Source organism: Dufourea novaeangliae, unplaced genomic scaffold (assembly GCF_001272555.1).
Source record: "Dufourea novaeangliae isolate 0120121106 unplaced genomic scaffold, ASM127255v1 scaffold205, whole genome shotgun sequence".
NCBI classification, from domain to species: Eukaryota; Metazoa; Arthropoda; class Insecta; order Hymenoptera; family Halictidae; genus Dufourea; species Dufourea novaeangliae.
Window position 1 is genome coordinate 605,355 of NW_015374106.1, and position 72,089 is coordinate 677,443.

Genomic DNA, 72,089 nt, shown 5'->3' on the forward strand with positions numbered 1-72,089 from the left:
CCATACATGTTTTTATGCATTACCAAGAACTGTGCAAATTATTGCTTATAACCTAATTGATTTTCATAAAAAACTTAGAGCAGTTAATTTCTTAAGTGCCAATATTAAATAGCTTACAAAAAATCGAATATTAGTAATTGTTTAAAAAAACTTGTGTACCACTTATAATTTTGAAATTCTATCTATGAACTAATACATTTCGAAAAGGTAAATACACCAATGGCACCATTTTTGCGTGGCCGATACAAGATCAGGTTGCTTCTATCTGTTTCGAATAAAGAGAAACATAAATGATTATTAATCTATACGAGTGATACGCTAGTTTAGATTAAAATGTGCGAGAAGGGTCAAGAATCCCAATACGCAAATATGTCGTTTCCTGTCTCGCGTCGCCTTCGCAGGAGCCCGCGGCTGCCCGCCACTTGCCCGTGCGGGCAACATGCCCGAGCGGGCTCGGTTGCTCATCACTGCGGTACAAGAACCGCTTCCTCTTTTGTGACTAACGGTTCTGTACAAGAGAACCGGAATTCCTTAATTTTTGCAAGAACCCGTTGTACTCCAATTCTAGTTATAGACAAGGTTCGCGCCAAACTTCGGAGTGTATCGAACGTAGAAAATGTTTTCTTTTCTTTTAATTTAGAAGGTTTGGCCTATTTGAATAATATTTTTTTAAATTGAGACACCATTTTTATGACTTGGGAAATTACAAATAAATTTATGTTTTGCAAATTCCTCTCGGAGGCTGGGGTATCGATAAATTTGAAAACATTCGTCCGTATTCCTTGAAATCCTAAGCTTAATAGTTAACGAAATATTTACAAAACAATTTTTATTACGTACTTACTATCTGGAAGTTACAGGTGCTCGAACTGATGCCCCTCAATTTGAATACAGCGATTTCAATATATCTATCTACATATATATACATATATATATATATATATTATTCAATAAGATTAAAGTATTAAGTAGCGAACCCCAACTATACATGTACATCCATAGTAAAGCAAGTGAACATTTCTACAATCGCAAGTTTGGAGACCGAACCCCGAAAAAATCTCTTTCGTAAATCCCACCGAAACGCCATCCCTCTCCATCCTCCCCGGAAGTTTATTTACCCGACACGCCCCCCTCGTTCAAAAATCATTTAGCCAGGCGGTGAACCCTCGGTCGATCTAACCGTGGATCCGACACGAGTTGCCGTCGTAACAAGGCCGCCGACACAATGAAAGAGATGTTCAGAGGCGGCTGGATGCCAGGCTTGCCCATTTACGCGTCCCATTGGCGTACACAGACTCCGTCAAAAGCCTCCGGAGGGGGATGTTACGGGGTGAGCCGACCACATATATTACACCGGTGGCTGGTGTGCTATAGAACAACGACTTGCGTCCACACAACAATGCCGCCCGTACGTGTACGTACAAGGAGGCATGCGTGTCACCATATTGAAAGGGAACATCGAGTTTAGACAGGGGTTTGAGGGACTCGATCTATACCTTCCAGGCGTTGCTTCGCAGTTATGTTGGCAACGTGTAACGCTCCCTGCAGGGTGCCTTTTCGCTTGACCAGCTGCCTACCGGATCGTTTACCGAGCCGAGCGTTCGACATGTTCGGTATGTAAACTGTGAATTAGCAGAGACTTCGATGATTGGCCTCTGTGGACCAACCGGCCACTTGGTGGTGAAGATTTTCGAAAGAGACTTTGAGGGGAGGGTTGAACCCGTGTCAATCGTTGATGAATCGTTAATATCAATCTTCACTTTATGCATGCACAGGCGTCAACAATTATAATTTTGTTTATTACTGCGATCGTTCAGGGATTAAGCGGAATTTGTATTTAAAGAGTATTTTATAGAAGCCTTAGGGTAATTGTGAGATATTATGACATTTTATAAATTCGATAAAAAAGAAGGATCTGAGACTTTAGGGGATTGTTAGTACAACAGTCATCACCATAACAATGATAAACAAATATGAGAAATAAATCCCCGAGGAATCATAGGTAATATGTACAAGGTAAAATCTTTCGTTTACCTTGCTACTGATGGCGGAAGTTGGTTTGAAAATTTATTTTAAAATATTTCTTAAATAAATACATAATTTTTGGTATATACATATATTTTGAAATGAAATAGTTACGTGTAACGGACATTCAGCAATCAGTTTAAATGATTAAAACTTTTAAATCTGATAAATAATAATGATTCAACTAGTTGTTGAATAAATAGTCATTTCTGTAATGTGGTGTTTAAGGAAAAACATCTGTAATCCAACAATGAAAATTTCTTATTACAGTAACATACGTACTGTACTTGGAATACATATAATTTCAACATTGAGGTCCGTTTTCTTTATTAACCCCTTACCCTATGCCCTATAACATCGAGTCCGACTCGTGTTGACGATTTCAAAATCGATTCAAAAAAGAAGAATATTATTTGGTTTTCTTTGAGTCGAAGTGAAATGTCACGTTGCTGGCATTAATATTGAACTTTTACAGTAAAAATACAGTTGCGGTAAATACAGAATTCCTTTCGGTTCTGGGCAATTATCGACAACAATGTAATCCTGGAGTCTGCAGATCTCAAGAAAATTGGGTTAATGGCAGAATTATTTTCATATGAAAGTGTAGGCATCTTTGTATGAAAAGTAGGCTTGACTTGCTCTTAGCAGGTATAACAAAAGCAATATAAACGATGTATTGTCCCATTTCGAGAATTCGATTGTAGTAACGACATAATTAGTATAAGTTGTGTAATGTTTTTTTAAAGGTGGCGCTTGGACTTATTATTTACACCTTGTTGACTTATTATGTACACACTTTAGTGCTAGTGTTAATGAAAAACTGAAAAAGCTGTATATTAACGTCATAATGACTTCCTGAAACGAACAGTTGAAACGTGAGTATGAACCAACGAGTACGTTTCTTGAAACAAATTGAATATACATACATATCTGTAGGGTGTGAGATGCGTGAGTTTAGTTTTAGATCGAGCGAGTGCGGTGCGAGTGAAGAGTGTTTAGGCCGTGTGACAGTTTCTTCGAACGAGAGTGCGTGCTAGATAAGATTGAATGAAAGGAACTGCGTCGAACGTTGTGATCGAAAATCGACACGAGGCGAGAATGTGTGAATGCGTGTGTGAACCTATGACCGAGTGTGACCATGTATGAAAGGGGATATATAAGAGGGAAGTTAGTCAGAGCGGGTGTGTCTTACGAGCTAGACTGTTGCAAGCGTGTCCTAACGAATTCTTTATACACATTTTAGAATAAACCTTTTATTTCTACCAAATACAACCACCACTTAATATTATTCCCACATATCTTTAAATACTAATGTAACTACCAATGAAAAGAAATGATATTATAGGACCACGTAATAAATTTCCATGATTAAAATTTTCTTGGTTACTGAAATTTTGAGCCATGTATTTTTAAAATTCTTCGAATCACGTTTTTCTAATTAAAAATCTTCATTTCGTTTGGAACTTTTTCGTCTTCTGACATTTACAAGACAACCGGCTAAATTCCTAAGAAAGACAGAATTTCGTAGGAGCCTCAGTTACAATATCACATACAAGCAATGTTGGAAATGAAAAAAGACCTGAATAATGTATTGAATACGAAATCGTGCATGAGACTGAAAGGGTGGGAAAGGATATGCAAGTAGCAGCCGTAGCAAACTGCATTGAAACAGATTGATCGAAACAGACGCATCCATCAAACGCGCCTGTGCTCTCGTGACAGGAACATCCGATAGTTTGCTGGTAGAATTTTCTGTGGGGTTCGGTGCATAGTGCGCTTCATACATAGGAAACCTAATACCGAAATGTTGACATTTTTATCTAGTAATATATTCAAGATTAAATATTTTGAATGGATAAATGTACCAAAAAAATCAAACAATTTGTCAAAAATTTTTTCTCTAAAATAATTGATTTGAATATTTTAATAATAGAAATTATTGGATCTAGGAATATATAGTCAATAATATGTATTATTAAAATATTCAAATCACTTATTTTATAGAAAAAATTTTATATATATTGCATTCTTACTGTAGATATTGAATGTTATTCAATGAAATTACATATTTAATAAGGTAAATCTTACAGATGTATAATTATAATTTCCTCTTGTGTAAATCGTAATTAGACATAGTTAAACATATTTTGTGTTGTATGAAAAATTCTATAAAATTTCTAAACATTCAGCTATAACATACGATTGCTGCAAAAGTTATGATCCTTGATAAAATCTACATAGTAGATAAGAATTCAATTTAAGGAAATAAGTTGATATTAAGACTTTCACTGTCCACTTGTTAGTTATTTGTATATATTCTAAATCTTCAAAAATTGACAGATCAAATTTATACAACATAATAATAAGTTAAAATGATTTAAAAGAGGTCTCTTTAATATTAGAGTATATGCTGAAAAATGGGAATAATGGTAAAATAATGGACAGAAAATCTATTCCGATGATTCATTGGCTTCGAGTACTCTTTACAACTGACGATGAGGTGTCTGTTTGATGTTACAGACGGAAGTGGAGGACATGACGAGTGACAGCGTCTGCGAAGGCACTGGTTCGAGTCTCGGTGCCCCTGAAGCCACTGGCGGTTTGATAGGACCGGAAATGTCCCCGAGTGTGATGGAGTGTGGCGGCTGTGGAGAACGTGTCCGCGAACGTACCGTTCTCTGCGTCGGCGGTCGAACTTGGCACTCGAGGTGTCTGAGATGCTGCGCCTGTGCCAGGCCACTACACGATCAACACTCCTGCTTCCTCAAGGGAATGCGGCTCTACTGCAGGCACGACTATGCACTGTAAGCTAAAGAACTCATTATCTGTCATTTTATAGCGTGTCATCGCTAATAGTTTTCGAACTTCGGTCAACGTCACTCCCCTGGAAAATTCAATATCGACCGGAAAAATGACGTCGAAGTCCGCCGTAGACAGGTCTGAAAAGGGATATACAATATAACTTTCTTTTATCATTTTTTTGACTTTGAAAAGAAACAAAAAACACTACCATGTCATCCAAGTCCATTTTCTGTACGACACTGCATAATACTCAGTTTAGCTGTATGGCGGTGCAGAAGTTGTCTGATCCACAATGTGGACATTCAGTAGTCGTGGTGAAGAAAAATCCCATATCGGTGTTCTTTGTTCCTTTAACGGTTATTTTACTTGCATGAATCCAACGAAACCTAGAAATTTAAAAGCGTGATAAAAAGAAAGTTGTTTGTATGCACTTTCAGAGTCGTTTACATATAACGAACTTTGATGCCATTTTTCTGGTCGGTACAGAATTATCCGGATAAAGAAAACTAATTTAACATCCAGGTACCTTCCGTTGTAAGTAAAATCAAGGGCAACCAAAATTGCTATCTCTATCAGTTCTTTCTTTCCTTCAAACTTTAACTCTTATTTCTCGTACACATTTTTTTATTACATTCTAGATTTTGTATTATTTTCTAGACATTCTGTTATTTTCTAATACAGTTTAACGTAATAATTGCCACATATTGCTGATAGCCGTCATAGGAAAGCTAAAAACGAATTCTTCGGATACTGAGTACCCAAACGAAGTACCTAGACAGTGGAAAATTCTATTATGTATCGTTAATTCTTACAAATTTTATCTCATTTTAGTACACTTTCTCGAAAACGTGTGTGTTATTTAGAAATTAATACTTCCTTACCAATACATTCGAGCAATGTCTAATATTTTATACAAAGAACTGTGTATAATACATATATCGTCGCCCGAGTTCTTAACTGTTCTAACACCATTTTTCAAACAAATTTAGTTAATCAATCTACGTGCGTCTCATTGCACATGCATAATATAAAAAAAATTTAACCGAGAAAACAACAAATATTCTTTTAAGTCCTAATTCCGAAGCTTTTCTTTCTTAATGGTATTTTCAAATACTAATAATAATTAAAAATTTATGTTGATAATAAGATAAAATTTTGTTTAATATTGTAATAAATAGCAATTAAATACAACTATAATATTATACTTCGTAAACTTTACACTGAGATTTCTCAGGTTAGAAACTAGTGGAGATAGAACGATGATAAAGAAATTTCTGGTTGTGAATACGATAGTATGTATTTTTGTTTTCAAATATAATATATCTCTAACTATGCGTACGCACTGAAAGTAAATCGCGTCCACTATGTTAATAAACCTGTGAGCAATAAAAAAGAAACAACATGACCAGTTCATAGACATGTTAACGTGAATTTACACTCACCTATCGAGGAATTGATAAATTCTCGACAGGTTGTCGCGCCCCATAACCCATCGATTCATTCTTATTAATCAAGAAACAGAATTTTACAGGCCTACCAAGCGAACCACTTACTATCATATTTATTGCATCGGGAGTGTAAATGCTGCAACCATAGTTTTACGATGCTTTATTATTCGATCGATTGATCTGCCAGGATTAAACGTTACGTGGGTGTATTCACTTTCCCGTTGCGGCTTATCTCGATAATTGAATCTGTTTCGATCTTTACACTGCGGTCGCAGGAAAACGTAGATCTTTGACGGCACAGTGGCAATTACGCGTATCATATGGCAAGATTTATGTTTCTTGTCTCGCTGTTAACGTTGCTGCGGTAGCTGACGCCTTCGATTGCTACTTTGCTATGTATTAACATAATTATACGACACTCGATATCTGTATTAGTTGATATCCTCGTTTCACTTACAAGGAGTGTATTTTAGGTGTTCGCCTCCGATTGCTTTGGTTTTCGGATATGTTTTAGAGGACCGAAAAATAAGAGATACGTATTTTTTTATAGCGGCCCGTTTTCATATTTAGGGGGTGAAACCACCCCTCAAAGTTTCGACCCGGTAGTACTATCTCGAAAACCAGAGGAGATACATGAAAACTTTCAATTGGTGGCTTTCATGGTTTTTATGTACAATAAACTGGTGTTAACAAATTGTCAAAAATACAATTTGTTTATAACAAAAAAATATCATTTTGAGAACTTTTTTGGAGGAAACTACGTGTATATCTCACAAGGGAAGGCACGGAAGTATCCCCCTCCGATTTTGATGAAACTTCGTATGTCTGTTAAGCAGTCAAAAATAAAGGACACGTATTTTTTTTATCGGCTGAGACACGACTTCAAGGGGTGAAACCACCACTCGAAATTTCTATCTGAAATTTTGTTGTTATAAACAAATTATATTTTGGACAATTTGTTAGCACCATATTATTCTACATAAAAAACCGCAGACCTCGTCCATTAGAAGTTTTCATGTATCTCCTCTGGTTTTCGAGATACTACTTCCGGGTTGAAACTTTGAGGGGTGGTTTCACCCCCTAAATATGAAAACGGGCCGCTATAAAAACATACGTATCTCTTATTTTTCGGTCCTCTAAAACATATCCGAAAACCAAAGCAATCGGAGGCGGACACCTAAAATACACTCCTTGTTAGGCGATGCTTCAAATTTCTGTTTAAACTAATAGTTATGCATTACTTACAACTGGTAATAGCGATTTATTTAGATGTTCATGGACAACCCTTTATAAGATGTAACATGTTATAAATTTGTAAGATATATGTAGGTACATACATCAGTGCAAAAGTCAAAACTTTTAACCTAATCCAGAACTAACCCATTAAAATGGGTTTTGCGCTGAAAGACTAGACTAATACTAAATGTAATTATAGTTTGATAATAATTTAATGAGGTACATAATAATTCTTTTATAATATATGTACTTGTAATAAAACTTCTTATTATAAAGAATAAATTTTTTGATCCTTATTATGCAGTAAACTTATGCAATTAAATTAAATTTATAAATTTTTACAGTTTACCACAGAGTGCGTTTGATATAACAGCTTCTTCAAACAGATCACAAATGTTTTCTGCGCTGTTTGTAATATCTTCTCTATTGATTTTTGAATTTCTTCTGAGGAATTCACTTTCAATTTTATTTTACACAATAAGACTCACTCACTGGCGTCAATTTTTAACACAATTGTTTACTGTTTTTAAAAAACAGTAGTGATCACATCAGCAGAAGGTCCATCAAAATTTTTCCACTGACACAATATTACCCGTAAAAAGTACAAGACCATATTATGTACGTTGTAATAAACGATAGCAAAAAATGTACCTTTATAAAGTCTTTCAAAACTTGATGAAGGAACTACATAACTTATATACTTTTTAGTACCTACATATTTAAACGAAGTGATCTTAATTATTGTTGTGTCAATGAAGTAGTATTTACAAGAATTTAATAGGTAAAATGTATTTTTTTCCGGCTTTGCTTTGAATTTTCTATAAATTTAATCAAAAACCCTATGTGACCATTCATATTTAAAAACATTGATTGTGAGTATGTAATAATAAATACGTTAAGAAATATGTTATTTTTCACTTAGTCATTAATGTTTACAAATTAATGAAAACAAAATAACTGTCTTTCTTTATGGTAAATATACATATTATTGCTAATTAAAGGTCAATTCTTTTACAATCTGCTGTTCACCCCACTAAATATATAGTTACTCAACAATCAGCAGGTGCATTATCTATCTCCATTAATCCGTAGAAATTGATGATTAAAGATGAAGGAATACAAATTTTTTATGACAATTATTATTGTTTATTATCAGTTTTCACAAATATTTTTAATTAATTTCCCTAAAATTGAATTGATAGAAAATTTTGAATGTCGAATGGAAAGTTGGAAAAAATACATTTCCACTTCTACAATGTTTATAAATGTTATTAAGTTGTCACAGATTATAGACTCTCACGGAAATAAATACTGAATACAGTATTCCGTCGATCACTGTCTGACTGGTTCTACACGTTTTTTGTCAGGGCGTCATCCTCACCACTGGGGGTGGGGGAGACCGTGGAACCTCTCAAGTGAAACCCTCAAGTTTAGCAAAAAACAAATTTACGAGAGTCCGGAGTGTCTTTCCTGTTCGATGTTTGTCACGACGCGGACCCGAGTTCTTGACAATAATCGACGGAACACTGCACAACAGAAATATTAGGTTATTCTATAAGTAATGGGGGTTAAATAATTAATAAGGGTAATTCAGCAAGTTTTTCTTAGTAATCAATCATTAATGTATTTTCTACGTATGCGTCACTTTCACTTCTTTAACAGTCACTGACGCATTTTGTTTGGTAGTAACCCGTAAAATGTTTTCATGTAATTCTATAGAGCCTTTCGATGCGAGAGTCTTCATTAAGATCTGCTCGAAGTTTCATGAACTTTCTTTAGCACCAATTTACTTTAACAATAACTATATACCTACACTTGCAATATATTTTTCGTTGTTGCAGTCGTGTTAATTCCTTTGTTACACTCATACACCATGTCCATTTTAAACGTTTGTAATAACTGCATCATTTGGTTTACACCCCTGAATTTTTTATTGAAATATTGTCTGGAGGTATCTGTTTAAGATACAACTTGCACCAAGCAAATAAGTGACGATCATGTTGAATTATATGTATAGTTTTAAATTCAAGTCTGAGAAAAGTCGCATAACTTATTAAACATAATTATGTGGTACACCTAACATTTCAATGAAGTATGGATGCAAATGTACAGTCCCGTCCATAAGTCACTGGACACTTATGTTACCAAACGTAGAATCAGAAAGAGTTAAGAGTTAAAAAGGTACTTAAATTATGAATCAAACGGATTCTTATTAGTTTTCCACACTGTAGAGAAAGTGTAAATTATATTCAGTATTGTGAACAATCTTAAAGTGTTTGTTTCATTCAAGAATACTGATCGAAATGAATCGTAGCACTTTAACAGTGAATTCTTAAAAATAGGTCTTCCCTGATTGCACTTAAATCAGTCTGCAATCGTTTCCATTGGTTTTTCGTTACTTTACTCGCGTGTTCCCAGTTTTTTTAAATATCAACGACGGAATCATTCGATTGCATTAAATTGGTTCGACTATCGATAGTGTTACAAAATTTACAAATGATTATTATTTTGTAATTTTTATCAATGTGCACTTGTAATTGTAATTACCGAAAAAATAAAGTAAATTTGTAAAATTAAATCAAGAAAGTGCATTTCTAATATATAGTTACTCAACAATATATCAATGTTGTTACTCAACAAATGATTATTATTTTGTAATTCTTGTCAATGTGTACTTGTAATTGTAATTACCGAAAAAATAAAGTAAATTTGTAAAATCAAATCAAGAAATTGCATTTCCCTTTCGATTTCCATTTTTCTCAAAATAATCAAGTGTCCCAACCTGACTTATAAACGGGAGTGCATATTATTGAAGACTACAAATGTTATTAATTAGATCACATTGTATCAATCATTCAATGACACGAGGGATGTAATATGTCGGGACTATGTCCCCGTTTTTTCGTTGCTTGTTCGAAAAGTCCGCGGTATAATTTCTGATCATTTATCACGGGAGGCAGAGAAGCGTAGATCGAAAAGGTGGCATCGGTTCTTTCGAAGTCGCCCGTCGACGAGTCTACGGGTCGTGGATCCTGTCGACCGGGTCATCGTAATCCAGCATTACGAAGCGAAAAGCGTGAGTCAAAAAAATTACGCGGCAGATTCCTTCGGACCTCCCGCATACACGACTTTGACTCCCCAAAGACAGCCGGGTCGAGAAATCCGGCAAGTGTCTTCTCAGAGAGAACGTCGACTCCATTGCGAAATTTCTAATCGTGCTTCCATAGTCGAACCTTATGAAATATGCTGCCCGTTGCCTTTCAATATCTCGTGAATAATTATTTCCATTGTCCTGGGAATTTAGTTTGAACGTACAACGGGAGTCCTTTGTATTGAGTACTTACATATTTTCTTTCTCAGCTTTTGGTACCCTTTTTTTGCCCTTTACCTTATCTTTAATCGATACATTAAATAAACTGATTTGATTAAATTAATACTTAACAGAATTATAGGAACTACACTAAAAACTTGATTGTATCACAAGTAGTAATACATATGAAATAGATATAATTGAACCTGTCTCGGTCGTCCACAAACGCTGCTGAAGTATAAACGTCATTATTACGTTTCTTCAACAAATTTTCACTAATCTTGATTTCCGGTTTTTGAACAATTTGCGGTTTATACTACATGAATTCAATTTTGTTCATTTTATTAACTTTTATTCCATTCTTGTTCCTACTTCTGTTGTTTGTTTATTTTATTTTAAATTTTATAATATTTCATCAATTAAGTAAAGTAGTAACTGATTTATATATGGGCGTTTTGTTACATGGGTAAGGCATGTTACCCGAGACTGTGTTACAAAATGCCCTACCTAAGGTTAAAAAAAATAGTTTTTGCTACTTTTTGTTACGTGTCGATCATAATTGACGATATTTTATAATAATTTGAAAAATAAAATAAAGAATTGTTGAAAAATATTTTTCTTATTACGTTTCATATAAAAACGGTGCGTATTATCTAACTATCCCATATGAGATAGGCTATGCAAAAATAATTGCTGACACAGTTAAGTATGTATTGTGGTTTTATTTTATTATATACGGAGAATTCAACTTTTGCCAGAGAAATGGCAAGAAGTTATACGACATTGGGGGAACTATTTCGAGTTTGACGGGAAAATAATTATTACTTTTGCATACACCTAATATAACAGACATACAATGATTCCTCGATGAATACGACAATAATTATTCGAATACAACTCAAAGCCCCTACAAAATGATTAAATAATGATCAAATTTATAACTCAATTATTACAAATACGACACGAACAACGGCGTTATTTCTACTACTGTGGGACTTCTCTTCTGGAACCAATCAAAATAGAGTAAACAGAAACTATGTAGACAAAGGCTCGGTTTCATGCAAAAACAAATTGATGGGAGGCTGAAAACTAAATAGTAAAGTATCATCATAGAATTGTTTTCTCTCCATTTTCCCCTTGTACAAAAAATTATATCCAATTGCATGTCTGTTGTATAATAAATATTCTGAAAGCAGATACTGTATACATATTGGGTAAAGTCGGTCCGATTCTTTTCTTCCTAGAAGTACATGGATTTCCGCGTTCGATAATGTAGATAGCAATCGCACGTCACGATCGGATATCACTATACGTGATTTAGACAGGCCGGTGCAACAGTCAGGTGACCGGTCTACCTTTGATTGACAGTTGGATAAACACGTTCGAAAGGCTTCGTCTTCGACTCCCTGTGCACGACAATCGTCGAGTCACTTCGTAGCTTCGTTTGCCTCGAATCTTATACGCTTTCGCGGCCTCATCTACGAAAACATTTCAGTACAATATCGGTTATAATAACAATCCATTGAGGACTAAAATTTTCTCGATTGTTTGAACTAATTCACACGATCCTTGGGTAATAATTGTACAATAATGCTTCATAAGAGACAATGATGGTTCTCAGAGATCAATTATTATAGAACATTGCGTTATTGGAAAAGCAAAAATAGTTTGAACGAAGTTTTATTTAATTGTTCAAACAACCGTTGAAATTTGGTACCTTAAATTACTTGTAATTATACCGCTGATTTTATGCATTCATGAAATATTAGAATATGCAAATCTAATGAAACCAAAACTTGAATAATGTTTAATAAAGCATTCTTTATATCCTGCACCTACATACTGGAACTCTTAATTGTAGTAATAAGCTTCGATTAAATTTCTACTTTCGAAAATTCATTTATAAAAATTTTAATTTGTTTAAATATTTACAGTCTATTGAAAATTTATCAATTTGATATGTGACTTGGTTTTATATTTCCTTGGTTACTGTTCCATGAATTTCTAATATAATTATTATTATATTCTGTAAGAGTGAATTGAAATTGAAGGAATCAGTGCTTCGATTTGTAGGATTTTCATTCCATACTATTCGCAATTAGCCCCTGCAAACAGTAGAAACTATGTAAGTTTGCAATGTTTATACAATACAATTGTTTACGAGTCTGAATCGGTCCAAGCATCGTACAGTGGTTTGAAATTTTGAAATCACGAAACAGTTTATAAAGATACAATATTTATAAGAAATTATATTTTAATCACTTAAAATCAATGTGAGAAAAGGTGACGATGTTGTTGTAAAATTGTCTCGGCATTTTTAAAAACATGCAGCAATATTAAACTATCTAAACCAAATTAAGTGTTGTTAAAATCGAAAAAAGCCACACTTTTGAACTATAATATTGCGTATTAATTAATTTCTAACTATAATAGTTAAAAAATAACCAACATTTTCAATTATACTTCTACCAACCTTGGGAGAAATCTACTAAAAAAATGTAATATTTCCCGAAATGGCAAAAAGTGGCAAACTTCTTTTTCTCTTACTGAAGTCTGATGCTTGTTTAATATACATATTTACAAGAAACAATTTCCACTGTCAAGGGATGAGAAGTAAACTAAAATTATAAAGAAGAGCACAAATTCTATTTCATTTCAGTGTTAGCTTAATACGTATAAAAAATGTATTTTATATCTACTTTATTTCTTACCCACTAAAGTACTAGCCTGCTGAATATAATTTCCGAATATCATCGATAAACACAAATAATGTCATTTTAAAATTCACTTATTCACTTCACAAAAATATGTACATCTAAATTTAAGGTCAAATTACATGTGGCCAATAGTTAAAAGGAAATCATTTTGCATAAACTAGTTAAGGTATATATTAACCTATAGACTTATAACAAAAGGATACTGATTTTTTAATATTAATTCTTTGAGTTTTTGTCACGTTTTCGTGATTTTACACCACTGTGGCAACGCTTCTATGCATGTAAGCCCTACATATATCTACTTGCACGAATCGTTATTATTCCAAGGCATGTTCAAGTGGTCATTAACATCTTATGAATGTAACATATTTGACACATTTATTTCACGTGAACTTTTGTTCTAATTTTCATTTTCAAAGAATACCAAAAATCAAGTATTATATCTACATACTAGTCTTTTGTTACTACTTACTGTTCTTTCTTGTCTCTTACGAATTCTTCCATTTTCACCTATCTCCAGCGACCTTTTGCACTCTTCTCGCCGCGTTTCTTCCTTCTTCATCTTCCTCTCCTCTTTCCCACCTTTCCGTCCACTTCTCCCTTATCGTGGTCCGTTTCGCCTCTTTGCATCTGCGCTTCTCGTTCCTTTTTCCTCCTGTATCCTTCTTCCAAACGACGCACTCCGCGGGTTTACATACACGCAAACATAGTCTTCGGAGTTGGAGCTCGCGCTTCAGGGTCCGGCAGTCATTTATTTGTCGCCCGACGACCGGTATACCCCTCGCCATCTTACAGGTAACCGCGCGTTCGTGCGCGACGCTTTATCTAACACTGCGGAGTGCTCTCCCGGCCGAAGTACGAATTATTTCTGTGACCATTCACGCGAACACGATCGTGGCAAACATTCTAAGCGCACTGAGAAGTAAATATAAAATCCAGAACCGAGAAAGAACACTTTCGATAACGCGAGTAATCCGCTTTTCCGGTTGGTTTTGAGGTTCGATGAAAAGACACGGTAGAAACTAGTAAACTACACTTCCTCTACGAACCCTTCAGGTGGATTCCGCAAATTTTTAATAATATTAAAGTTAGTTGAAAATTTAACAGAACATTCTTAAATGCTTCAACTTTCGATCGCTACCAAAAAATCCCATGGACAACGATAAAATTATTGAAAGAGAAACGTTATAAAAATGTCTTTTTAACTTTAACAAGAGCCTTATGGAACTGTAGTTGATAGTGAAAAATTAATCACTTCTTATTTAGCTACAAGAAATAATATTTTCATAATGAATTAGATGGTTATAGATTTTTTACGGAGATTATGATGGCGCGGAAAAAAGATGTGTTAACGATCAAGTAAAACTAAAAATTAAGATCAAACTATGCAAACTTACATAGGTTCCATGCGTTTTGTAGTATTTTCTACGCATGTCTGCTATGATCGGCATCGTCGCTTGTTCTCTTTCGCTTCGATTTTTGTTACGTCTCCGAGTGGGAATACCCCGTTAATTCTCCAAGCACGGAAAACATGGTCTCCGGTCCCTATGTCATTTCTGACCCCACACCGATATTCTACTACCACACAGCGACGGCGAGGCTCGAGCTCGAGGCCCTCACCGACACTGTACTAAAAACAGTGCCAGTATGGCTCGAGCTCGAGACCCTCACCGATATTACTACGCAGTGGTGGTTGCTCGAGCTCGAGTTCGAGCCACCGTCACCATGTATACAATGTAATGATTAGCTGGTTCCACATTACATTTGGATTTTCGCGGTTCTTATTACACTAAGTAGAATAAAAATCTCGTGAATTATAAAACAAATTATATTTATTAGTCGATACTTCTGCGGCGTTTTGGCCCGGTCGTTCGTATGTAAACAAACATCGGTCGCTATGCGATTTACACGCAGCTCCGTCACTGGGTGCGTGTCGCTCTCGAGACCGCGTGTCCCCACTCCTGACTCTGTCACAGTGTGCATGTCGTTCTTGCGAACGCGTGACCCAGGGACCGTGCTCGGAGGGTTAACAACTTATGTAATTACATTAACTATAAAAATTGTTTCTCTTGTTGTATTAATATATACCTACGCAGTTTATCTCAGACATTCCCGAAACGAAGTTAAAACAGCAAGTTTTCGTAAGACATTCTCGCTTTTTATTAGCAACGATTGAATGTTTTTTCCTCGTGGAGTGATGTATCGTTCATAATCATTATATAAACACTGGAAAGAGCTTTGGTAATTCTTCTGCAAGGCGCTAGAGAAAGTAGTCGTCGAAGCTCTTTGAACGTTAAAATGATTTTGGATTGCTGTTTCTTTGTCCTCGTTTCTAATTAGGGTAACGGGCATTAGTTTGGTGTAATTGAATTAGACAAATCCGGTGGATAATCGAACAGTGAGATTATATTTTCTGATCTAATTCATCCCGAATTCTTGCAATGTACAGTTTAGATCACGGGATTATGGGGACCAACACATAACTTTTAATTCATTATTTTCCTTTAACTCTTGCAAATAGTTAACGATATAAATAGCAAATAGTTGTATCTTAATGTAAATTTTTGCTAATATGATAACATAAAACTAGTAAAAGTTATACAATTGGGAATCAGTATCACGTCTTGTATGAGACCAGCAGGTGTTCTAATACTTATGATTGTTGAAATTTAAGAGGATTGGAAGAAAGGGGACGCAAGAGAAATTTAACTCTCTCGTCTTGGAAAGCAAACTCCAGTGGCGCATGTTTCACAGCCTCTTAGGTCTTCCTATACTCCCACGATTTCATACTGCAGTTGTCACACAATCGAGCATGCCCTACGATTCCTACACAGTCTTTTCGCCTATAATTTCATTGTATAGCGCTTTATTCCGTACCACATTGCTAATAAAAAAACAATGTAATTCAAATAATACTACTTTCGAGATTTAAAATACTAGGATATAAAACAATTGGAAACAAAATGTATTGAATAACAGCCTCAGTAATATTTTATTATTAACTTTTTAATTACTACTAATTTACTATTCGAGAAATTTTCTCTAGACGTTATAGTATAGATTATCACACTTTAAATCTTTTTTAAAATATGTATGGCACAGCTGCTTATCAACAAAAAAAATTGCAAACAACGAATAATAATTAAGAAACATTTGATTTTCTAGTCTTTAAAGTATGAGAATTTTTACCATAATATTCCTTCTCTATAGCGTGCACTACATACTTGGTCGGGTAACGCGACTATAAAGAGTAATGGACGCCACAGTGCGATTTGTTTTAAAACGCATGGCTCACTTATGTCTTGTCACAAAGCCAGCGTATTACCAACTAACCTTATGTTATGATGAATATGCCGATGTGATTCTAAAGGTGCTAACTAAATGCGATTCTAAAAACAGAACACTACATTTTGAATGTATAGACTCACAGACAAATGTGAGACAGTTAATGTACACTTTCCTACGGTTATAAACTTCAAATATAAAAAACTCGTAACCCATTTTTGTTAATAAGAGAAGAGAATGTCACATATGTATTTCGAACGCCGATATGTTTTTTGGAGTTTTATTCTATCCAAACTGAGAATATTTAAACAGTTATAGAGTAATACGAGTGACATTCATTAACTAACAATATCGATGAAAATAGTATAACCTGAATATACGTAAGAAGTACACGTAAAAGGTACATAAAGGAAGCAAGTTCTAGTTGCCTTTCTCTACTTTTTGTTACATTTCCATGTTATAATGCGCTAACTATGCTTACATCTAGGTAGAATTTAATATTTATTTCTACACAATTAGACGAATATCAGTCACTTCATAGAAAAAACATACCAATGAGACCCCACAGACGTATGACTGGCGTTAATTTGATATTAACAATGCAATCGTGACGATCAGTCTTAAAATAAAATTAGAATTGCTCATAGAAAAACATAATACCATTGCAATATGGATAGAATAATGTTATCCGGTTCGACAAACCGAAGCAAAACTGAAAATTTGAATTCACTGAAAAAACTGTCAATATTACAACACGGTTAATCCGCCGTGTATCCGAAACTGCTAGGTGCCCGGATACTTATGCTACGATAGTATATCCCGAAACCACAGTTTATTAAAAAAAAACCTGCGAATAAAGCCCTTCGATCCTCTTTCTCTAGTCAAATAGGTGCATAGGTACACTAAAATTCTCCGATAGTTTGACCATGTTTATGTTTATTTCTTCACGATTGTCGATCGTAAGGGCCCAAGATAGCCCCGGGGCTTATTCCGTCGAAAAATCGCTGGGAGCTACGCCTTTACGGTGTAAACGGTAGCCGTGTAACGGCAAGACACGAGCATGGTACACGACACACGCACGCACGGTCAGATGAATGGTTGGAAAGGTGGGTGTTATGGGTGCACCGAGAGAGGAGTACCCGTGGCAGCCATCCTCCGGCGAGGACATGCTGAACCAGGGAACGGTGGCTCTACGGCCGTGGTCCAGTGTGGTCGGTTGTGTGCGGAGCTGGCTGGTAATTAAACAACGACTAGTGGCCATTAGCCCATTATCATATTCATGAACACGGAAAGTGCATCCCGATTCCTCGTCCGGTTCCTCTGGCAACGATCGAGCTAGCTGTTTATACGGATTGTGTTCGCGAGCCCTCGCCCCGCCGCGTCCACCACCGGGATATCTTATGGGGCCACGCGACTACCCCGGTGGCCCCACCACCCCATTCCACGTGGAGAAAGTACGAGTACCTAGATCCCCGTGACTAGCACGCTGGTGAATTGTTGGATTTTGCGACAACTGCTCGCGGGATTAAGAGAACATTCCGTTGCAAGGGGGTAGACAGAGAGAGAGAGATAGAGAGAGAGAGAGAGAGGAGACATTGCTCTGGGGCCAGTATCGGGGTTGCTAATGGAGCTGATTGGATGGGTAAGAGATTAAGAAACGAGGGTGGCGGTGTTTTCTGGACATCGAATGTTAGGTTTGATGGTTAAGAATGCTTCGAAAGGATTTACATTGGAACACAAATTGAAAGATTGTACTATATAGAGAGAATTTGTGGTAGGTAAAAGAATTGTGAAGGAATGAACCTGTTCGGTGATTCACTCTGTAAATAAAGAATATGACTAAACTTAAATTTTAGAAAACCATGGGTTATAGCCGGCAGAAAGTATTGAGTTAAATGAGTTAATGTGGTTTTAACAGTTATGTGCATATGAAGGGTAGAAAATATTTTCGTAGAGTAGACTCACGTTAAAGTAGCGGTGCCGGGCTCTCGATTTCCTGGATACGTTACTTTAACGCGAGCCAATGGGCACGCAGGATCTCGTGGCAGTTACACCAATTGAATCAGAAGTTTGGTTACAGATGGCGACCGATAGTGGGGTGCGTGCACGTGCGTGAGTAATGCGTGTGAGCTGGAGCGTCCCCACTGCTACTTTATCGCGAGTCTACTGTACATACCTACAGAAATGAAATATTAGATCGTTGCATATGAAATGGGCGATTTGGTGACAAGTATATTTGACGTTATTTTTATGAAAGAAAATTAATAACATAGCGTCTTTATATATTGCGAAATTAGACAGTGTATACTCTACTCATAAAAAATGCTATCTAACATAATAAAATCAATTGCGTTAATCATTAAAGTTAATATAGGCAGAGCGAGACATTTAAACCAAATTTAGAAATAAACCGTATAAAGATGCGTGTAAGTTTCTGCTAAAAAATACTATTTAGTAATGACAATAGTCGGCGGAAAGATAGCAGCTAATTCCGTGTAGTAATTATGCAATGAAGATGTATAACATGAATGTCACACTTTTATTTCAATGGGAACCGTGTATAGAGTCTATTTACTTACCTTATGTAATAAGGGTTTAGTTTTATTTTATACCGTTAAGGGTATCATCCGATCAAAACGCTCTAAAAATAGGTACGTGATTTTCCTGAATTTACATAAAAACAGTAGAACAGTAGATACGGTAAAAAGCCGTCTTGATTCATATTACTACATATTTGATGAATAAAAAAAATGTTATTTGAATTTTATTAATTTTTGCATCAAATATATAGCTCTCATTGTACTCCTGTAGAAATTGTAAGTCTTAACGGGCGCCATCAGAACTCACGATAGGATTGTATTAACTCAAAAAAGCAAGAATATTCTTAAAACATATGTTAATGGCTATCGTCTTACCTATCCTTAATCCAAAAGAACAATCCGGCGACCTTTAGCGTGTGTTTAAACAGAATGTTGCAAAAAAACGGATATTTTTACGCATAAATTTCTCCATAAAACAAAAACGAATAATCCAAAGTTAATTTCTGTAGGTAACGCGATAGCGACGTGAATTATAAATAAAATGTCGCAAGAGTTTTTGAAAGCGGTCTATAATTAAACTTTGTATCGCGGCACCCGTGGAAAAATATCGCGTTCTGAGAAATACGCATTTAAAGTTTTTTTTCATTTCTGAGTATATGTATAAAAATTATCATTACACTTTTTCGTTCTCTATTTTTTAAGTAAACAGAAATATTTATATCTATATTAAAATTTTACTTAAACTGGAAGAACTGTTTTATTTTATTTAATTTCTTTCACTATTTCTTAAAACATTTTAATCTCCAATACATAAATCACTTTTATTACAGACGTTTAGTTTATGTGACCAGATTGTACATATCGTCTAGGATAATATTCTTGTTGAATGCATCTAAACAATAAGACCTGACGTGAAAACATTGTTATTCCTATAAGAAAAATGATCCCTTTCTTCAGAATGGAGTGTAAAATATATACAAAATACAAGACACAAAAAGGTGAATTTTTTTCCTTCGAATGTAATTACACTCTTACTTTAATTTAAATTCTTGCATTTATATTGATTAAATGATACTTATACAATTTACAATTCAGTGTTTCAAATCTCACGACGAATTTCATTCTTCACCTACTAGCAGAATTATCTCCTTTTTACTTTTTGTGATTATTATAAACCTTAGATGATAGTAAGATAATTTTTAATTCTTCTCGACGCGAAGACAATGAGGCTGGCGATAAGAAGCTTCCTGTGGGGATTAATGTCCGTTGTTTTTGAGACCAGAGAATCTTGCGAGTTTCCTTGTGATGGAATGCAAAAGAATCTCACAATCGAAGTCAGCCCGCTTAAAATTCAAATCCCTTCGTAGACTCTTGCGTAGGCGTTGGGAATAAGGATTGACTACTCCGCTGAGAAACAATGGGATTAAAGGTTGCAGATTTTCAGTCACTGTATGCCAATATAATTCTCTAAAGGTGCGTATTCACCAGCGAACAGTTCACGAACACTGTTCGTAAACAAAAAAAAAATATAGTGAAATATAGTGTCAATCTTTTTCTGATAAACGATGACTGCTGGACTAAAAAACTAATCAAAATAAACTTTTGTGAAATTATTAATTTTCAAAACTTATTTCATTCCCGGGTATCGATGATACAATGCTAATGCAGCGATGAAACTTTTTTATTTTTGATTCGTTGTTAATGAAACTTTCACTAGTGTATTGGCGAGATTTTTCTGATGAAAATGATACCAAATATGACATAATTTGGATCATATTTACTCATGTAGAAAGTGTTAACAATTCATATTCGTTCATTATCGCTTCTGATAAATCATAAGTAAATATGGTCCAACTTATATCGTGTTCGGTATCATTTTGATCAGAAAAATCTCACGAATATTTTCGTAAAAGCTTCGTTAACAAAGAACCAAAAACAAAAGTTACATCGTTGCATTTGATCCCCTCGATTAGCCGTCGGCTCGTGAAAGGGAAGCCGTCGTGGCGCTCCGGGTAAAAAATTATACGCTTGACTGATTCCACGGCTCCCTTCCCCAGTGGTGGGGATGACGACTTCACACTTATCGTGGAGGAGCCGGCTCACACTTATCGAGGATTTACTGTAGGTATACATAAAGTTAATGTAAAATATTTTATAAGGAACCTACTTTCACAAAAATACAGAAGAAAACTGTATCGTTAAATTATTATCAGTTATTTAAAATATGTTGGTCAAAAGTCACATCAATAGAACTTGATTTTTTAAAAATGTTTGTAGTATGTACAAAATATTCATTTCTTATTTATTTATTTATTTTTTAACGGGATAAGTACCCTTTAGTACAAATTATGATAACAAGAGAAGGTCGTACATAAAAATGGAAATGAACGATACAGTAATATTAATTAATGACAATGCGAAAAAACGAATTCTTTAATGCTAGTGGAGAGTGATTGAACAAGTTAAAGAGTTACACAAATCGTTGGCCAACCTCGAAGCATGATCGAAACAGTCAAGTTGACCATACCGAGTACGGTGAGTTTGCAGATAAAACAGACTATTGAGTTGTTCTAGTGAGAACTAGAAAACGCAAAAATGTATGCTGGACACTCACTAAAGAAGCGATGTAGCACATGTGAAGGGGTGACCAGATTATAGAACAATACTCCAGAAGGGATCTGAGTAGTAAGCAATACAGCAAAAGCAACGTATTGAAATTTTTTAATATTTAGAAATTCTATTAATATAACCAAGGGTTCTGAATGCTTTAGCTAAAATAGTGTTAAGATAATGAGTCATATAGTGTCAAGTAGTAAATCAAGCAATGTCAAGCAGTAGTCAAGTGTAAATAATAAGTCATATAGTGTCAAGTGCACGTAAGATTAGAGAATAAAATATGATTTAACCTTGAAATGTTTTATTTGTATTTTTCATTGCTCATTTATTACATATTTTTACCTATTAGATATCGTTTATATCAATTAATTATAAAGAAATTGATGAGGTACGAATTAGGAAACCGGTGTACGCTATATACATGTACGCAACTTTTCCCTACTCTATCCTATGCTTTAACAATTAATATCACTGTTCCGCATGCGATCGTTTTCTAACCACGATCGCTAATGGCTCCTGAGAATAAGTTCGACTATGTAAGAAATCTGCGAGTTTTCTGCTACGAAGAAGTTTCTCGGCGAGGTGAGTCGATAGTTGGCTTATCGACACCTCAATACGAGCACACGGAGGCAAGAGAATCGTCGGCACTTTGCCACATACATTCGTTAGGGAGTGGAGACGTCTTGGAAGCTATATAAATCCTTCGGCAAGCTTCCATAGTGGAATTTATTGGCGCCATTGCCGCAGGTGGCCGCGTGCTGCGTGCGTGCGGATTCTTTACGACCGCTTCTGATTTTCCTGCATGGGACCGCATCGTTAGTCAGCTGCTTCGCGTGGAAAAACTGTAGAATCTCCTTGGAATTCTGCATAAAATAAGCTCGTCAAAAATTGAAAATGGAATCGGGAATTCTTTCCCCACTGGTATAAACATTTACTTAATTTTTTTATACTACGTACATAGGCTCTTTAACAATAGAACTACCAGCGTTGAATGTATACTAAATTAAATTGGTATATATTTACAATAAGGGAGCTACGTCCGATTTTGATGAGTTTTCAATATATTGTGAAGGTCATTACCTTGACTACTGATGTGAAGGTTTTATTTGGGAGTGGCCGTTTGTAAAAAAGTTATTATCAAAACAGGTTCAGGTTAACAATTATTTAGAAGTTTGGCCATCTCAATGATTTCGATGTGCTAAAAACAGAAACACAATTTTTTTTTCAAAATTACGAACAAAAATAAAATATCATCCCCTAAAACAATAGACGAGTTTCCCAACCAACTTCAACAAATAGAAGTTCGTCTATTATTTTGGGGGAGTTATTATAAAAGAGTTACTTTTTTTCTTGAAGTGTATCTAAACTACTTCGATCAGTATAATTCTTCAGAGTTGGTAAGACACAGTTCAAGAATAGAAAGTCCTTCGGTATTGGTTAGAGACAGTTCAAGAAAAAGGTATCATTGTCCTCTTAATAACTTTTTAGTAAACACCATTTGATAACTGAAACATTCTGAAGGTCACTCAAGAGGGTAACCTTGACAACATATGTCAAGGTCAGGGACAAACGTAACAATTTTTCTTCTTGAGTCTGTGACTTGAATACAATAGAATTTTTTTAAATTCTTAGACTACGAAAAACCTTGATTATTGAAAAAACATAATCAAACTTTAAAACTTAGAATATATTATACCAGCTTTTTGAAATAAGACTTTCTTTAAAATCAGTTATTTGTTACATTTGTCGCTACCCTCAGGGGTGATTGTAACACGATATCAAAATTGGAAAAACCAACTAGATACTACGCTCTCGCCGACCAATGGTTATATTATAGCCGACCACATAGTCCGATTCTGTGTGTACCGTTTCGGCCAATAATAAAAATACGTGTGAATGGATGTGATTCAGCTACATTTGATTCGTCGGTAGCTTCGACTAATCGTCGTCCATCGAGCACATACATTCTTGTCCCGGCGCGCCGAGACGGTTTTCCATTCACGAGCCAAAAAAAGATGACTATATAAGATACTCTAACCATATTGCCATGGTCGGGGCTGTAGTGGAGTAAAATGGCAATAAGTTCAGAGCCCCCTCTATGCGAAGTTCTATCGACATAGCGTCGGCCTCAGCGCCTGCGCAAAAGCTGGTGCGCCCGCGTACGCAACGTGGTGGGAGAGCGAATTTGTGTGCACGAAAGTACATGTGAAGAGGAAGTGCCTCGCGTGGCAATATAGTTAGAGTCCACTGTATTGAAATTCACATTTATTTTTGTATTAAGAAATTATATTTTGAAGTATAGCACTACCCTTCCAAAGATTGTTTTATTAATACAAGTGAAAGCAACAGAACGAAATATTCACATTTATTAAAATGAAATATAAATATGAAAATAAACTTTTTGTTTATTTATAAGAAACAGAATGAGGAAATTAAATAGTGTTTAAGGAAAGCGTCAATTATCTTTAGATATTGAAAGAAATTCAGATACCTTATATTGTAATCACTTCTGCTTAGAAAATCAGAAATGTTTTAATTGTTTCTAATACTATAACACTTATCTAATTGTTCACAATATTCATGTTCTACGTGGCGTTTCACTATTCTATTCCTTCATAAATAGTTAAGAACAGATACATTTTCCAATAGTTCCTTCAACTGTTAACTCCACTATTCCATTTTTTTAAATAGACAACTGAGTTTTTGATTTTGGATACGTACGTAAACAAACCTTGCTATTATCATATTAAACCGTTCAATTGAACAGTTTCTGGTAGGGGTGGTATTTGTTGTAAAACTATTTGCAGTAGTATTTCTCTACTAGTCTTCTACTAAGCGTCACTTAAATATATGGGCAACACTGTTCGATACAAAAGCCTTCAGACAAGTTTTGGAATATTAGATGCTTAATCTCACTGAAATATCCAATCCAGAACCCTGATTCACTACCAAGGCAATTTTCATTTTTGAGAATCACATATTCTTCCACGTATACTTACAAAGTGTAATTATCTTGAAAGCATTGCAAATCACATAGAAAGTATAAAAAATTTCATAATAACTTTCTACAACCACCATCAAGTTTTCTGCTATTTATTTGCAGAACGTTCGGTGCAAAGTGTGCAAAGTGCGGTCGTAGTGTGGGAGCCGGCGATTGGGTGAGAAGGGCCAGGGAGAGGGTTTATCATTTAGCCTGTTTCGCTTGCGATGCCTGCTCCCGTCAACTCTCTACAGGAGAACAATTCGCCCTCTTGGACGCCAGGTTGCTCTGCAAGGCTCACTACCTAGACGTTGTCGAAGGTAACAATACCTATTTCAAGACAAACTTGCTTTAGAGATGATATGGGAGGTTCTGTAGTTTGTTCAACAAACCGAGTCAATGAACATAAAGGACACGGAAACAGTAGTATCAGCTACATATTGTCTAGCAGACGGTAGTCGACTGTCCCTGTTCTTCTCTCACCTAAATGGCCATTACATGCTTTGTCGACAACTACTGACACGGTTCGTTGAACGTACCGTAGATTAGTGTTCTCCATGGACGTCCACACGCTTGTATCCTCCTTTATAAACAGCATTCTGTTTCTATAAATCACGAACACATACGAAATCTAACACAAAAGATGAGACCGTTAAAATAACAATTTTTATTTAAAAAATTTAATTAAGTGACTCCAATTTTCTTCGAAGCAATTCCTTCCTGTTTTGATACACTACTTTGATACGATGCCACCACTGTTGCAGGCAATGGTGTTAGTTATTTCCTGTAGCAATTAACTCTTCGAGTCTTAAATAATTTTGCGGTTTCCGTGCACTGTGGACTAATTAAGTACTTTTTACGGTCGAATACTCGTTGGATGAAATATTTTTTTCATTTTTTATACGCATGTTATGTTAAAAAACTAGGAGACTAAAGACAACTTTGAAATTTTAATTAGAATAACGCCGGAATAGAAGTTGTAACGCAAGTATGTATATATGTATACGTTTATAGTGAACTTTGGTATCGATGGTACATAGAGCGTTAGTCCATAGCAAACGTTTCATTGACAACCCATGTGTGGGTTCACAGTCGTGGAGGAATTAAGCAACTCCTTCGTTTTCTTGTATCGAACCTCGTATAGGTATATGTATACACTCTTACATAATTTGGCCGACGGAGATCAGACCACAACGCGTAGTCGCAGGATGTCCCATGATTAGTGAAGGATGCCCATAGACTATCTCGCCAATGTGTCACTCTATATTATTCGTCATAAAAGCCAACGGGAAACAGTACTAACTGAGAAAGTTACCCAGATGTTAACTTAGTTTTGAAAAAATAATGGTTTGAAATTATAGGATTCGACCTCCTAAGACATAAAACAAGTGTCACACGTAGGTGCGGAAAAGTCATAAGTAGCTCTGGACATGAATATAAATAACCTTTCCTATAATTTCCTTTTGTAATTTTTGTTAATTATTACTTTCTTTTACATGTAAATAAAATAACTGGGAGAGAAACAAAAAACTTACATTACAACTTAAATTAAAAACTTACGTTAAACAACATGTAGGTCCAGTTCACCAGTTAATTTTTCACTAATTTTGTTGGTCGATACTGAATTTTCCAGACAAGTAACTCTTATTCCAGTTCCTAGGAGATCGAATCCTATAATGTCAAAATATGATTTTTTCAAAACTAATTTACCATCTGAATAACCTCTTTTGTAAGAGAAAATTATTGACTACTTAATAAGAATAATCTTTGTTCTTTAAATCTTCTCTATTTCTCGATGTACTCTTATTAACATCTCCTAGTTTATCCAAGCTTAATCGGTCAAATAATGGTTCTGTATCTACGAGAAAGAAAGAAGAAGGACGAAATAAAGACGGTGTAGATCTACATATATGTATATTCTGAGAGTTATGTTGGACAATACTACTTCAAATACTATACATAATACGTATGTTGGGACTAAACTTTGAAATACAACAGTTCGCTAAATCGCTGACCAAGTCACACATTGATCAAGCCGTCCGACAAAGTCTGACGGTCGCTCTACAACTTTGTTTCTTGAGGTTTGACTAGCCAAAACTGAATTAGGTTTGTTTAAATTTATTAAATTTATATAAAGTTGGAATTATTAATATGTACACTTTGTATTCATATTGAGCCTTAATTTTTATTTTCTAATAACAATCTCTTCTCACAATATTTCTAAATGGAACATTCAATGGTCTCAGCATATTACTAGAACCAGAGATGAGCAAAATTGTATCTAGATAAACTCGAATAAAAGATAATTTGGTAATTATTAAGAACATGGTTCTCAGCACCGATTTCAATGACCTTTAAATATGTTACCATGGCCACCATTCTGAACAACTTTTCCCTATATATACATATAATAGGCGGTCTCTCTTAGTTGCCAAGATATTCGCAAGAAACTGCTCCTGCTGGTAGTACATACATTGAATTTTGTTTACATCACCATGGGGCGACCTCTTACCTACTCTTTCTATAACACATCGCAACAGCCGAAAAACAACGGGTGAACTTAAAAATCACACTTGACCGATTTCAGTGATTTTGAATACTCGAATAAGTATTATACTTGGATCGGTATTTTTTGTTTTTAACTAGCTCTAACCCACTGAAGTAAGTATAGTGTTTTGAACAGTATTTTCAGTTTTTCGCAAATATCTCGACAGACACAATGCAGTATTACTGATCTGAGTAGGTTAGAGCTAGTTAAAAACAAAAGAAATACTATTCAAAGCATTATACTGATTTAAATAGGTTAGAGCTAGTTAAGAACAAAATAAATACTGTTCAAATCAGTATGATACTTTGAGCAGTAGTTCTTTGTTTTTTAACTAGCTCTAACCTATTCAAATAAGTTATAAATCACTTTCCGCTTAACTAGAAAATCCACTAATTTATTGTAGTTATTACAACTATCCAAAAATTCGTACATCTTCATTTTAACTTAATTTAATTTAATAAAACGAATATACACATTCGTACACTTCGACGAATTCGGTACACTTGGAGCGGTTAAAGTGTGCCTTTGTGGGTTCGCTTTTAGCTGGGAATTTAGATATTATTCTAGAGTTGAAATGAACAATACTGAATTATAAATATATAAATGTATATAAAGTATATTCAAGTGAGTAAAGGTTTTATAAATGTTCATGTAAGTAGTAGTCGTGGAAGCTAATTCCAGCGTTCTCGGTTTTCACGCACTGAGAAATGGGGGGCCTGTTGTACAGAGTACAGCTTGCTTTTAAAATGCTTGGAAAGGGCTTTAATACCCGATCACTAAATAGCTTTCTGGTACGAATAAGACCCGCGAATGAGCCGAACGTGTTCCTTTTTCTACCCCGAAAATCTAGCCGGATGCATTCCAACTCTCGATAGGTTTAAGAGGGGGTCTTCGTACGTAACACCGCCGAATATCCTTCGAGTAAAAAAATTATCTTTCAGTCTTAAAAAAATTGATTTCGAAAAATGTATTTATCCGTGGTGTTCCGAATGAAGATAAATCGAGTTATTCGAAGTTAGGAATAATGGATAAAGATAAATTATCTTTTATACGAATCGTTATTTAAGTAACTTTTTATTTAGATAATGCCCATCTCGGACTAGATTTGGTAGACCAAAAACTGATACGAAAATCAGATTCTGCCGTTGGTCCGTATGACCGGTCAATGTGCGAAGTGGTCAGCCATTCGGCGAATTGTTTTCGACGGGATCCTGATTATTCAGTCGTCAATCTATAATAAACGTAATTTCATTTAATATCGAGGTGCTATTTCGGTTAAAATTTAGTATTTCATACGATCACTGGACTACATTCCTCCGTGAAAGGGTGTGAATTTAAGGATAGGGAGTACGAGCTAGAGGCAAATGGAAGATGGAGCACCCCTAATTGGTACTTTCGCAGAAGGCGGTGACTCCGAAAGCGGCCACAAGAGCGGTAACAAGGCGAAGAGGGTGAGGACCACCTTCACCGAGGAGCAGCTTTCAGTTCTCCAAGCGAACTTCCAATTAGACAGCAATCCCGATGGCCAAGACCTCGAGAGGATAGCGCATGTGACGGGACTCAGCAAAAGAGTTACGCAGGTTTGGTTCCAGAATTCTAGGGCGAGGCAGAAGAAGCATCTGCACACGGGAAAAATGAAAGGGCAACATGGTACTTCTTGCGTTTGTTTCTTTCAGATTAATTATTCGATATCTGACAATTACTCTTGGTTACTATAGTTTGTACAAGGGTATAACGTAAATAAAAGACAGACGAACTGTTTGTAGGGGAATAGATTTGTCTATCGTCTTGTCTTTTTTTAACGAGTTTTAGAGGGCGAGTTTAGGAGAATGTCAAGTAACTCGGACGAAAAGTATTTAAGGTAATTAATTTTAAGATAACCGCATCTTTTGTTTACTCTAACTGTCAAGATTTCTTTCGGAGGAATTTTATAAATTTTCAAACTAGATACTTGGCAGAAAGTCTTACGAAACTATTCTTGTAGTTCTTATATTAAGTTACAAAGCATTCAGATATTTATTATTACGGTTTTAAATCTATACTTTATATTGGTTATATATTACCAATATATAAATATTGGTTAATTTAGGTTTAGGCAAAATTCAGTCGTAAATTGTAATACATATATAAAACTCCTTTAAACTTACCCTCTACATAAGGCCAATTAAAATGCTGAAATAGAGTTAACGGTTTGGCTGCAATGTCAAATATTATAATAATACAAATTATGCGCGCTGTATATTGCAAATAATAATTCAAATTGCGTGAAATCAGAAAGAATTTCTTCAGTAACCCAAGACAAAATTGGGAACTTTTTAAATAGATAGAATCGATTTTTATTCAAGGCGGATTACAAATACACGTAGAAATAGTAGAAGTTGCGATAGTTTGGGATCAAGTGGCATCATTTACTGTTACAGTTCATCAATCACCTCCGAATTCCACCGCGTCTACGGGCGATTTCGGCCGGCACATCAATTTACACCTGACTTATTCCTTTCAACATCAACAGCAACACCATCACAGCCAGCAACAGCCGCAGCTCAGTCCAGCTACGTGCAAGAGTCCCACGCCTTCTATTTATCATAATCACGGTAAAAGAATGTTTAATCATTTGACACGCGCTCCGATCAGAATTAGATAACATTTTCTAGAATTTCTGGACAACAAATTTGGAGCAATAAATAAACAATTAAATTACGTTCATTTTATAAAGCGGAAAAGATTTAAAGATACTTAAACACAAATTCTCTAATAAACATAACCATTTTAATTAGTGAAAGTTGCATAATTAGTGCAGATGAATAAATGTGGGTAGACTGAGTCACGTTTTATTCGTATAAATTGTGTTAACAATATTAATACCTTTTTCATTGATGAATTTTAATGAAAGTATGTATTTTATATTTGAATAATAATAAACGGTGCCAAATTATTCTATCTATGTATCAAAATCTAAACTACTTTCACAGAGAGTTAACATCAAAGTTCTGTTTATTTGTAATCTTAAATAGACAGTAATTTCTGAAATTTCCGAAAATGATTCTTAAGAATTTACTATATCGAGTTTCAGAAACATTTTAACAATAAGTAAATAACATAGATGCCTATTAAAAAGGAATAGATTACAAGGATTGGGAATAATTTTCATCGGTATAATAAATAATTACAACTAACATTGACGGACTATAGTGTACAGAGGAAAAACAAAAATTTTTCTTTAAAAAAAGGTCTACTATCAATCGCAACTCCGTCAACTCTGTCTTCAGGCTCGGAACAATCGATGGACGAACTCTCGCAGGATTCGATGATGTTGTCGATGCCGAACGAGGTTTAATCGCCGCTGCTGGACTGCTAGCAGTATTGTAAATAAAGTCTTATTATCACTTTAGGAATTATTCCAAGCTCATGAATCTTTCTCGGTGAAAGCGTCGACTAGATTTCATTAATTTAATTTATCAACGGCGATCGATAGAATTGGCGTTAGAATCACGATTGAAGCTTGAACCGTACGAACTTTTCACCAATGTTTTTGAATGGAAACAATTCTATATAAAATTATAGGATTGTTCTTCGAATGTGTTTAACATTCGATACTTTTGATAGTGTCCACCGATGGACGAATAAAAAAACTCATGGTGAAACTATGCGGTTGAAGTTCGAAAGTCTCTTTATCGTGTAGCCCGTTTCAAAGACATTAATTTTCGCGAATTATTTTAGAATGTACTCTGCAGTCATATTTATTCAGTTAATTAATTCTTTTGAGCGTATTTATGCAAAAGTAGACGTTATTTCGTCATCGTTCTGAAAAATAGTATATTTGTATTTATTGTATAGAGTGGTGTAAATAATTATAATTGAAAGAATTTAAAGAGAACGTACTTGATTTGATGAATGATGGACATATTAGGTTGTGTCACGTGGAGTTGCTGATATTCGAAGAGGTGATAATCAATCACGATTAGTAAATTAAATATGATTTACATTGTTTATTGTGCTAGTCGCAGGTGGTAACATTACTGTACGTCATTACCTTGCTTAATTATTGAATTCTTATTGTGATTGTTTAACTATTCTACGTAAGTAAACATTATCTTATCAAAGCAATAGTTTCCAGTATTTTGCCAATATGAATTTAAATTAGGTCTTGGCAAAGTTAGCTGAAATAAATGATGAAGCATTGCGTTAATCACGCCAGTCACCAGATGTTTTCATCATAGACATATATAATAGACAGCGCGGTCTTACGGTAGGGATGAGGTTGGCAGTAGAGTGAGAGGATAATACATGGAGTAAGAGACTTCTCTTTCTAATGGGGCTGTTGGTGGAGCATTCTGCTACGGCTGGGTGAAGGCATTACACATGCGTGCAGCATTCCTTCTCCTCATCGCCCTCCAGTCGCTTTCTCCCCTCTCTCTGGGATGTGCGAGCGAGAGAGGAATGACTCCAACGCTACTTCTATCCTTCAGTCTCGCTTCATCCCTACCATAAAACCGCGCAGTCTATTATATATAATATATGTTATGGTTTCCATAGACATATGTATACATATGGATAATAGACTGCGCGGTCTTATGGCAGGGATCAAATCGGCACTAGAGAGAGAAGACAATAACTGGAGTATCTTTCCTCTCTTTCTAATGGGGCTGTTGGTGGGGGATTCTCCTACGGTGTAGTGGAGGCATTACATGCGTGCAGCATTCGTTCTCCTCATCGCCCTCCAGTCGCTTTCTCCCCTCCATCTGCGATGTGCGAGTAAGAGAGGAGTTACGGCAGCGCTACTTTTGTCTTTCGGTCTCTCTTTAGCCCTACCATAAGACCGCGCATCTATTATACATATATACATATATATACATATGTATATGTCTATAGATGTTGCCCCAACAAAAGATTATTTTTTGTGTTATCGGGTGTTCCTTGTAAAGCTGTATCTACACTATATGGCATACACGTTATATAGCAAAATTATAAAACTTCTTCGAAGAACATAAAGAAAAACATTGTAAGTATAACATGAGCATATATAACATTTCTCGTGTTACAGGGGTTTCGCGAATATTGTCCCGAACTCGGGTCCGCGCAGGGACTATAATCGTGGACCACGCGAAACGCTTCTGACCCTCGTGAATACGTTTTTTGTCCGAAGCTCGGACCTCGGCAACTCGCATTTGTAGTATTCCGAACGTAGAAAAGGACAAGTCACTGAAATCAATTCATAAAGTTTTGGCGTTTTTCAGTCTTCTTGATTTAATTTTGTAACGCGCTGCCGGAAGGAAAATTTTCAAACACCAGATGATCTGAAGTCGTCAATACAGTTGGCATGGCGCGAATTAAGCGTGGAGACGTTTCAGAAGGTGAGTAATAACGTGCCAAATCGAATTTTCAATGTTATTAATAGTAATAGTAATTGATCATGCCGTCGCGAGACGAAACGCTATCGTCATTACAAAGCGTCGCAGCAGATCGCAATGAAATCGAACTCCGAACTCGTATACAGTAGACTCTTACTTTAATGCCACTGAAAATAATGCCACATGAGTCACTTCCCCTTCACACGTACTATCGCGCATACAAATTCGCTCTTCCATCGTGTTGCGTACGCCGGCGCACCAGCACGACCCAGCTTTTGCGCAGGCGCTGACACCGAGGCCATGGTGATAGAAATTAGCATGGAGGGGGCTCTAAATTCATTGCCATTTTACTCTCCTACAACCCCGAAAGTGGCATTACAGTTAGTGTCTACTGTATTTTCTTTTGTAATTGTTTTATAAGTCGGTTAATAGAATTCCACATGCAAACTTTCAAAGTTACAAAACATGAATGACACAAGATATCACATAAATATGCATAAGCATATAAGTACAAAAGTGGAAAATTATTTTTGCAAATAAAAAAATTTATAAAAACGATATGCTCTTATAGTTCAATAAACCATTGATAAATGCACATTTTTTGCATGCAACGACTATCTCTGTCTCTTACGATTAAGAATTTATATGTAAAATAACAAAAAAAATCATTTTTTTCATAAATGACGTATCGTAGAAAATTTTTCTTCCGGTAGCACGTCGCAAAGTTATATCAAGAAATCGAAAAAACGCGAAAACTTTAAGAACTGATTTCACCCCCTCATAGTGAAAACGGGCACGAAAAAAATGGCTCTAAGCATTTGTGGTTCAATATGTTCTATATTCATGCGAAGTTTCATTAAAATCAGAATCTTCGGGTTCGGGCCTTCCCTTGTGAGTTACCAATATCTTACCCACTATTTTTGTTAGTAAACTGGTAATAGTTTAAATTCGAAACATCTTATCAGCATTTTCGTTTAAATACTGAGGAATGTCCGAGAACGAGAACGAATATTTTAGAAACTCCCACAGGATTTTGATATTTATAAAACTAAATATTGTCATGAAGTGCGGTTATTATAAATGAGTCATGCTGTGCAATTATTTTTTATAATCCACTTTTTAACGAGTAGAAATTAGGAAAAAGTAATTTCACTCTATAGTTATTTACACTACTGTATTTTAATTGATTTAAAAAGACCACGGGTGTGTTTGAATATTGTATTTTAATCTCTGTAAACGTAAAAAAGTTATCAATTCAAAACTATATTAAGTCCATTTGTTAAAAGTTTAAAAAGAACAAGCAAAAAGTATGCAAGTTACGTTCAGTATTAATTATTGAGTTGACAGTTGAATGCATTAAATTGAACGCTTTAAAGAATTAATTTTCCAATTTCTAACTAACTCCATATTTTTCGATAGTACGTAAGAAATGTTGTTAAAATATGCCGAAATGTTTTGCATTGTATGATTTAGAACGAAATCCGCCCAAAATGTTGTTAACCTATTAAGATATCAGAAATTCGTAGGTTGCGCCAATTTTGTAAGACTGGATGGCGGCACAGCTCTCGCACTCGGTGTCAAGCTTATTCTGAATAAGAGATATACAATTTAACGTTCCATGTTAAGTGTAAACACGTCCGTCGAGATGAAAGTGGGTTGTAAATAGGTACAATAAGTAAGTAACGTGCAAACTCGGCTTCTATTAGAAGAAAAAGTAACATAGAGGAAAGGCCTCTTACCACGCAGTAAATTTATTTCAAGTACTGAAATAAATGTTAAACTGAATGTTAATTATCCATAAATTTCAGTAACTCCCGAGACCAAGTAGTAGATCGTGATCACTAGACTGCGGTTGTTTGTGCAAATCACATTTTTTACAGACTGCTTTATAAATGTGTGAATCGAATAGAAAGATAAATCGTTTACTAATGCTTTGCGGACAAAGTACTTTGAGGTAAAACGTTCTTTGGGGCACGGTCTGCTATTGAAGAATCAATAGAAATTCATTCATTAAATCACTAACTCATTCATTAATTCCTTATAAATAATCATAAAATCCTATAAACAACATAATTGTTTTCTTCGGAACACATATCTGTGCAAGATTAGATATACATATACATTGTATACCTACATGTATGCCTTTCGCCCACTGCATATATATACTTATTACTGACAAAAGTAGCTTAAACTTGAGAATAATTATTATATTTTGCATTAGTATAAATCTCGATTAATGTACTGTAGATTGGAGTGTATTCAATTGAGGATCCATACATAGTTTACTTAACGAAGGACTTACTACTACATAGTTACTAGTGAGAGTAGCAAACGAACGTGCACAAAAGTATCCGTCCAAAGTCAATATTTATTCTAAACAACTTTTTTTTCAACGACTTATTTTACGATTTATTTTTTTTTTCCAGTTTACTAGCAATTTCATACAAACATATAAATTAATACTTTACCTCGTATCTCGTGTGCATATCATTGGCTCTAATCTATTATGCACAGACTAGACTAGGTTATTGTGAATTTCGATGTGCATATTCTTCTACCACTTCCAGAAATAACACATTTATGAAAACAAAGTACACATTCTTTCTCAGTTGAATGTATTAATTTAATCAGTATTTATACTAATATAAAGTATAATGGTTAATTCTGATTTTAACGTTAACTAAATATGTGAAATATGCACGTCATACACGTACAATATATGGAGTCGGCGGATACTTCTATAATGTAGCTGTATGTGTTCATGATCAGTGCTGATAATAATTTATACTGTACGTGTGTATATCGTTGCTTTGCTTTGATAGTGGCATAACTTGAAGAATATAAATTTTACAAGGGAAGCATTTAAAAAATTTTAACTGACTAATATTTGAATACTGACGTCATTATTTATCTAAATTCATTTTGCTTTTGCAAATGTTTACATAAGATAGAAAAGTATTACACCTAAGGATTTTATTTATGCAAAAAAAGCAAAAAATTTGTTTCTTTATCAGTTATCCCCCCAGCAAAGCGAAACTGCGATATGTTCTTCGTGCACACAAGCTTAGGCCTATTATTACATTGAAATTAAAACAAAATGCTCACTAAACAATATTAAAATCTTTAATTTAGTACGTTTCGCAGATTCTTATTTGCTTTAAATGCATAAAATCCGCAATCTACTGATCAAATTAATTTACACATGCGATTTTAAAGGCATTACATTTCCTTCAAGCCTTAATCCACGAAAATCATGTAACAGGAAATCGATCTATCTGTCTAAAACATTTTAATCCTTATCTACAGACCACTCGTCCCGTAGTAGAGAATTTTGGAAGCTCTAACGTTCAAGTATCCCCAATTGACAGTGGCACACTATTTCCAAAATGGTAACAAAAAAAAAAGATTCAGTTACATAGTTGTTAACAGTGTTGCAAAGTAGTTATTATTGGATTATCCATCTCTGAAACAAGTGGTCTTGTAGTTAAAGGTTAAAGTAATCAAAAACCACTTTTTAAACTTTAGATCGTAATGTTCTTAACTTATTTCGAATGTTATATTAATTTCATAAATTATTTAGAACGTTTAAATGTTACATAAACGATATAACGATTTATATTTGTAAATGAAGTTGTTCGTCGAACGAAACGCAAAAGTTCTAACGCAGCAAAGAAGCGATAAATATAATTTTCCTTCTTTCCTGAAATGCAGGCGTTCTCACTTTCACCGATCCGCGGATTTCTCTGATGCAATCAGGCTATCGTTTTAATAAAACGCGTAAGATCGAGCAAGAGAAACGTAAATCTGAGTTGTCCGATGTATTACATCCCGATGACTGGTTATCCAACGAGCCTAGGGATCTCGGTGTACATCAAAAAGCAATGTTCCGAATGAAAGTATCTTTTACAATGTCTAGGCAATTGTGTATTCGTAAAAGAACCATACTTTCATATACATGTACTGTAATGTAAATATTGTAAACTAAGTATATACAATATAAAATGTTGCACATACCTGCAGTTGTTCTTTCCTTTAATTTTAACACTTTGTTTCCCATCCAGGAATACTTGAGCTGTTATAACGTTGAGGATTATTGTACGAGTGTAAAAACGCTGACTATTTTCAAGGTCGAGAAGGAGAGACATGATAAACAGTAAAAGACACTTTTATTAATAACAGTACGGTTTACAATATTGCGGTAATTAGTGTACAACACAAGAGCAATGTACCAATACCCATGCACAAGTTCGGGTTTATATACAAAAGCTACAAGGGTATGTCTATATACAATTTTCGTCTCCGAAATGAAATAGTTCATAGGACACGCGTATCGTAAGGATTGAGAAAATACTATGATATGTCTTATTGCAACTAATCAGTACTCGAAGGAATGTGTTAGACGTTGATGCATCAATATTTTCACAGAACCATTCAACAGAGTAGTGAAAAATTCTGGAATTCTACTTTACAATTATACAATTTGAGCTGGTTGTAAAATACAAAAATTGAAAAGAATGTTATTCAAGTAAAGACGCTGAAATGTGTAATAAACTTGGCCCGGGGAGATGCAGACTTTATCTAAATTTATAAATAGAGGAATCGTTTCGAATGAAATTCAAATATGTTACTGCACATTCGCAAAAGTTTGGTTGAACACTCAACACGTAAAGAACCTATAAATACAAGCAACGAACAGCTGCAACGAAAGTTAAATAAATAATTGTACTTTTACCTATCTGTAATCTATAATCCTCACCACGAAATCCTATCCTATATTTATATTATCACTTTTTCTTCCCACGCTGTCGTAAACGCTTTAGTTTTTTGGTATATACAAGAAATGGGAAACATCTCGGCTATTTAACATTAACATTTTCACGATTCGCCTCAGAGCTCCTTAGAAACCGAAGAGAAATTCCAAAACAAATATCGTTCGAAATTAGGAAGAAATTTTAATTTCGACTGTTGAATTGGTATTACTACAGTTCCTCTCTTCGAAATTCTAGGACTCGTAACTTTCAGTCGTTCGATCACAACTTTTCACTAAAAATTCGATATAAGAACCATTCGGGGCAACATTCGCACTTTTGTCGCTTCATATGTTCCTTCGGTTACCAACGAATGCATTTTCCTAACATTTTCACCAAAGTCTGTCGAAGCAACGATCGACCGAGTAGCCGTAACGGAGAATTTCGAAGAAATTCCCATAATTAATCACCGGTACCGGTACCGCATGAAACTATCTCACAATAATTGTTCGTCAAAGTTACCCGGTCTGATGGCAGAACTGGGCCTGAAGGTGGTTAGGCGTAGTTGGGGTGAGGGGTGTTAACGGGGTAAGCGGCGTCATCGGGCTGCCAGGACTTTCGCTACCAGCGCTGCCACCCTGATATCCGCCCAAGTAGGCACCCACCATGCTCACTCCAGAAGGGTACAGATCTCCTGGGTGATGCTGCATGGGCGGTGAATGGTGCACTGAATAAAGAAAATAAAGAAATAATTTAATGGATTTCCAGATTACCCCCTTCTTGCACATCATTTTCTTCAGTTTACTGGAAAAAATGATCCTTCTTTGCATAAATTCATAGCCTGTGAATATCGTACCATGTTTCCTTAATTTTAAATGATATAAGTGTTACTTTTGCACATTACTTCTCTTACAAGTATAAACATGTATTATAATGATAAGAAACAATTAAATATGTAAATGGTTTGGTATACCAAGATAAGGCTCGAAACCATTGAAAAGAAGAAAGTACAATAGACAGGAGATTACTGAATGTAGTTAGCATCAAAGCTGTGGAAATTATTATTGTTTATCTATTAAATACACAGGGGATACTGTTGAAAAGGCAATGTACAATAGGACACCCGTATCCGTGGAGGATTGGTTCTAAGGTTTTACATACATAGTATACATATGTACATATAGATTAACGTGCAAACTCGGTTTCCGCAAGAAAAAATAGCTATTTACTTTGGAATATTGGTAAATTTATTAATATATCTATGAATAAAATCAAATGAATTGTTATTTTAACGGAAGCCGACTTTGCAGGTCGATGTACACACACATGTACGTATAAGGAACTCGGCTGGCAAACTAGCGCTCTGATTGGTCGGGGTTTTTCGTTAATATCTCGGTCATGAAGCCTCAGGTTACATTGTTGTTAAGGGAAAAGTTGTTCCAATTCATCCCCCGAGTGCCCCATTTCCGGGTCGGACAACATTTTTGTTACAATCTGTATACGTATATTGGAATAAGATACCGTAGCTTAAACTGTAGAGATTAATGGTTACAGGATGCAAACTGCCGATCAGTCGGGTGCACCTGTGACTGTTACGAGCGTGTGCGTTAATGGGGTACTTCAGTGTAACGGTTCAAAGAAATCGTTTTTTTTTATTGCATTTCCTTATGGTGTGAGATCTTGATAATGTGTTCCTAAAAAATTATGGTGAAATTCGTAAAATTCTCAAACCTGCAAAAAAATAACAGAGTTGTCCGTGTGGCACGGCGGACAGACTACTGTGCGGTTTATAAATTCTAGTTTTTCTAATTGATTTCAAAGGGAGCTTTCTTTATTTCGCTTACTCTTTCGTCAGTTTTTAAATATGTTACCTATGCGTCAAAATGGTTACGTAATACTTGGCAACAGGACAGATTTTCCATATCTGGGTGATCGTGTTCGCGCGAGAATGCAGTTGTCTCCAAAGGTATGTATTTTTAACGAAGGTTAAAATAATGAACATAATGGGAATAAAAATTGGCCTCAATGCCAAAATCTACGCGAACACGAGGGACGACGGACGCATTAAACGTTCAATCAAGCGAACCTCTAACGCACGTAAAGAGGGAATGATTGCCAAGAAACAAGGAATGGCTGCTCAACACGACCTTTTTGAAGCCAAGGAAGGTATCCTGTACGGTCCTGGTATAGCTGATTAAGGATAGGTTACTGAAATCACTTGAGATCTGTCACGTGACTGCATGACAAACGTTAACCCTCCGAGTACGGTCCCTGGGTCACGCGTTCGCGAGAGCGACATGCGCACAGTGACAGAGTCAGGAGTGGGGACACGCGGTCTCGAGAGCGACACGCACGCAGTGACGGAGCTGCGTGTAAATTGCATAGCGACCGATGTTTGTTTACATGCGAACGATCGGGCCAAGGCGCCACAGAAGCATTGACTAATAAATATAATTTGTTTTATAATTCACGAGACTTTTATTCCAGTTAGTGTAATAAGAACCACGAAAATCTAAATGTAATGTGGAACCAGATAATCATTACATTGTATACATGGTGACGGTGGCTCGAGCTCGAGCCTCGCCGTCGCTGTGTAGTAGTAGAATATCGGTGTGGGGTCAGAAATGACATAGGGACCGGTGATCATGTTTCCGTACTCGGAGGGTTAAATGTATTTTTCTTGAAAAAGTGTCTTTCGAAACGGGCGCACATTTTTCTTAGATACTACTCGACGGATCGACTTGCACACATACAGAATACATTTCAAGCTATACACATTCCAGCCATTTGGCAACGTTGAATCGATACGGTAATTCGAAATATAAAAAAGTACTCGAATAATCTACTCACTTTGCGTCTTCATCTTGCTACTGTGCTTCTTTTGCCTCGCCCTCGAGTTCTGGAACCAAACTTGCGTGACCCTTTTACTCAGGCCTGTCACGTGAGCTATCCTCTCGAGATCTTGGCCATCAGGATTGCTGTCCAATTGGAAGTTCGCTTGCAGAACGGAGAGCTGTTCCTCGGTGAAGGTCGTCCGAACCCTCTTCGTCTTGCTACCCTTTCCGCCATGCTCGGAATCACAGTCTTCCGAGGACGAGGTATTGTTACCTTCGACAACGTCTAGGTAGTGAGCCTTGCAGAGCAATCTGGCATCCAGTAGGGCGAATTGCTCTCCCGTGGACAGCTGACGGGAACAGGCGTCGCAAGCGAAGCAGGCCAAGTGATAAACCCTTTCCCTGGCCCTTCTCACCCAATCCCCGGCGCCAACGCTTCGACCGCATTTCGCACACTTCGCGCCGAAGGTTCTGTGAACAGAAGATAGTGAACCTTTGAGTAGGGATGAATCGATGCAAGTAAATACGAAAACAATACACGATACTTTTGTTTCGATCCCGAGTACTTTTGGTATCGATATGTATGGTTGCAATACCAAGTAGGTATCGAAAAAAAGTACTCGTATAGAATGGATTGAGTATCGACCCATCAACATTTGATATTGTAATTGCTTTCAATACGAACCGATGTTGTTTGTATTAATAGTTAAGCAATATGGATGTAAATATTTTCAATCTTAAAAGAATATAGATATATGATATGTTTAGGTGTTGGCTGTCAAGAATGGTATTTTGAAGTAAAGAACAAGCTTTCCTGCATTGTTTCTAGCAGCATCTCCATCTACCATCTTTGTTATGTTTCAATATGCATGCTACCTCCACAATGAAATATTGTACTATAGTGATTCCTCGATGAATGCGACATAAACAACGGCGTTATTCCCACCACTGCGGGACAGAATAAATCAGAACAGAGTAAATAGAAATTAAGTAGAGGCTCGGCTTTGTGCAAAGAATAAATTTACGAGGGGCTGAAAACCTTTCCGCCTTGCCATGAATGCTCCAACGTTGACCGAGTACGTTGCACTCATCGAGACATTACTATAGTTAAATTTATCAATTTAATTCATTTGCGAAGTCAAAGACTCCGTTTTCCGTTTCAGTTTCTTTAAATATTTCATTTAATATTACCATTAATAAAGGAATTGTTTGTATTACTGATGAATCTTTATTTATTCATTTGTTTTTACAAAACTAAGGGGCATTCCAATATTTCTAAGTAAACCATCATTGTCTTTTTATATATTACATATTTTATTGAGTTTACAAATAATATTTTTCTATATTGGGTTACAAATAGTATTGATAATTAATACCTACATACATATTTATTTATTATGTATATCTTAGAGTACATATATTGTATATAGTTTACACATATGTTTGTTTATATGTTTTATGTTGTATATTAAATATTTATATCAATGTATAAAATATAGTACTGTATTTTATCTTCTCTCAAGGTATAAATAACTTGGGTGTTAGGTATCAAGGTTAGGAAAATATAACCCGATACAAGTAGGTATTGATACTTTTGTTGCGATACTGAGTAAGTATCGATACCTTCATACAATACTAACAATGAGTAATACTATCGATACCTTGGTGGTATTAATTAAACCCTACCTATGAGTGGTCTTGATTCTGACGACGCACGGTGGTTTGTAATCACAAAAACGTGGTAAGAACTCAAAGAATAAAAAATAAAAAATTGATGCTGTGTTGTTATAAATTCCTTTAACAGGATATGCAGAAATATCTCATACACCGTTGAAGATATGAAAAAAAGGTTTTGACGAAAGTTGTTTGGTATGGAGAAGGACATTGTGTGATATAAATAATTTTCTTGTAGGTAGGGTAGTGGAAAATATCTCAAGGGGAACTTAATTTTTTTTAATGGAATACCGTACATCTTCACCAAAATACGATAGCGTATGTTAAGACGAATTTAACGGTTTGCAACACAAGGTACTCTAATGTAGTAGGTCATAAATTGGTGAGATCCCAAGGAGACAAGTGAAGACGAATCGCAATCTCGACAGGTATCATGGTCCTCTTGTAAATGTACTAATTTTCTATCCAGCTTTATTTAATTTATTACAGCGATGTTAAGGGGTCATGCTCAGTCAGAGATTTTTCACTTTCTACATTTTCTTTAAGTACAACATCTCGAGAATATTCTGTGCAAGTTTCAAGGTAATCCAATTAAAAATGACAGAGTTACAGGCGTTAAAAAATGAACATTTTATGTAAGTGTAAGTTTGACTTGAAATTTTAAACGCGTTTTTCTCGAAACTACATTTTTCAAAGCGGTGATCAATATTTCTCGAAAATTACTGTGTCGATTTACATGAAGCCTTTTGTGCCTTATTTCAAATCAGAAAAACTTGTCCTTGAACGAAGGATTCTTTTGTTCGTTCCATACTTTTCTTTTAATTCACCAAAAACGAGTGATTTTTTAATATTTTGAAAAACCCCACGTTCAAGGACAAGATTGGTTCTTCCATTACATAAATCTTACTGAATTTTTAATTTCAGATAAACCGTTACGAAGTTACAGTGATCATGGCAGACCACTTTTTGTGAAGAGACATCCAGGAGATCGCTCACCATGTATTTACTAATAAATATTTGTAAATAAAAAAATTACCTTATAATCTATAAACCGCAATCTTTAAAACACAAACACATTTTTTGAAAAAGGTCTTCTAGTTTTCGAGAAAAAAATTCCCAAAGAACACTCTTTTCTCGGCCTCCTGACTGAGCATGACCCCTTAAAGGAAAACATTTTTCATCTCCAATAAGCGAATTATTCTTACGTCGAGCAAAAGTTTCGTTTATTCTGCCCCGATGCTTTCTTGCCAGAGATAGCATGTAAATTTGCAGTTCACGTTATCACCCCTTCGAATACATTCTAAAAAACTTGAATTATCGTTTCCGTTTCAAATTAGCAATCGTAGCTCCAGGCTTCTCTCTCTCTCTCTCTCTCTCTCTCTCTCTCTCTCTCTCTCTGTCTCTCAGCCAGCATAAAGTGAACGACTGAGAGGGACAAGGGGCTATTTTGGTCCGGGGCTGCAGGTTCATTCAGGACCTCCGTGCACGAGAATCCGATGGCCCTGTCCTCATTAACATACTACTCTGCCACTCGATGTCCCTCCGCCTGGAGCGCGTCAGAAGCGCGAGCTACGGTTTAAGGATCGGTTCGACCTCTCGCGATTCGACCGGCAGATTACGTCGAGATTATCTCGACGTCTCAGTCCCGCGGCTTCCCCTCGCCCTACAAATGACTCGGCCCTTTGAATTTATACCGACGATCAGGAAACGGGCGACACGCTCGAGACTGTCGACCCTCCCGCACGAATATATGAGCGACGAGTCGCTTGCTAATTAGCCTGGCATCATCGAACACGGCCTATTAATGGGTTAGATGAAAAATAGCGAGTGGACAAAATGAACCGAGGGCAGGTTTAAATTGAATACTCAACAGGATACAATATCTGTTCGAACTGTTGATACGATTGTTGATTTTTTATGTGAAATTACGACATTAGTAAGGGTCTGACATTGTAATCATTTTTTATCGCTGTCATATTGGATTCATGTTATAATTAATGTTTGATCGTTTTCGTATCGATTGCATTATAAGAACTGTTTCATATTCATTTATTTATAAGCATTGTTTGATCATAGTCATAGGTAATAATTTTAATAATGTATAAACAGTATCTTATTGATTTACAGTGTCATCGTTGTTTTATCATTGTAACATTGATTTATATTATTGGGTCATTTCGAGAAGGTAAACTTGTTCCGTTTCGGAAAAAGTGGTTTTGTCATCTTTTTAATAGACAAAGGGAGCATTTTTTGATCTGGTGAATAGATACTACATATCAGATGTGGATTAAATGTATTTATTGTACATACAAGTTACACGTATTTTTGTTGTTTTCTATGAGAAATACGGATGAAACGTAAGAGCAAAAAGAATTACACTACGCCGACTGGATCATTTTATAGCATTTTTACTCCATGCGGTGAGTACTACAAACAGCAGTGATTTTTAAGCTCTTCAAAGTCAGGGAACACTTTTGATTAGGTATAAGAAAAATTTGCGGAACACCAAAATCACGGAGGTTACACAACTGTCAATAAAAATATGCATGAACATACCTTTGTTAAATGTTCAATCATTAATTAAGATTCAAGCGTAGTGCCTTAGTGTTGCGAGAAACACCGGGTAAGAACCACTGTCCTAAAGTCTTAAACCTTTCCTTGAATACCCTGTATAACTGATGCAATGAAATTAATTGAACAATAGATAGAAATTGCAAAAAAATGTAGTAAAGTGGAATATGATATGAAATGACAAATTTAGATTGTAACTCTGCCCTGAAATCGCTACGAACATTTCGAACAGCCCAATATGATCATATACACGATAAAATTAAATATAAGAGACAGAATGTGGTCCAATAGTGACCATTAAAAGAATCATAGTATTGTATACTTACTGTTAGAGTAAAATTAATTGGTCTATAAGAAAATTGTAACAGTAAGTTTATTACCCGAAAACTGCAAACTTAATGTAAATTTTATGTGAATGGAGGACTTATTACTACAGACACGAGCACGTAGAATATCGAAAGAAACTTATTTTTTATATAGAAAGAACATAGCGAGGAGAAGAATGAGCAGGGGGTGAAAAAGAAGAATGGCTGATCGGCCAAAGGGTTATTGTATGGAAAAATATGGTAAGCCGCGGAAGGATTAGTCTGACGATGAATTGCATCGTCATCGTCGCATCGAAGATATTTTCGGGCATTATTGGTGATGGTGATCGTGCATGAGGCACGCCTAGAAGCACAGAGGCCACAGACATCGAGACGTGTCCAAACTTCTTTGTTGCTTTTAAAACTTCTGGTCGTCGGAAATTTGACGATGCATCATTCTTATACATCACGTCTGTGAAATAGATTAACATATCTATATTTTAATATTATAATTTTGTAATTGAGGCTGCGGCTACTCATGCAAATTTATGCTTCTATAATTCATTTTAGAAAAGTCAATATTGAAAAATTTATTTATTATATCTGTTAAGGGTTTCTTATTATCCTCGTTAAAGTTTTCATTTTAAGGTATTTTGAATCTTTATACGTGCTACGAATGCATGACATCTACAAGTTACTCATAATTTCATACTGTAATAGAAATTACTTATGGCGAACGTGGTACCGTCCAAATAATTACAATAATAAAAAAAGAATAGAAATTCCCAAAGTAGAAAATATATTTTCTTAAATAAATAAGAATTTGTTTAAGCAGATTCACTATAGAAATGTATTATTTACTCTGTATTGTATCTTGATAAATAATAAATACTCTTCTACTTCGGGGTAAATCATTTTTAAATAATAAACTTTATACTAAGGGGCAGAAAATTATTCTGAACTTCTTTTAAAATCAAATAAATAAATTAATATCTCATTACCGAACCAATCATTTCGAGATCTAATATTACTTCAAACCTGAATATTTATAACACAATCAGCAATCATGGTCCGGAACATCAAAAACAACTAAATTCCTCTAAAATATCACAAAACTCCATCTCCAAATATCCCTATCACCTAGATTAAAATATAGATCTCACAAATTTATTAGTAACTTCCGATCTAACCATCGAAAAGTCTCAAAGGAAACACACCACAAGGCGCCGCAATGCAAATTTCCACGATAAAAATCGAAAGCAGCTCGTTCGACGTTGTTTGCGATCGATCGTCAGACACCCTGGGCCTCTTCAACACCGGTAGAGTGCACAAGATGACGCGGTTTCGTTGTTAAATATTAGATCGAGGGACTCGTAGACGTTGGGCGAGGTGTCATTAGCATAAATAGTGGCGCCCCCCCACCCCCCGGGCGTTTACGCCGGATGACCGAAAGAGAAAAGGGTAGACATCGGAAGCCTCGTGTAACCAGCCGGAGGGGGGTAACTGGTATTGGGTATCTATAAATCTTCAGGGCCGTACATCGGCTACCAAACGACCCCGCCCTAATTTATTCATTTGTTCTTCCACATAGGCGGGCCCTATAAGTCAACGGGGGATTAAGTCAGGCGCTATCCGACTTCAGCACGAAGAATTCATGCCCCCCCCCCTCATTCCAACCACGGTTCGACCGCATTCGATTCTCGCGCTCTGCAGGCAGATCACGATCACGATCGCGATCTTCGATATCATCGGAGATATAAATGGAGTACTAAATAAATTACTACGTTCACTGTATTTTACGGTTGAATTATTGTTTCTGACGAGGGTAATGGCGTACGCGCCCGGTACGGGGAATGGATTAGAACATTCCGTGTTGAATCGATTAACAGGACCGTTACCAAAGGTGTTGAAATTGAATATTTTGGCATAATTAAGATTTAAACAGTCGTAGAAAACGGCAGTTTGAGAAAAAGATTTGTACAATATTAGACAGACATTCAATTTTCGGATTGAAACTTAACGTATAATTAACCAAACATTATTGCTTGAGTAAATCATTTGAGTAAGCAGGATTATTACGCGTTTTCATTGCATCAAAATTTAATATATAAATTATGACCACCTGCATAGATGAGAACCACCCTCGTTTCTAGTAGAATTAAGCCAACTTCGAAACGTTTAACACCGTCAGGTACACTAACGCGTATGTCTATTGCAGTATTCCACAATATTGCGTGTAGTATTATATCTTTCGCGTGTATTTAATTTGTTTCCATTCAATCCTTTATTTGATAACTATAAATTTAATCTGATTAAAGTGAAACGTAGATCAAATCATATTATTCAGACCTAAAAAAATTCGTCATGGAAGAAGGTCATATAATATTTTCATACCAACTGCGAAATAACAATAATTCATATTTTAAGATTGTTGTATGCTGATCGAATTCTTCGTGACTTCGTGTTGCTCCAAGGATACAGTTTGCAAAAATGGTTCGACCTGATTATAATTTTCACGTACGAATGTAAATGTTACATAAACAGAATTCACTTGCTAGAAAATATTATATCATCCGATTTACAGTAACGTTATCCGTTATAGAGTACACTGTACACTTGGACGGAGTATTGAAGATTCTCTCAGTACCTGTTTCGCTAAAATCGGGCCCTCATTCGAGTCACGTGGTCGTCACGTGTGTGCGCTAGAGATTCACCAGTGGGTGATTAATGTCTTCCAATGTAGTCTCCGCGGTTCTGTCTTCTTCTTCTTCTTCTTCTTCCTCTTCTTCTTCATCTCCTTCTTTTTCTCCTTCTCCTCTGGACCTCACGTACAGCTGGCTATTCACGTCATACTTGTACGACGCTGCTCGCACGCGAGCTGCGAGTCACGATGTGGCGTTGAAGCTGCCCCGATGCCGGCCAGGAATAAAGGACATCTCAACTGACTTTTTCTTGTGGTTACGGGTCCCCTCAGCGAAAAAAGAAGAGGACCGTGTTTCGCCGCCGGCGCCGTACGATCTTTTGTAACGGAGCTTCTCTGATCGACAGGCGTCATTGGCGACGAAACTGTGACCGTGATATATGAATCTGACGCATTCAGTTTGAAATATTAAAATACGAGTAGGCCGTTTATTATTTTATTATTCACCGGTCGCGAACTCAGACGGGTTTAATCGATTTGAACTGGAAATTAAGAAAAAAACCTGCGCAAAGACGGAACCTATTACTTTCAACGAAATAGGAACTGAATTGATCTATGTTCAGGATTGGCTGGGACGCGGCATGACGTAATGCGCGCCAAGAAGGCAGCGTCGTCGCGGCGAGCTCGTACCGTGCGGCTCGCCGCGAAGTTCGACAATTGTCGTGCCGAATTCGGCAATCATCGTAGGAAACAAGGAGTTACGTCACGGATGTGGCGAATAGGACAAGCTCACCAATCAGGCGTAGGGGAACTGAGCGCCACCAGACGGCTGCGGTGAGCACGCGACCGACAGGAGACGTCTATCTAGGTTTAGAATAGACATAGACTGAAAAACAATAGAATACAGAAGAAGAGAGCTTCTATTGTGTGTACCTGAGTAATTGTTAAGAATAAAGTTTCGTTCATTAACACTAGGTTTACGGGACGCGTCATTTTGACGCATTTCGAATGCTTTCTAACCTCGAAATTCTCTATGTTGTATACCTATCTCTATAGCTATGCATTAATTTCAGAGATCATAAATGGTGTATTATATAAAATGAGTTGTTTTTAAAAGAAAATCTGCGGGTTCGTTGACGCGTGCCGTGGAGATACCTAGACGATAAATGCCCGTAAACCTAGTGTTAATAATAAGTACTGTGTCGGTATTGCCTCCTCAATTCCGTCCCTTATCCGAATCGGACCGTATAAGAAAACGGCGACAGAGTAGTACGCCACACGGGTAATCATAATACCGACACCTGTGGGTCACCTCGCATAGTTACAACGTCATCCTTGTCTAGCCACTGCCATGTCTTTGTTTGACAGTGCGCGCTCTCTCTCTCTCTCTCTAAAAGGACCGTTGCTGTGCGAGGTGCCTACGTGACCGCGAGCACAGTTTTTATACAATTAACTGTCTAATTACCCGCGACGAACCTCTGTCACCTTCTATTCGTATCGAACCTTTGTCTACAACGTGCGAACTAGCTAAGGGTGCTCCCGATTAAAACCACTGTATTATTACCGGCGCTCCGGATTTAATAATCGTGTCTCAATAATTCGGCGCTCCGAATTATTGCTGCTTAATCGTTATCGTCTTTGTTATTTAAATTTATTAGTGTACAGTTTGTGACAATAAACTGATCATTGTGAGTTACAATTCAAGAAGGTGCTCCTTCGACTTTGTATTACTCGAGTGTAATCTCGAACATTTCTAGACTCGAAAAATCTAGAGTCTACTGTTTTAAGTTCATGGGATTATCGGATTTAATGTCCGACCAGGAAGCAGAATCACGGAAAAAGAAAACACATGCGGCAAGTCTCGAAATTATCGGTTCGCTAGCGCGCTCTTCCAGTGGGCTCCGGTGGAGATCACCCCCGGCGATTGGGATCAAAGCCTTTTTTCGGAAGGTATTCGTATTTAAGTGCCATTAAGGCAAAAACGATAACGGTCGTGAGTAAGGCGGCGGCCGATTCACTGTCGCGGGTTTTCGGCCACACTGAATTAAGAGAACCGGATTTTCGACGCTGAGACCGCTAATAGAGCGATTTCTCGTCCAGTCCGCGTCGTTTTGTTCCCCTTCATCCCCCCCTCGCTCTACTCTACCCGGTTACTTTTTTTTTTATTTCGGTCGAGACGACACGAAGGAAATGATCAGGGGGAGGGGAATAACGTCGACGAATATTTATTAATTTAAAAGACACCCGGGTCCGATTGAAAAGTATCGAAGCTCCGAGGGTGGACGAAAGAGAGAAAATCATAGCTGGCTCCGAGAGCTGCCTTACGAGGCGAATTCCTTGGTTCCTCGGGAACACTGGCAGTCTTCGCTCGTGACTCGGCACACACATGCCTGTATATTCGTGTTCTCAATCAAAAACCACCACCCTTCTGGAATCGCCTTGTAATCGTTTAAGTTGTGATCATTAAGCCGATATCGGGTAACAAGACGACCACACGCCATAAATGTTAGTTTTTACTAGCAGGCTTGATGGCTACATAACTTTTCGTACATTCTATTCCGGGGTGGAATTTCTTCTGTGTTTGTGAATGGTGTAACCCGTGAGACTTTTGGGGAAAGACGAAACAGTTTACTCGAATTATACGGCGTGCATTAACATATTCGAACATGGCTAACAGTGAATTGAGCAGAAGCAGGTAATCAATAATATTCATACGAAAGTGTGTCTTATTTGACCATTTTTCTAAGTATAAAAATCCTTACGTTTCGATCATTTTCGTTACCTATGAATTAGAACTGCTGGTTCTACTATGATCAACATTTTATGTCTTACATATGACTTTAATTATGAACATTTATAACATTGTATGGATCACTTTAAGCAGTTGCTTTGGAAACAGGGTTCTATAAACACTGATATGTACTAATTCACTCCTAAATTTGTAATCTCATGTTTTAAAACACTCTGTGTAATTCTCATTAATTAACCCTTTGGATACATTTGACGAGCCAGACTCCGTCATGCATTACTTGGGCTAAAGTACAGAATGACGACTCTAACTCATCAATAGATTTGAAACAATATTTAGCAAATTTAAACTTGCATGTTCAAAGATGCCGTATGTGTTACATGCATATAATTAGGAGCAAGAATGCACGGCAGTGTAAAGAAATGAGTGCTTTGAAAAATACCACAATCTTCAGAACAATTAGTAAATCGCTTATGGGTATTTCATGAATTCTTATGGTTGCAATACGTATATTAATATATTTTGATGACCAGAGGTCATCTTCAATGTGTGTGCCACTGATTTTCTGGAAATAAATGAATGTTTAGATGAATTCTATGAATTTCTTTTCGAACGTGGTGTGCTAGACATGCAGAAAAAAATTAAATCAGATTCGTGTGAAAAATTTCTTCGGATTACCTCGGTACGCACGAGGTTAATGAAATCGAATGTTTTCTATCCACATTAAAAATGAAATTTGTACTATCTTCACCGTTCACCAAGAACTTCGTCCATACAAAGTTCAAACAAAGATCAGATTTGTCCAGATGCACCATCCACTTGATTCAATCTATCAGAAGCGACAGTTATCCAACGATCGAAAAGCAACACGAAGTTTTTTATCGATGAATCCAATAATATTCTGTCATGTCGAGGACGGCGCAGGACACCCCACTGGTACGTAACCGGCGCGTAAAGCCGAGCTTAAGAGGACGTTTCTCGACTACCGCGGGAGCTCCTGGAAAGAACGATCATTTGTTCGACTTATGGGACCGTTCTCGCGGGGTACGCTGACACCAGCATAACTGATATCTCGAGCACCCTGTCGCGCAGGTAGTTTCAAAGGATTCCACGAACAGCTCCCGAAGCATCGATTTTGAAAGGTATCGGTTCGGATTAGATACTCGTGACTCGCCAAAATGGTCCCCACGCCTCTTTTCGGACGCGTGTGACAGGTTTCCGAAGGTGTCGTGGTTTTTAGTCAACAGTCAATTACGATACTGCGGTATTTCTACTTACGTTTACAACAGTCAGGAGGCATTGCTATTATTTTTATAGCGTTCACTTCAATTAATTTCCATACGGCCAATTTTAAAGTGTCCATATTTTTGTTAGTTCAATGGTTATGATTTATTGAAAAAAGGTTGATTCTAAATTTCAAACAGCTGTAAAATTTACAATTCTTTAAGTTTTCAAAAATCCTTTGAGATACGTTTATACATCGATAAAGGCTACAACATATCGAAATTGGAACAAAATCCGAAATGGTGCTCCAAAAGGTGTCCGATTTCGCGTGGAATGACCCTTACCTGAAACGGGGTACATGCACCAGTCACTACTAAGGCTCCTTGCGAGGACAATTTTAATTGCTCCATCTTTCTTATGAGCACATTTAGTAGGTACGATTTCAAGGAATATAACCATATTATTATTTTTAATTAAACACCCCTTGCCCCTCACAGAGAAAATCACGAAGAAAGAATTTATTTAAAGTTTTCATTATTAATAAATCAATTGTTCATATAACAAAAAGTTACTATAGTTGGACAATCGTTCTAGATTAAAATAATCAAAGAATGAATTCAATACGATAAATAGTTTCCGAGATATAAATTCTTCAGTGCATTGCTGTTTCACGAAAATAGGCAAAAATCGTAAACTTTGGTGGCCTGCATTTTTTAAACAAATTCGGGAACAGAAAAACGATGACTTAAACCCCCTCAATTTCACGTGGACTACAACATATTTTTTCATCTTACACAAAATCCGTGATAGCGAGTGCAAAAAGTGATCGATTTGGCGTGGAATGATCCTATATTAAGTTCCCAGTGAAATGGAAAATATCCGCTTCAGTTATCGATTGAAACATACAGGAAACATTGTATATCACTTACACATGCTTTTGAACGATACATATAAACGACTTTTAACCCTTTTACATGGTATGTTAGCTTCAAGAGTTTTAAATGGAGTCGAAGGCGGATGGCCTGTCGATCATTGACCGTTGGAGAATTTATGGACTAGGGTTTCTAGAATGCATACGGTCTTGGAAGAGGGTTGTTTACGTGAAACAGATGAGTGAAAGTTAGAGATGGCAAGCAGCCCGACGTGGCATTGCCTTAAGAATAAGGACATTGTTCCCAGAGGATCTAGCCACTGAGTAGGGAAGGCAGCGATACTTTTTGGTAAGAAGACCGTGACGGACCGCACGGCACTTACCCTAGCCCTAGAACCACGAAAGAGCGCAGTCCTTTTAAAAATCAAAGGCCTCGGACTAATGTTACTAACAGGCATGTAAAACATTCTAGAAGAAACCAACTTTTGGAAAAATATAAAAATGCAGAATAAAACTGTATTATGAGATTATTGTCAGTTAAAATGTATTGGTCACAAATAACGTCAACCTCATCTGATTTCTTTAAACGTTTCTACCAAGTACACAATAGGATGTAATCTCGAGACGTTTTCTTTATACAGTAGGTGTAAAAAGTATTCGTACACCCTTTGAAACGGAATAAGTCTTTTAAAATTGGTCCAAATGACTTGAGTTTTTTTGTGAAGTTAGAGACTTTAATTTACTAAATGATGCGAAAAAAAAATTTGAAACAGTTGCAATTGGTCCGAATCGCGAAGAAAATATTAAAGGTCGTGTTTTACAACTTTTTAATCTGAGGCTATAATGAAAATTTAATAAATACATATCGAAGATTTATGTTAGTTATATACATGTTGAAAATTTCATCAAAATCGGTTAACGTTGCTACGAGATACAAACGGTTAAAAATGTTGAAAATCGCAGTTTTTCCCGACTTTCGATCTACAACTGTAGTAAATCTAACAATTCTCACATCTTTTGATGTCTGTCGCTCGTTTCTGTATTAACCGATTTCAATGAAAGTTTCAGTATGTACATAACTAACATAAATCTTCGATATGTATTTATTAAATTTTCATTATAGCCTCAGATTAAAAAGTTGTAAAACACGACCTTTAATATTTTCTTCGCGATTCGGACCAATTGCAACTGTTTCAAATTTTTTTTTCACATCATTTAGTAAATTAATGTCTCTAACTTCGCAAAAAAACTCAAGTCATTTGGACCAATTTTAAAAGAGTTGTTCCGTTTTAAAGGGTGTACGAATACTTTTTACACTCACTGTACATCTCATTGGTCATTTATTGCATATTTTTACCATTAGATGTCGTTTGTATTCACTAATCATAAAGAAATTAATAAGTTACAATTTAAGAGACCCATACGCTATAGGCAACACTCCCCTATTACTGTATTTCCGATCGTGATCATATTCGATGGAACAAAATTTCTAAATAAAAGAAATTCAATTCGAACAACCAGATCCAAGAATCCGAAAGCAAAAACGAGTTGTACTTACAAGGCGTAATCGTGCCTGCAGTAAAGCCGCATCCCTCGGAGGAAACAGGAGTGCTGGTCGTGCAGGGGTCTCGCACAGGCGCAACACTTCAGACACCTGGAGTGCCAGGTACGACCTCCTACGCAGAGGACAGTTCGTTCGCGAACACTTTCCCCACAACCACCGCAGTCCATCTCCATGCCATCGTGGCTCTCGCTGCTTCCAATACTGACACCGACCTTCTTGATACCTGGCACGTTGTTGTTATTGTTGTTGTTCGAACACAGAATGCTGTCCGTGCACTCATTGTCCGTCTCAATTTCGGTCTGAAACAGATTTATCGAACACCTCAAGCTTTCCATAATGTCTAGACTGCGGATATTTATGCAGGTATAATATGTCGAAATATGCAAAATATATGCAACATATATGTAAAATATATGCGAGGATTATGTAGAAAATATGTCTACATAGCGACGAAATATTAATTATTTTATTGTTTTATTTCTTATAATTTAAATAGTATAGTATACTATAATAGTTATTTTATGTTATCGACTGTAAATTAATGTTTCTTATCTGTTAAAATTATTTTATACGCTGAACAAGAACGTTTTACGTCGCATAACGTTATAGGAGCATGTATTTACATTTGCATCAATTATGTGTAGGAACCTCTTGTAGTCCTTCAACATGTGCGCCTTCCGAAATCTTACTAATTTTTGTAATCTTATTAAAATTAAATCTTATAGGAATTAAGAGACATATGTATGAAATATGTATGCAATATGCACAAAATATGCAAAACATGCATAATCCAAGATATACAGAAAAATATCAATTTTTTTAAAAACCTCTAATGATAAAACAAATTCTTGTCCAAGTCCCATTTCTTTTCCTACTTTCTATAAAAATATGCATTTGCATAAACATCCGCAGTCTAATAATGTCCACAGCAACTATATTTCAGTTTATAAGAGGAAAAAGATTTGAAGAGGCAAGATTTTGATAGTTGGGTTTTCGTTAAAATTCGGTTAGTGTAAAAAACAAAGAATTTGAATATCAATATCTGATTTAAGCCATGGTGCAACAAGTTTTTGTTTCAATCATTTTTTAAAAATGTTCCACTATCACGCAGAATTTAGTTATTAAGTATTTAATTTAATACCGCTTCTTGTATTTTGTCTGCACTAAGACAATCTCGTTTTTTAGGTGGCATATTTAAATTGAAAAAAGTGAGGAAAAACATTCAAAGTAAGAGTTGTTTAATATAAAAACGGTGAATGTTCCTAATCATAGTAAAGTTTTGAAAGGGACGTCCCATTCATAAACTTTCGTTGTGTCCCTTTCATAAATTTGGCGACAAAATTGAAAACCCAACAAACAATTAGCAGAGTATTAAACAACAGATACCGGACACTTCATGTTACTGTTCTTGAATAAATACCTGTTCACATGTAGTAAGAAAGAAGTTAGTCGGTAATAACAACACTTCGCAAAACGTTTCGAGAAACTATCAGGAGTTTTACTTTTCATGTCGAAAAAGTTCAATCGTGCGTTACTGCCTTGCTTGAAACGACAACGACTTTCAACGAAAACAAAAAGACGATCGTCCTGGGCAGACCTTCCAACTTCAGAAAATTTATAATGCCCCTTTCATCCCACCTCTTCCTTACATATGATCTTTATTCTTGCCATATAATTTCTACCATAAAATCCTCAATGTGTGTTCGCAGGCTCTTCGACATTAACAGAAAGAGATCCCCAGGTATAACGGTGACTTTTTAACGAGGTTTATTACAGTGCTAGAGTTTGGAATTCTGAAGCCAATTATATTTGTTTCAGTCACATATGGCTATTAGTTTATGAAATCTTTAATGTTGAGTGCCGAGGAGCCTTCTTGAGGAGCTCTGAGCTTTGGGAGCCGCAGTTTGCCCACCGTTGGACTAGGACGAGATTCAGCGAGTAAAAAACGCTGTTATTAAACCGAACCCGCTTTTTTATGGTTACCGAAATTGGCAACGGAATTCAATTAATTGCGAATTTTCACAGCTTAAACGCCGATTGAATTTAAAGTAAATTTAAACACCCGTGTACAATGTTATTTTTATTAATTTGTGGGCAGATGGAACGATGATTGCCGATCGATTCATAATGTAAATGCAAGGATGGGAATCATTTCCGGGTGCGGAGTACGGAAAGCCTGGCTGCGGGCTCCAAATCTCAATTAATGCTCGACAAAGTGAAATAATAAACGAGCGAAGGGCCGCCGGCTGATAAATGACGCTGCTCTGGGCATGATCCCTTGGTCCCTGAATGGGCTGGGCAACCTCTACGATTCGCATGATTACACACATGTCGTGTATCACTGTGCGTGCACGCGATTCCGCAGAACGGCCTCTAGGTAGACACAAATTTGTTCATTGTGGAGCAAAGATTTAAGTGAAACAGAAGATATGCAGATGGTGTAAATTTGAATCTTTTAATGTGTAAGATATGTAATTCGACAATAGGGATAAACCAATGCCGTCAAGGTATCGATAGGTACTTTTACTCGTAACATTTATCGAAAAAAAATATCGATATATACTTGTATTGATGGAAAACGAATACAGAGTTCGTTTTTATTAATGTAATATATTTTAACCAGAGTTGAACAGAAATGTATTCGAATAATACATAGTAAAAGGTGCAGTATCTAAGAATGTCATCCTGAACTTTAAACAGTTAATGGGATTGAGTAATTGTTTGCCATATGTCGACTCATTCAGGAGAAGTACATATTATTTTGTTATAAAAATTGGTATTTCCACGTTTAAACGATTAAAAATGACGAAGTACTTTTTTTATTCTCTTATTCGTTATTCAGATCTGTTTATCTAGATAACGACTTTGCCGATCTCTGATTTTAACGAGTATATATTTTGTTAACGAACATTTATTAAGAAAGTACTATAACTGGACGACAACCATATTCACATTTATTAGCTTTCATATCGTTTACTCGTTCATCATATCATATCGAAAAACCTGAAAACATAAAAACGGTTCTTGATAAACGAAGATTGTTATTAATAGTACCTCTAGCAGAGAGTATTTTGTAATCAAACGTGTTGATATGATCATTGCATATGTTTTTAAGAAAGCATTTACAGTCAAATTTCGGTTAATAGATTCTTATTTTTAATTGCAAATTATTCTTGCGAAATTTGTTCGAATAAATGCAACGAACGCCACGTAGACTATGAATAAATTATAATGTAAACAAACTTATGGAGAAGAAGTTTAAATAAGAAAGAGAACAATAACAATTACACTAATATAAGCAAATGAACACGAAACAAACCACATAAACTATGTAGTGAACCTTAAATTAAATTAACCCAAAGGATTCTTGCAACTTTACATAAGATAAACGTATCGATTATAAAACGCTTTTAGGTGATATTCGATTATCACCTAATTTGAAAAATGTAATGTATTAACTTCGAATGTTTGCATACCATTCGATAGTCCAATGTTTTGTGATCACATAATCAGCCATAAAATGTATATTTATTGTGAATAAACAATAATATGATTAAAAAACTGAAGTAAGGATCTGTATCTACGTACGTATTATGAAATACCGATTTCATACCATGACTCGGTGTTTCATGTTCAATGTCCCTATTTTGAAACGATCACTTATCCATTAGAAATTACGTTACGTGTGCATAGGACATTTTTGAAAATTACATAGAATTTTATGTAAAATATGCATTACCATTTTCTAAAGGGCTTACAACTACAAAAATAATATCGATCGATAACTTTTTAACGTAATGTGTCTTTAGAGCAAAGTATCTTGTACAGATAGTATATTTCCCACATAACACCACGATATGTATGAAAAATTAAATAAAAATCAATCAACATATCCAACCATTTGTAAGAAATGCGTTAAAATAAATTGTCTTTTTTATTGTGTTTTATTTTTAATAAAATCTTATAATTTTCTTTTAGTGTTCTTTTTTTTCAGTACTCTCTATCTTTTTTATTCTGGCAGACATTGTAAAATGCTTTGTCTGTTAAAAAAGTTTTGAAAGTAAGAGATATTTCAATTAAATTATGTTTACTTACGCACAGTAGATTTTTAGGTTAGGTTTCTGATATTTATTAAAAAGTTTGAATTACGTATAGTTACTCGTATTTTTTATGAAAAAATTCCATAAATTCATACGTTCAAAAAATTTAATTAATAAAATACTATCAAAATTCAGAACATTAGTCGCAAAATCAAATCTATGATTTATACGCTATCGTATATACTAACACACGCATTCGAAAATAATTTAAATTTGTAAAAAAACTTCAAAAGAATTAGTCGCGGACGTTGGCAGTTTTCACACAAGTAGAAGTTCATGTTTGCAAGTTTAGAGGCATCTACATTTAAAACATATTTTTTTTTGCAATTGATTATTATATAACAATACTCATGTTCCTGGATTTGTAAAGAAAAGAATGTGTAAATATTAATAGAATGTTTACAGTCGCTGATATATGACAAAATGATTTGTAATTTCGATATTTGTGATACTGTTTCAAAAAGAGGACATGTTTCAGTAGACGTTTCATAATCGGTACGTTTACCTTACCAATATTGGATTAAAATGTAATAATCCCTTAACATACTGCCGTTCATTAGTCAAGAATCGTTCGGAACAAACCCGTATTAAAGTTTGGAGCGCGATTAATTAACAATCGATAACGACACGATGCAGCTGATTCGTTTTCTTTTGCAGTCGTGTACCATGTCGGGATGGTTGGAAAAAGAGGGGTGAAAGACAACAGAGGGGGAGAGAAAGTCATTGTGAATGCGTAGAGATAAACGCAAAGATAACGCCTATCTGATCTGTATGCAATTTTTTCTTTTCGCCCTTATGGCACACATGCTCATATACACACCTGTACACACACGTGTACGCCGAGCATCGATTCAATGATATTAATTGGTACACGAGTAATACACAAAGGTTATTGTTCATCCCAGCATGCAATCAATGAGTTAATTACATTACGTTCCTCTATTTATTGCTTGTCCCGGTGTTTAGCTCCTTCTCCCACGTCTACGATTACCGATATACGTTGATTGTCACGCGCGATTTAATGAAACAAGGGACATCTAAATAATGTACATAATAACATGGAAAATGAGAGAGTACTATTTAAAAATTCCAAGTAATATAATAAAATATTTTCTATTCGAAATAAACGAATAAATCAAACTAATTTAAAAGTGAAATGTGAAAATAGTTTGTAGTTTTTGAGATATTTATCAATAATCTCAATATTATCATTATTTGAAAATAATTTAGAACATTGTTGATAACATAATTAAGAACGAAACGTTTGATTCATTGGTGAACGTTACGTAGGTCAAAAAATTGTTATCGTGTTGTTAGTCAATTTTAAAGACAGATGACTTAACACTGGCACGTTTTCAGAAGGATAGGTAGAAATAGTACGGTAAAAGAATTCAGATCCGAAGAACAGTTACTTTTCACAAAACAGTAAACGCGAGCATAAAATCCGAACCGCTTCGGTGACTTCAATGCGTGGTTTGGTGACATCGATACGTACAAAACATTAAAGTCACCGCGCACAAATGTGGCTGAACAATTGCGATTATAAGAATTTGAACTACATACTTATCTGTACACCTTAGTAATGAAAGAATAACAAATCTACATTTATCAAACCTATTTTCATAATTCTAAAATATGAAAGGAATATATTTTTAATCTGCGAGTGTAAAGTTAATACAAAACCATAATTAAACAAAAGTTTCTTTCTTTAACAATTACATTAGTTTAAAACATTTATTCTGTTTTGTACATTATTTACAAACAGCATTTATTTATTAAATTCAAATATAGTAAAAATGTACTATTTCCTAATACCTATATGTAGTAAATTTATTGCCCTTTAATGCAAGTTTCTAACTATACAAGAATAATCATATTTTCAATTAGAAATGTCACCCCCCAATCTCATTGACTTCGATCCTCCGTGATGACCGTTCGCGGCGTTTCGACGCGTGAATTTGCATAGGAAGACGCCAAAAGAACGGATCGAGCAACCGCGAAGGAAGAAATGTCGAAAGAAAGGAGAGTTGCACAACAGACACCTCAAGAAAGACAACACCGACGACAGCCAATTTCGAAGACGGCTACGGCTACGTCTACGTCTCTTCGTCTTACTCTCTCGATCTTTCTTTCCTCGTTGCAACTTCTCTTCGTCGGCCGGTAATCATTTCACGCATAGCTGGACGGTCATTGATTTATGATCTGCCGAAGGCAAAGTTGAACTTCCCACCTGTGATTTATACCTTCTGGCATTTCGATCTTCTCTCGGAAACAGAGCCGTGTTCTTCGTCGACGGTACATACATATATCCGAGCCCGTCGATTAACACTACGCATGTCGCATGACCACGACCATTTTGTCGCAATTATTGTTCGTCCGAGTTCGATTATCGCTTGTACAACTTAAGGGGTCATGCTCAGTCAGGAGTCCGAAAAAAGTTGTTCGGAGATCCTTCTAAAAGTGAAACAGCCAAACCAGTGTCAATAAGAAATCTCTGTGGAACATCAGTTAAGAAGCCTTTGGCATAAAAACTATTACACGTATTTTTCAGAATACATACCGTTGGAAATCTCCATGTGAGAATTAAAAGAAAGAATCATATATTTTATTATGATATAGTAAAAACTAAATATGGTTCAGGCGATCCAATTTATCGAATCCTGAAATCAGCCAATAATTTTGCGGATCTGATTGACTTTTTCAGTGGCTCTATTGAATACTTTAAGGCATCCCTAGATAGAGCACTAAGAACTGTTTAATCTTGTTAATGTTTCTAATCTTATTGTCATTAATTGTTATATATGTATACTGGGTTAATACCCGTTAAATTACTAAAAATAAAAAATAAAAATAAAAATAAAATAAAAGGATAACCTTTCGATACATCTTTACAAGGAATTTCGAACGATTTAGTTTTTGAAATTGGGGGATCCTTAAGCATTCTGAGAATCAGGGTCTCCGTAACCTCCTTTACGTCGACCCCTTTTCGTTTCCCGACGTATCGTTTCTATTGTTTTTAAATTCAAATTTCCTATTCGCGAAATTTCTACACTGCGAGTTACCCTGATCGATACTATGGTTAAGGGTGAAACAATTCGACGAAAGATTATAGGAATGAGAGAAATTGTGTTCTGAATTACGCGGTCCAGGAGTTCTAAAATCATTTCGGTTATTCGAATTCTGTCAAAAAGAGGTATTTTGACAGTTCTCTCGTTGAAAGGAAGGTCCTGAGTTAAAGAAATGATCTCTTTGAAATCTCGAGTGAGGGTTATAAATTTGTTTGGAGCATTAATTGTACAAGGAAGAATCAGAATTTTTCTCATAAATAGAATTATGTAAAGCTTCTATTTTCAGTGCTATTTTGAGTACCTCATCTAAAGGAACGGAATTAATAGAAACAAGTGTAATATCCTTCCTGAAGTTATTATTTATAATAGCCTCAACGAATCTCTAACAAGCAGGCTTGTCGCGATAGTCAATGGTGGAATCAGAGAAAACCGACTGCGATGAAAAACAAATTTGATTTGCCATTGTTTGAAGGGATTCTCCAACATTTTGCTTATAATTATAAAACTTGTATCGGTTTAATTGAGTCGAATGTTCACCTTCATATTGGGTATTTAATCTAGAAATTAATGCTTCGAAATTAGTCCGCTTGAACTCCTCCATACACGTGAAAACAAATAGAGTTTCATTCCCCACTTTGTTTCGTAGACTCGGCGGAACGATGGTTGATTCTAATTTTGTGCGGAATGAAAAAGACCGAGGAACTTTAGGAGTTTACATGTAGGTACACTTAATCCCGCATTCTATCTGGAAATGATGTAATCAGGTCAGAACAGTGAATGGGAGGAAGGTTGAGATGGTTTTAGCTACGGTTGTTATTAAGCAAACTCGACGTTAGCAGCCGTCTCAATCGAAGTGTACTTTGAATGGTATATGATAAACTGTATATTTATGCTTTTTCTTCTGGAAAACGAGAAGTATCTGTTCAGAGAAGTGGAGAAGAATCTGTTCAGAGAAGTGGAGAAGAATCTGTTTTGAAGAAACATGAGTATTTTCTCTTGGGGGCGGTTGCTGCTGAAGACAATGAAAATTGTTAAGCAAGTCCTCAAGAATTATTATTATTGTTATTACAAATTGTTACAAGTTTTGATGTTTAGTTGGCCGCTAGCCTTCCCAAGTTTTTAAACTGTGGGTTTCCCTGGGGCTGAAAATGTTTCTGGGCGAATGTCAAGTTAGTTTTTGATTTTGATGGGTCCAAGGTTCCTTTTTTTAAATATCAGCATTTATTCCCACAAAACCAAAGGCCGGTTTGTTCGTGTAAAAAAATTATTTCTGTATGTTGAGTGTTAAATGTTAATTTTTTAACACTAAACCTACCGAACCCTTTAGAGACGTAGGAATTACATAGATATGTCTATGCTTCAGACGGAGGATGAAATACGAAAAGTCATTCGATGAGACTGAAGGGAATTGGACTGTTCGGGCTAAATTGAGCGTGTGTAGCGACGTTCAGAAGGCAGCAGACGGCAGGCCGCCGCGCCGCATCCGCAGCAAAGAAAGAAATGCTCCCAGTTGACCGCTCCCCTTCAGTATTCTCGGAAAACCCGATGTCCTACGACTCCTACGTAGTATAGACGATATCAATTAAGGGGAAGCTTGGTGTAAACAGGTGTAAATTACGAATTACGGTGTAAAATGAACGAATATTTAGGAATTTATTCTGATGAAAGTATTAAAACATTCTCTTTAAAACTTTGGGATTACTTTATTGTACAAGTAAACTGAATACAACAATTTTTATTTTCACGACCAATCCATAAGTATTATAGTTATAAGGTCTTATGTGCAGCCCGTAAGCAAAAAAGGCGTTCTACGTCGGGGAATGTAACAAAAAAAATATAGTACCCACTGACCCAGCCTTGCATGTACATATTCTTTAATCTCTTCTTCATAGCATGAACCTATTTTGAAGCTAAAATATGCAAAAGTGAAAAAATGATGACATCTTTTTAAAAAAAGTTTTTTCAATTAAAAAATGCTAAAAAAATATGATTTATTAAAACAATAAAATTATAAATGTAGGTCGATGCTATGAAGAAGATGGTAAAGAATATGTACATGTAACGCCGGGTCAGTTGGTTGAATATTTTTTTAGTTACATTCCCCGGCGCGGAACGCGAACACTCGCGACTTTTCCTAAAAATAAAAATGTTTTATTCAGTTTAATTGTACAATAAAATATCCCCAGGGTTCCAAAGAGAGTGGTTTAATAATTTCTTCGCAGGAACTTCCATAAAATTCATTCATTTTCAGCCTGTTTACATCAAGTTCCACCCTTAAGTCGTAAAGTATTGAAGTCGACGAAATGAGATTGTTGGTGTTCCAAGCATTTTTGCTATTTTCGTGTGTCGTAATTCCTTTTTTAAGCACTCATAGTTCCTTTCAATGGTATTATGTATATTTTTATAATTGCATTATTTATAATACGTTCTTAATCAATAGTTATAAAGACCATGGTCTCGCTGTTTTAAAAGTATTCCCTAAAAAAGTTGAACGATTTCCCTGTCCTTCGTTTATGACGAAATTGAATGTGACATATGATCTTTGTAACTATTACTTGAGAACATATATTGTAAATATATATATACATATATATGTATAATCTCTTGTGTGGTGAAATAGCTGTCCACATAACCGTATCTGTTTTCTTTATTAATGGAGTAACTAAAGACAGAAGCTTTATGTAAGTTTCTTCGTTCATCCTTAATTCATTTAATAAGTTTACATGTGAATCAAATTTTCTTTTCTTCAACCATTTAACAGAAAACTGTTCAAGCATCGGCTGGCCTGTGTAGGCCCGACTCTTCAGGCGAAACTGTCAGTCGGCTGGAACGTGTGTAGCGGCCTCTACCGATTGGCAATTATGTATTTTCGCTAGAGCCCGTTTGTTGACATCGGCGTTTCGATCGATTCGAAGTTGGCCCCGAAGAAGTCTGCGCCCTTAATGCCTCGTACATTTCTATTATCGCGTAAGAAATATTGCTCGACGGAAACACAGCATAATACGCCTATCAAGTCCAGATTCGCTAATTCTATTGTTTGCAAACGTTACATTTTTATTCGTCGCCGGATTGAATCACCACATGCAATGTATATTGTACAAATATTTTTAAAATATCATCTCGTCTTGATTCGTTCAAGCCGTCCCGATGAAGTGTCACTTCTCACCTAACAATACTATTGTTTTATTAAACTTATAAATTCCGTGTCTGCAAAACGAGAGGAAACGATGAAATACTTTCTAATTGTCTGCGAGTTGTGCAACGAGAAAATTTGTGCGAAAGAAAATAAAGGGAAGGCATTTCGGTGACCATGGTCGACCGTGGGATTTTACAATGACATCCTCGCTTTACGATCGACCGAAAACCAACACCACGGAATCCAGGGGGTAATTTACAACGGGTCGGAATTCATTTTGTCCCCAGTTACCCTAAGAGAACGTCCCTAGGTGTAAAAAGAAGGTTCTGCGAAATGGAATCCAAAACATACATACATACAAGGGTAAATGTCCCGATGGTTGGACACGTCCTGTTGATCGGACACTATCGTGAATTTTTGTTAATATTCAATTTTTTTAAAATAATAGCGAACTTCAGGATAGAAAATAACTATCCTTATCTGTTTACTCGAAATGTAATATGGATGAATTATTGTTCTATTACATATCAATTTCTTTAATTTTACGGAATCAGGTATGTTGCTAAATTTTCAAAGTAATTTTCAAAAAATAGAACTATTAGATGCTCATAATTGGTATTTTGAATTAATTTGATTTTGTGTAATAGTATTGAAAATGTCATGTTTACTTTACATATACCTACATAAATTTATAGAAAAGGAAACCAAACAAAAATTTATTTTTCCGACCATGAGTTTTAATAAATTCAAAGTAAAAGAAATTCGTTAATAAAACTAAATGGAAACTTCTGTTTTATTGCGTTCTAAAAGTTCGAGTGTTTTGTGAATGCATAAAATCTGCAGACTATTCATAACCATCCACGCAGTATTTGTATATTCATATTTTGAACTAGATAATTCCATGATTGGGTTTTTATAGGCTGTTCTATAACTGAAAATATTAGTTTAACTTTACGTAGGTACATCTCTAAACTTACCTTACAAATAATTCGTAGTTATTAACATATCCAAAGCTTAATTTTCGTTGAAATCCGTACACATATATCCATCTTTATAATTCTACTTTCACGCTGACTAAAATGTCAATCACCAATAACGAGCTTCAAAGGAAGCTTATTCTTCATCGATTTTCTAACAAAACAAAATAAATCACTGCAAGTCACTACTTAATGTCTCGTTACAGAATTTTAGACAACGCACCCAATTAACATTACCCAAGAAATTATTCAGACAATCTAATTGACACCTCATAAGCCGGCAGATTGAATATGCATCACTCGGTAATGGAACACGAATTTTCGTTTCGATAACTCAAGAATTTTGTAATTCTTCTCGGCCCTTCGTAGGTGGACGCGATCATCGGGGAATGCAATCAACGGGTAGTTAAGAAGAATAATAGGAGTCATTTTTTATTTGTCAGCACTTCAGGGCGACGGAGATGAGCTGACAAAGTGAGAAATGCAACGGGTGAAGAGGTCAAACGGCCTTCACTACCGACTACCGGACATCGAAGCTGCTCGGATACATTCGATTCGTCACTTGGCTGCACGGACGGACGTTTAATGGCACGGGGCAAGTACATAATATATACCATTCCGGGTAATTTATCGCCCTTATACGTTTCACTGGCTGCCGTAAATAATTTTTTGTGATATTTCAACATTATTTCACCTGTCGTTTGATACCTGACGCCGATCGGCTCTGAGACCAAACATGAATTTTTACTTTGTCCGCGGCCGAAGATTTAGCGGCGGTAGTTTCGATCCTTGAATTGCTCCTGTAGAGAGTCGCTGTCAGAAGCGAAATATGTTTAGAGAATTATCGAAATTGTACTTTAGACGGAGTCACTGGTCTGAAGAAACTTTGTGTTGAAAGCTAACGTTAATTGAAAATCATTAAATATTACAGTATTTTTGTATACGGATACACTCAAAGCTTGAAAGATTTAGGTCTTCCAACGATTTTTACTATGTTTATTAGACTGTGAATGCTTTACATATATTCAAATTTATATATACTACTTTTACAGGAATAATCCTTAAGAGTTTAGTGCCTTGATTAACGATTTCATTAGACTAAACAAAATAAACAGTTTATTATGCTTTAATAGAGTTATTTTAATAGAGCTGTGAAGTCCGCAGTCTAGTATTTACTTTTATTATAATTTTTTTATTTTATGCTACCTTAAGCCTTAAATACATAGGTACTTTTAGTAAAATAGATACGATAAAATTGTGTACATTCATAGAGAACTATTTACTTAGAAATACGTCGGTAAACTAAATTTCTAATAGCTAACTGTTTTGTCAATCAACTTTTCTTAGACAAAAATTCTTATTAGAAATTCAACAGATATTTCATAAAGTTTAATTTCGAGTTTACTTAAAGTTTTCAACTTCTAATACATATTTACAAATAACTTACTTGGATTTGATTCCTACGAATGTGTCACTCTTCTAATTTACGATAGTTCACAAATTTATTCCATATACTGCAAATAATAACTAGACTGTGGATTTTTATGCAAAATTAAATTTTATGAAGTATATAATTCGTATAGACAAGAACGAAAGGTGGCATTTATTTTTTCTCTTAACTATCTTATTGAGTTAATATTATCATAGAAAACTCATTGTGTACGATGAAATTTTCGTCTTTTATTGTACATATTTCACAGAGCCCTTCAGGCTATAAATGCATAAAATTCCCAATCTAATAATAAATAATTCAACTAGCTACTGCATTCTTTCTGTCTTTTCATCTTTGCTATCCTTACTTCTACCAGCAATAATAAGTCCAAAATAAAGTTTCAAGTTGTATTGTAACGTTTTTATTTCCACACTAATCTGATAGACAATGATTACATACATGTTTGTAACTACATATATATAACCTAGCGGTACCATTGTCACAAAAACGAAATCAAATTTTGCTCTAACCTAGTAAAAACGACATTTTCACGTAAACAAATTTTCGACCAATCACAAATCAAATGCTCCAATAAATGTGTCGATAAAATTAATTATAATATCGTGCAAGATTAACTCACCTTCATGTCGTCCGTTCGTGGATCCCTCAAGTCACGATCTCTCCATCCTCCGTTCCATAATCAACCAATAAGAAGTCCAGCAAAGGAGACACGTCCACGGAACTGTTTCAAAACGCAGTCTATCATGTACAGTCACAGCACCGAATCCGAAATCTCCGCGAAACTGTTAATCACGTCGAACAGCGAACACGATACATACAGAAAAAAAAGTCGATCTTACTCGAGGATCGAAAAAGATCAGAGGAGTCGGTACCCTGTCTGGATCCGTGGCCCGGGGAAGACTGGCATCCTCGATTCTGCCCCTTCCACGTGCTGCAATCGCTTGGACCACGCGCGAACCAGCTTATTCTTTGTAGGGTCGGCACACAGTATGCAACCACCGGCTTCTTTGTATACGTGGTCGTCCTATGTGTGAGTGGAAGACTCGATTCGACCCGGCTCGAGCCAACGTGTACCAAAGAGACAAAAGAGACAACGGTTCGAGGGACGGAGAACCCTAGAACGACCAACAAGCCCCGCCCACAAGGCCACGCCTGTATTTGCTGGAAGTTGCACTACTGGCGGAGGGTGGGGGCAAAGTTCTCTGAAGCAAATGAAACTCGAATGGAATTTCGCGCAGATTCAAACACGCTGTTCTTCTTCCACTTGCTCTCCCTATTTCTGTCTTACTCTTCTTCTTGTTTTCGGTCTCGCCATGCATTCTCTTATGTACGTATGTAGTCTGTAATATACGTATGTATACAACGCCACCCTTCCCTGTCCTTCTCTTGAGATTTCTCTTTGATTAAAACTTTATTTCCGATGTATTTTGGAAGTTTTCTTTACTCTTTTGGAGCTTATTTTTTTTTATTATAGACAGAAGTATGTACATGCTTTGGCTTTTTAGTTGCGTCTTACTTTCCCGAACTTTCTAGGTCCGTATTACAAAGAAACTTTCTTCATTTCTTTCGGTATTCTTATTTTTTGTGACAGCTTCTGCTTTAATGGATTTTCTCTTTTATATTTCTTTCGTCTTGTTTTTCTGGAGTTTGTTCACCGAACGTTTGAAGTAACATTCATTCTTTCCCCTGTTTTTTAGGTTTTCTTTGTTTTTTTGGAGTGATTTGATAATTTCTCTAATTCTGTAGTTTTTTTCTCTTTCATTTTTTATAAATTTGTTGAGCTACTTTTAGGTGTAAGTTTTTTCTTTCACTTTGCTCTTTGTATATTTCGGTATTTTATTTTCGAACGACTTTCGTTTCTCTTATTTTCGGAAACTTTGTATCTGGAATTTCATTCTCTTTATATTACTTGTATCTCTTGCTCGATTTTTTAAGCAAATTGGCTCTCTTCTTTCTCCTTTTGATCTTTCGCCTATCGCTTGTTGTAAATCGTTCTTCTTTTGCAAACTGTTAATTTTATTTTTCTGAAAAAAAAATGTGCATACACGTATGTCTGCGAATAAATAAATTCGAGTCTTTACTAAATACTTCTCCGGTTTGTTCCTTTAAACAGATGTCTATGTAGATTAAGTTGTTTAAGTATTCATAGTACTCATAAGGGTATTTATATCACAGTAATCGTTGCGTAGGAAGGTGTTCCCATTGATTCGGATTTGAACTACATATTTCCTCAGACAATCTTTGTATAGGTACATTAGTGTCGCAAAGTTCCGAAGTATTTAAAGCGCATTTTAATAAAATCATATTTACACGAGGGCTAACTTAACAATGTATGGAATCAATAGAAAAATACAAAACGTAAAAGTTTGGCCAAGGTGATACCAAAAAAAAAAAAAAATAGGAATTTTAGGTAATATAAAATGTAAGCAATCTTGTAAACATATCTTGTAGAATGTTATTGTTACGCATTCCGTAAACGTTTTAAGAATGTTGACACAGGACGTCCTCAGGACGTTCCACTTTGTAAATAGGACCTTCCTAGGACATTTAAAGATCTTAACGAGTACGTAGGAGGGCCATGTGGATCTTTTCGGGACATCCTCCAAATATACCGAACGTCCGGAATGTACGTTCTCCGGACGTACATATGACGTTTCTGTGCTACTTGGGAATTTTCGCGAACTAGAAAAAATAACGCCAAACGTATAGCTTTAAAAGTAAAACTTGTTGGAATACTTTCAGAAATTCGGTGTTCGACAAATATTTAAACGTCAAGTATCCTTTCGCAAATAATACTCACAAACAAACTAAATACATTTTTGATCTCGTAAATTCAGTGAACACCTCTGGAAATTAAAATAAAAATCATTTCAATGGTAGGTACAGTCACAATAATTCGAGATATATGGAAAAATAGTGACAATTTATTTTTTTCTTTATCGAAATCTTGTACGGGATATTAAAAAAATTGACGTTTAATCGATAATTTCAATGCCGCCAGGCGGGATCACGCGCGTGCGACACCAGGTGATCGCGCACCTAACAAAACGATCGCCGAAAGATCGTGTCGCCCTTCGATTCAATCCCATACCCGATAAGAAAACAAAATGTATTCACGATCGAAAATACTCGGCAGATGTCACGTATCGATAATACACAGATCGCGGACTGGGCTGCGAAAGCGTGCGAGTTGCGTCAGAAGAGAATAACATTATTTCTTCCTTTCGCGGAATGGTTTTATTATATCGAATTACGAAATAAACAAACAGTAACCGATTATGGAATCACAGACAAGTATTGGCTAAATGATTTTCGAATTTTCTTCTACGACGAATATAAAATTTCGGTAATTATGCATAAAGAGGGCAACTTCGTATGACTTTGTCCTTGACATATGTTGTCAAGGTCATCGTCCTAAATAACCGTGACCTTAAAAACATTGGCGGTCACGACCCGTTCAAAAATTATAAACCGTCAAAGTTTCTGTATACTAGGATAGACTCGTTAGGGGAGAGGGGGTTTGGGGGAGGGTGGCATTCCCGGTCAGCCACACTGCCAGTCTGCTGAAAAAACACAAACAGTTGACAAGTCTTCTAAAATATAAAACCACTTTTTCCAAGAATAATCAATGTTAGGTACACCACTTCAAGTAGAAACTCATCTATTGTTTTGGGGCATCATTTATTCCAAACCCCCTCAACGCTGGGGAATCTAGTCTCCGACCTAGAATAATTTATTATTAATGTATAAACAACTCCTCAAAATGTAAACATGCTACAACAAGTAAACAAAGCTTTGGTCGAAACATTGGCATTACATCGTACTTTCGTATTGTACGAAACGGAAACTTTAATTGTTCATAACTTTTGAACGGATCGTGACCGTCAATTTTGTCAACGTCAAGATTACTCAGGACAATGACCTTGACAACATATGTCAAGATCTCGGTCATACACGAGGTTGCCCTCTTTATGCATAATTACCAAAATTTCTTTTAAACTTGACACGTTTATACCCCCTATATCTAAACAACTTCATTTATCGATTCTATACTCATCATTTTGTTTAAACGGTAATATTTACGAAGAGTTGATTTAGTAAATTTTTGGACATGTTCTTAATATAGTTGAAACTTTATTACTAGAGTTAACGTTATTGTGTAATACATTAAAGCCTCGATAAGTGTTCAAAGGCTCCTCGGCACTGATAAGAAGAGATCCTCAGATGTAATGATGACTTTTAAAAAATGACTTTTCCATATGGTTAAATACAGCGATAGAGCTTGGAATTCTCAAGCCAATTATATTTGTTTCAGTCGCATATGGTCATTAGTTTATGAAATATTTAATATTCAGTGCCGAAGAGCCTTCGAACACTCATCGAGGATTTACTGCATTGTGTAATTAATGTTGTGGAGCTGTTCGATTGGAATATACTGTCTTAAATAATGAAAAATTGACGTTCATGTGAACCGAACTTTCATGAGAAACATTTCACCTACACTTTTGACGTCCCAAGCGTACCTATGTAACATTTCAATAACGTGACGTAACTGTTATTAGAACACTCTTAAACATCATTAGTGGACATTATTCAATGTCAAAATTAAACAGTATTTACTTTTGTTAATGAACTATATGTACGCACACAATATAATGTACATTACCGTTCACAAGTTACTGAACTATGGGCTGCTTTTTAGTTTTAAGAGAAATGTAAACAAATATTTCTTTATTTTCTCTTACTTTTTATAACATACACGTATCAAACTTTTAACATTTTTACATTGTTTCAAAGGATTAGTTCCAGTAATCTACGATAAGTTGAGACACTTATCGCACAAGGAAATAAGAAAGCAGTCCCAAATCGAGGAAGCGATCAAGGAAAAGATTAAAAAATGATTAAAAGGAAATAAACTTATACAAGCATATTTAAAAAGTTATTAAGTGCCATATTCATCATTAATACGTGGTTTATTGTTTTTTATTCGTTTAGTGAATATATTACTATTGTTTTTGTGAACGAAATTTGAATTATTTACATAGACTTACATTCGTCCACGAAGTGAAAGGTGAATATTTAAATTTCGTAAACACATTTCACACGATCAATAAAATTACATTTGGTATTTTATACCAGACTTGATTTAATAACAATTTCGGTACCTACGTGTAAAAATTGACACGATCTTTGTTTTGTGGTCAGATAATTGACTTTTCCGGATTTAAACGATATAGCAAATAATAATAATAGATTTTCAATTATGATGACACTTCTGCAACAACCTGTTAAAATACACACGTTAAAAAGACTTTT

The 72,089-nt window shown here is 35.7% G+C and overlaps 2 protein-coding genes across 2 annotated transcripts; one reads left to right on the forward strand and one right to left on the reverse strand.

Moving 5' to 3' along the window:
* Nucleotides 1-4,442: 4,442 nt before the first annotated feature.
* Nucleotides 4,443-30,844, forward strand: LOC107190841 (LIM/homeobox protein Awh-like). The gene is made up of 6 exons (XM_015579727.1): nt 4,443-4,454; nt 4,546-4,829; nt 25,083-25,291; nt 28,900-29,157; nt 29,928-30,101; nt 30,777-30,844. The coding sequence occupies exons 1-6, from the start codon at nt 4,443-4,445 to the stop codon at nt 30,842-30,844; spliced, it is 1,005 nt and encodes a 334-aa protein (XP_015435213.1).
* Nucleotides 30,845-38,124: 7,280 nt separating this feature from the next.
* Nucleotides 38,125-55,231, reverse strand: LOC107190842 (LIM/homeobox protein Awh-like). Its single transcript, XM_015579728.1, has 4 exons — nt 55,181-55,231; nt 54,034-54,338; nt 40,457-40,911; nt 38,125-38,333 (listed from the first exon to the last, which is right to left on the reverse strand). Exons 1-4 carry the CDS (start codon nt 55,229-55,231, stop codon nt 38,125-38,127), a joined length of 1,020 nt encoding a protein of 339 aa, XP_015435214.1.
* Nucleotides 55,232-72,089: the final 16,858 nt, after the last annotated feature.

Excerpts from the sequence above, each read along its gene's own strand:
- LOC107190841 (XM_015579727.1), top strand. Across the intron at positions 4,830-25,082 it reads TGCAGGCACGACTATGCACT|AACGTTCGGTGCAAAGTGTG; the intron begins GTAAGCTAAAGA and ends ATTTATTTGCAG. Across the intron at positions 29,158-29,927 it reads AAAAATGAAAGGGCAACATG|TTCATCAATCACCTCCGAAT; the intron begins GTACTTCTTGCG and ends TTACTGTTACAG.
- LOC107190842 (XM_015579728.1), bottom strand. The coding sequence starts at position 55,231 with ATGCCACCTAAAAAACGAGATTGTCTTAGTGCAGACAAAATACAAGAA. Across the intron at positions 54,339-55,180 it reads CAGACAAAATACAAGAAGCG|ACCGAAATTGAGACGGACAA; the intron begins GTATTAAATTAA and ends AATCTGTTTCAG. Across the intron at positions 40,912-54,033 it reads TGCAGGCACGATTACGCCTT|AACCTTCGGCGCGAAGTGTG; the intron begins GTAAGTACAACT and ends TTCTGTTCACAG.